General features: G+C 43.3%; 1 long non-coding RNA gene across 1 annotated transcript; it reads right to left on the bottom strand.

Annotated features, from left to right (window-relative positions):
* Nucleotides 1-35,865: 35,865 nt before the first annotated feature.
* On the bottom strand, nucleotides 35,866-64,300 carry LOC131277558 (uncharacterized). The gene is made up of 3 exons (XR_009184713.2): nucleotides 64,233-64,300; nucleotides 63,690-63,776; nucleotides 35,866-35,945 (listed from the first exon to the last, which is right to left on the bottom strand). It is a non-coding gene; the product is annotated as an uncharacterized lncRNA (long non-coding RNA).
* Nucleotides 64,301-72,089: the final 7,789 nt, after the last annotated feature.

The following is a 72,089-nucleotide window of genomic DNA, read 5'->3' as shown; positions in this document are numbered from 1 at the left end:
CAGTGCCCTGCCAGTGGGCTCTACTTGGGAATCCGTGCTCTGGCACGGGGTGGGGAGGGGGGAGTCGGTCGCAGGGGGGCCTGCCTACACATGCCTCTTCTTCTGTCACTTTGGCTGCGGCTGAGCCTGGCACTGGGTGCGTGCATGCTCAGGAGACAGGCTTCTGCATGTCTCTGGACAGGCCCCGTGCCAGCTGGGACCTGAGCCCCAGCGCAGGTGCACCACCTGCGCTCAGGTTCGTTGGACCGGCCCAGGTCAGCTGAGAGGGAGGAGAACATGGTCCTGAGCGCGGAGGGAAGCAAAAGTGCCGACACCTGCCAGCGGGAGAGCCGCATCCAACAGCCCTGTGGGATCTAAGCCCCCTCTCGCTCCATCCGCTGCCTCCCTCCTCACCCCCTCCGTTCGGGGCGCCCAGACGGCGCCCGGGCTGGGGGTGGCGGAGGGGGAGGGGCAAGCGCTAGGCCACCTGCGCCGCCGTAGACCCCTCTCTGACGCCCCGCAAAGCCGGGACCAAAGCGCAGGCGCCCCGGCCCGCTGGGACGGCCACGCCCAGCGTCGCCCTGGCGCGCAGGCGCCACTCACCCCGCACCCGGCAGACTCGCCCCGACCCCGCCCCTCCTGCTTGCTCTGGAGACGGTGGCCACTGACGGGAGGTGTCCAAGCCCGGGAGTGGGAAGACAGCTGTGAAGGATTGGGCCGGGGCGGGGGGGGGGGGGGAGGCGTATTCTGCACTCAGGAGTTGTCCCCAGTGGCAGTGCCGGGACAGATGCGGCCAATAGGCATCCTGCCGAAACCCACCCAATGCACTTCGGGGAGCGCGTCCACTGCCAGGAAAACCTCCAGCGCTGGGGGAAGCGGGGTTCCAAAATGTATACACCGAATGCCAGCAGGAGGCCACGGGGACGCGACGGAAGGGGTCGCCGACGTGGGTGCAGCCTGCTGGGTGGGGACCGGGCTAGGAGAGAAGCTCTGCTATGCTGTCCTGGACAGTTGTTCCCTCCTGTGTGTCTGGTGAAAAGCCAAGAGACAGAAGAAGCTCCAGGAACCAGAGAGCGGCTCCGTTGCCCAAAGTCGGAGCCAAAACTTCCACCGCTAGGGGCCACTGTTGGATAGGAATAGTTCCTTCCTCACACTTGCTGGGGGTCAGAGGGCTGAGTTCTAAGGCAGGGGGAGGGGCAGGGCCCCTTAGCAGAAGGGGCTGTGGGGGAAGGGACCCCTGGGCCAGCTCTGGGGCTGCTGGGAGAGCCCCCTCTCCATGCCATAGCTCACCTGGCCCAGGCCAAGGGTCTGGGTTGGGCCAGGCTGCCAGACCCGTCTAAAGAGGGTGTTTCCTCGCCAACCAAAGTCCCCGAGGCCTCCTCAAGCGGGGGCCTACCTAGGGCCGGCCGGCCTTGCCCTGCAGGTCTCTCCCACGGCAATGGTCACAGACATGCTGTCTCCCATCGCCGTCACCTTCACCTTACGTCAGGGGAACCCCGGCCTTTCCCACTGGTGGCCTGCGGGCTTCGGCCTGGGCTCCCGGCCAGGCCTGAAGAGGCCTGGCTCCCGGAGAGGACAGGCCCAGAGTCTTCCCTCTCCCTTGTCAATGACCTCTCTTTCTCTGCCTTTCTTTTCTGGGACGAGAGGGGCCCCAGAGCACCCCGACGACTCTGAGCAATGAGCCTGCCCTTTCTCCTCTCGCCCTCCTTTTTGGGACCGTACCAAGCGACGAGCGTTTCTCTCGGCTCTTGGGCCGCGGGACGCAAAACGAAACTGCTTACCTATTGGGTGGTGAGACACTTGCGTGGAAATCATTTCTGCTCACTTGAGGCAGGCACTGCGGTCAAGTGGGCTTACAGGTCCAGGGGTTCCATGGACCGGGTATATTCTAAGCGGCCACCGTGACCGTCGGAAGCGGACATATGGGTTGTTTGGGCATTGACTCGAGTCGTAACCCTCCGTTTTTGGGGGAAAACAAGGGAGAACCCATCATCTTCAGCACATTTCCCTCTTCCACAGCACGCCACGCAACCAGGTGATTTTCCTATTGATTGCCGTTCCAAGCTACCATAGCGGGCAATGCCGCCGGGATAGTGTCCAGATTTCCAAACCAAAGCAGGTAGGCCTTCTCGCCGAGGCGCAGCTGTGCGGTCGATCAAGCCCCATGCCCTGGTGCTCCTGAGGGCTGCGGGGACACCCAGGACTACGCTGCTGATGGCAGGTGGCTCCGGGCCTCAGTGCCCTGCCAGTGGGCTCTACTTGGGAATCCGTGCTCTGGCACGGGGTGGGGAGGGGGAAGTCGGTCGCAGGGGGGCCTGCCTACACATGCCTCTTCTTCTGTCACTTTGGCTGCGGCTGAGCCTGGCACTGGGTGCGTGCATGCTCAGGAGACAGGCTTCTGCATGTCTCTGGACAGGCCCCGTGCCAGCTGGGACCTGAGCCCCAGCGCAGGTGCACCACCTGCGCTCAGGTTCGTTGGACCGGCCCAGGTCAGCTGAGAGGGAGGAGAACATGGTCCTGAGCGCGGAGGGAAGCAAAAGTGCCGACACCTGCCAGCGGGAGAGCCGCATCCAACAGCCCTGTGGGATCTAAGCCCCCTCTCGCTCCATCCGCTGCCTCCCTCCTCACCCCCTCCGTTCGGGGCGCCCAGACGGCGCCCGGGCTGGGGGTGGCGGAGGGGGAGGGGCAAGCGCTAGGCCACCCGCGCCGCCGTAGACCCCTCTCTGACGCCCCGCAAAGCCGGGACCAAAGCGCAGGCGCCCCGGCCCGCTGGGACGGCCACGCCCAGCGTCGCCCTGGCGCGCAGGCGCCACTCACCCCGCACCCGGCAGACTCGCCCCGACCCCGCCCCTCCTGCTTGCTCTGGAGACGGTGGCCACTGACGGGAGGTGTCCAAGCCCGGGAGTGGGAAGACAGCTGTGAAGGATTGGGCCGGGGCGGGGCGGGGGGGGGGGAGACGTATTCTGCACTCGGGAATTGTCCCCAGTGACAGTGCCGGGACAGATGCGGCCAATAGGCATCCTGCCGAAACCCACCCAATGCACTTCGGGGAGCGCGTCCACTGCCAGGAAAACCTCCAGCGCTGGGGGAAGCGGGGTTCCAAAATGTATACACCGAATGCCAGCAGGAGGCCACGGGGACGCGACGGAAGGGGTCGCCGACGTGGGTGCAGCCTGCTGGGTGGGGACCGGGCTAGGAGAGAAGCTCTGCTATGCTGTCCTGGACAGTTGTTCCCTCCTGTGTGTCTGGTGAAAAGCCAAGAGACAGAAGAAGCTCCAGGAACCAGAGAGCGGCTCCGTTGCCCAAAGTCGGAGCCAAAACTTCCACCGCTAGGGGCCACTGTTGGATAGGAATAGTTCCTTCCTCACACTTGCTGGGGGCCAGAGGGCTGAGTTCTAAGGCAGGGGGAGGGGCAGGGCCCCTTAGCAGAAGGGGCTGTGGGGGAAGGGACCCCTGGGCCAGCTCTGGGGCTGCTGGGAGAGCCCCCTCTCCATGCCATAGCTCACCTGGCCCAGGCCAAGGGTCTGGGTTGGGCCAGGCTGCCAGACCCGTCTGAAGAGGGGGTTTCCTCGCCAACCAAAGTCCCCGAGGCCTCCTCAAGCGGGGGCCTACCTAGGGCCGGCCGGCCTTGCCCTGCAGGTCTCTCCCACGGCAATGGTCACAGACATGCTGTCTCCCATCGCCGTCACCTCCACCTTACGTCAGGGGAACCCCGGCCTTTCCCACCGGTGGCCTGCGGGCTTCGGCCTGGGCTCCCGGCCAGGCCTGCAGAGGCCTGGCTCCCGGAGAGGACAGGCCCAGAGTCTTCCCTCTCCCTTGTCAATGACCTCTCTTTCTCTGCCTTTCTTTTCTGGGACGAGAGGGGCCCCAGAGCACCCCGACGACTCTGAGCAATGAGCCTGCCCTTTCTCCTCTCGCCCTCCTTTTTGGGACCGTACCAAGCGACGAGCGTTTCTCTCGGCTCTGGGGCCGCGGGACGCAAAACGAAACTGCTTACCTATTGGGTGGTGAGACACTTGCGTGGAAATCATTTCTGCTCACTTGAGGCAGGCACTGCGGTCAAGTGGGCTTACAGGTCCAGGGGTTCCATGGACCGGGTATATTCTAAGCGGCCACCGTGACCGTCGGAAGCGGACATATGGGTTGTTTGGGCATTGACTCGAGTCATAACCCTCCGTTTTTGGGGGAAAACAAGGGAGAACCCATCATCTTCAGCACATTTCCCTCTGCCACAGCACGCCACGCAACCAGGTGATTTTCCTATTGATTGCCGTTCCAAGCTACCATAGCGGGCAATGCCGCAGGGATACTGTCCAGATTTCCAAACCAAAGCAGGTAGGCCTTCTCGCCGAGGCGCAGCTGCGCGGTCGATCAAGCCCCAGGCCCTGGTGCTCCTGAGGGCTACGGGGACACCCAGGACTACGCTGCTGATGGCAGGTGGCTCCGGGCCTCAGTGCCCTGCCAGTGGGCTCTACTTGGGAATCCGTGCTCTGGCACGGGGTGGGGAGGGGGGAGTCGGTCGCAGGGGGGCCTGCCTACACATGCCTCTTCTTCTGTCACTTTGGCTGCGGCTGAGCCTGGCACTGGGTGCGTGCATGCTCAGGAGACAGGCTTCTGCATGTCTCTGGACAGGCCCCGTGCCAGCTGGGACCTGAGCCCCAGCGCAGGTGCACCACCTGCGCTCAGGTTCGTTGGACCGGCCCAGGTCAGCTGTGAGGGAGGAGAACATGGTCCTGAGCGCGGAGGGAAGCAAAAGTGCCGACACCTGCCAGCGGGAGAGCCGCATCCAACAGCCCTGTGGGATCTAAGCCCCCTCTCGCTCCATCCGCTGCCTCCCTCCTCACCCCCTCCGTTCGGGGCGCCCAGACGGCGCCCGGGCTGGGGGTGGCGGAGGGGGAGGGGCAAGCGCTAGGCCACCCGCGCCGCCGTAGACCCCTCTCTGACGCCCCGCAAAGCCGGGACCAAAGCGCAGGCGCCCCGGCCCGCTGGGACGGCCACGCCCAGCGTCGCCCTGGCGCGCAGGCGCCACTCACCCCGCACCCGGCAGACTCGCCCCGACCCCGCCCCTCCTGCTTGCTCTGGAGACGGTGGCCACTGACGGGAGGTGTCCAAGCCCGGGAGTGGGAAGACAGCTGTGAAGGATTGGGCCGGGGCGGGGGGGGGGGGGGGGGGAGACGTATTCTGCACTCGGGAGTTGTCCCCAGTGGCAGTGCCGGGACAGATGCGGCCAATAGGCATCCTGCCGAAACCCACCCAATGCACTTCGGGGAGCGCGTCCACTGCCAGGAAAACCTCCAGCGCTGGGGGAAGCGGGGTTCCAAAATGTATACACCGAATGCCAGCAGGAGGCCACGGGGACGCGACGGAAGGGGTCGCCGACGTGGGTGCAGCCTGCTGGGTGGGGACCGGGCTAGGAGAGAAGCTCTGCTATGCTGTCCTGGACAGTTGTTCCCTCCTGTGTGTCTGGTGAAAAGCCAAGAGACAGAAGAAGCTCCAGGAACCAGAGAGCGGCTCCGTTGCCCAAAGTCGGAGCCAAAACTTCCACCGCTAGGGGCCACTGTTGGATAGGAATAGTTCCTTCCTCACACTTGCTGGGGGCCAGAGGGCTGAGTTCTAAGGCAGGGGGAGGGGCAGGGCCCCTTAGCAGAAGGGGCTGTGGGGGAAGGGACCCCTGGGCCAGCTCTGGGGCTGCTGGGAGAGCCCCCTCTCCATGCCATAGCTCACCTGGCCCAGGCCAAGGGTCTGGGTTGGGCCAGGCTGCCAGACCCGTCTGAAGAGGGGGTTTCCTCGCCAACCAAAGTCCCCGAGGCCTCCTCAAGCGGGGGCCTACCTAGGGCCGGCCGGCCTTGCCCTGCAGGTCTCTCCCACGGCAATGGTCACAGACATGCTGTCTCCCATCGCCGTCACCTCCACCTTACGTCAGGGGAACCCCGGCCTTTCCCACCGGTGGCCTGCGGGCTTCGGCCTGGGCTCCCGGCCAGGCCTGCAGAGGCCTGGCTCCCGGATAGGACAGGCCCAGAGTCTTCCCTCTCCCTTGCCAATGACCTCTCTTTCTCTGCCTTTCTTTTCTGGGACGAGAGGGGCCCCAGAGCACCCCGACGACTCTGAGCAATGAGCCCGCACTTTCACCTCTCGCCCTCCTTTTTGGGACCGTACCAAGCGACGAGCGTTTCTCTCGGCTCTGGGGCCGCGGGACGCAAAACGAAACTGCTTACCTATTGGGTGGTGAGACACTTGCGTGGAAATCATTTCTGCTCACTTGAGGCAGGCACTGCGGTCAAGTGGGCTTACAGGTCCAGGGGTTCCATGGACCGGGTATATTCTAAGCGGCCATCGTGACCGTCCGAAGCGGACGTATAGGTTGTTTGGGCATTGACTCGAGTCGTAACCCTCCGTTTTTGGGGGAAAACAAGGGAGAACCCATCATCTTCAGCACATTTCCCTCTGCCACAGCACGCCACGCAACCAGGTGATTTTCCTATTGATTGCCGTTCCAAGCTACCATAGCGGGCAATGCCGCAGGGATACTGTCCAGATTTCCAAACCAAAGCAGGTAGGCCTTCTCGCCGAGGCGCAGCTGCGCGGTCGATCAAGCCCCAGGCCCTGGTGCTCCTGAGGGCCGCGGGGACACCCAGGACTACGCTGCTGATGGCAGGTGGCTCTGGGCCTCAGTGCCCTGCCAGTGGGCCCTACTTGGGAATCCGTGCTCTGGCACGGGGTGGGGAGGGGGGAGTCGGTTGCAGGGGGGCCTGCCTACACATGCCTCTTCTTCTGTCACTTTGGCTGCGGCTGAGCCTGGCACTGGGTGCGTGCATGCTCAGGAGACAGGCTTCTGCATGTCTCTGGACAGGCCCCGTGCCAGCTGGGACCTGAGCCCCAGCGCAGGTGCACCACCTGCGCTCAGGTTCCTTGGACCGGCCCAGGTCAGCTGAGAGGGAGGAGAACATGGTCCTGACCGCGGAGGGAAGCAAAAGTGCCGACACCTGCCAGCGGGAGAGCCGCATCCAACAGCCCTATGGGATCTAAGCCCCCTCTCGCTCCATCCGTTGCCTCCCTCCTCACCCCCTCCATTCGGGGCGCCCAGACGGCGCCCGGGCTGGGGGTGGCGGAGGGGGAGGGGCAAGCGCTAGGCCACCCGCGCCGCCGTAGACCCCTCTCTGACGCCCCGCAAAGCCGGGACCAAAGCGCAGGCGCCCCGGCCCGCTGGGACGGCCACGCCCAGCGTCGCCCTGGCGCGCAGGCGCCACTCACCCCGCACCCGGCAGACTCGCCCCGACCCCGCCCCTCCTGCTTGCTCTGGAGACGGTGGCCACTGACGGGAGGTGTCCAAGCCCGGGAGTGGGAAGACAGCTGTGAAGGATTGGGCCGGGGCGGGGGGGGGGGAGGCGTATTCTGCACTCGGGAGTTGTCCCCAGTGGCAGTGCCGGGACAGATGCGGCCAATAGGCATCCTGCCGAAACCCACCCAATGCACTTCGGGGAGCGCGTCCACTGCCAGGAAAACCTCCAGCGCTGGGGGAAGCGGGGTTCCAAAATGTATACACCGAATGCCAGCAGGAGGCCACGGGGACGCGACGGAAGGGGTCGCCGACGTGGGTGCAGCCTGCTGGGTGGGGACCGGGCTAGGAGAGAAGCTCTGCTATGCTGTCCTGGACAGTTTTTCCCTCCTGTGTGTCTGGTGAAAAGCCAAGAGACAGAAGAAGCTCCAGGAACCAGAGAGCGGCTCCGTTGCCCAAAGTCGGAGCCAAAACTTCCACCGCTAGGGGCCACTGTTGGATAGGAATAGTTCCTTCCTCACACTTGCTGGGGGTCAGAGGGCTGAGTTCTAAGGCAGGGGGAGGGGCAGGGCCCCTTGCAGAAGGGGCTGTGGGGGAAGGGACCCCTGGGCCAGCTCTGGGGCTGCTGGGAGAGCCCCCTCTCCATGCCATAGCTCACCTGGCCCAGGCCAAGGGTCTGGGTTGGGCCAGGCTGCCAGACCCGTCTGAAGAGGGGGTTTCCTCGCCAACCAAAGTCCCCGAGGCCTCCTCAAGCGGGGGCCTACCTAGGGCCGGCCGGCCTTGCCCTGCAGGTCTCTCCCACGGCAATGGTCACAGACATGCTGTCTCCCATCGCCGTCACCTCCACCTTACGTCAGGGGAACCCCGGCCTTTCCCACCGGTGGCCTGCGGGCTTCGGCCTGGGCTCCCGGCCAGGCCTGCAGAGGCCTGGCTCCCGGATAGGACAGGCCCAGAGTCTTCCCTCTCCCTTGCCAATGACCTCTCTTTCTCTGCCTTTCTTTTCTGGGACGAGAGGGGCCCCAGAGCACCCCGACGACTCTGAGCAATGAGCCCGCCCTTTCTCCTCTCGCCCTCCTTTTTGGGACCGTACCAAGCGACGAGCGTTTCTCTCGGCTCTGGGGCCGCGGGACGCAAAACGAAACTGCTTACCTATTGGGTGGTGAGACACTTGCGTGGAAATCATTTCTGCTCACTTGAGGCAGGCACTGCGGTCAAGTGGGCTTACAGGTCCAGGGGTTCCATGGACCGGGTATATTCTAAGCAGCCATCGTGACTGTCCGAAGCGGACGTATGGGTTGTTTGGGCATTGCCTCGAGTCATAACCCTCCGTTTTTGGGGGAAAACAAGGGAGAACCCATCATCTTCAGCACATTTCCCTCTGCCACAGCACGCCACGCAACCAGGTGATTTTCCTATTGATTGTCGTTCCATGCTACCATAGCGGGCAATTCCGCAGGTATACTGTCCAGATTTCCAAACCAAAGCAGATAGGCCTTCTCGCCGAGGCGCAGCTGCGCGGTCGATCAATCCCCAGGCCCTGGTGCTCCTGAGGGCTGTGGACAAAGCCACAAGAGACTTGTGGACAAAGATCACATCTATGTCCAGCCCCGTCATACAGAAACACAAACTCCAAAGTAGGGCCAACTGAGATGGCACTGAACTTCATCTACCATGACCATAGAAAGTGTGGGTCTCTGTAGCCCTCAAAAGAACTAATACCTGGGGTTGTATCTACTTTATCTGTCTCTGGGATAACAGGATTATTAACCACCTTTACTTTAAGGCTATTAAAATTTTAAATTGGGGAACCACAGGACAAACTGATTTTTAGTTCTACAGCCTAGATGATTCTTTTAATATGCCACACCTAGCCCCTCACTCAGATCTCTGGCAAAGGGAAGGCCCAGGGGCTGGGAAGGTTCAAATGCTCAGGAAAACCTTTCCCTTTCCCAATTCCCAAATGATCCCCTCCCTTTCCTTCCCACACTTTCCCACATTAACCACATCCCTCATTAGTGTGGTACATCTGTTACAATTGGTGACCACATATTGGAGCACTGCCACTAAGTGGGGATTATACTTTACATTATAGTTTAAATTCTCTCCCATACAGTTTTATAAGTATGACAAGATATATAAAGGCCTGCACCTGACACTGCAACATCATTGAGCACAATTCCAATGTCCTGAAAATGCCCCCTTATTATACCTATACCCTCTTCCTCCCCTCAGAACCTCTGGGGGCCACTGCTTCCTCATCAATGATAAAAGTTCTCCCATTACTAGAATCACAATAAGTCTGTAACAGAATAACAGTCTACTGTAGTCCATCATTCATTCCCCAATTGCAAGGATTCTGGAAAGGTGATGCCCAGTCTGTCTCTGAAAGAAGGCTTAGATCCCAAGGGGCAGGCAGATGAGACTATCTTCTTGAAGTTGCAGACTCTGTTCTTTGGAATGGCTGTTGTCCATTCTCATCTCCTTGTCAGATGTCCTTGGTAAGTTCAATGAACTGGAGAGTAGGTGTTGCAAATCTCTTGAGCTTCAGAGCCCACTGGCACATAGAAAGCCCAAAACTATAAGTCTTGTGGACATAAACCTATCAGTTCTATTACTAACTATAGGCTCAAATACAATGGGCAGAAGATCCATGTGTTTGGAAACCACAACTGAGTCCAACTCTGTCACACTGGGGAGCATAAATTCCAAAGTAGGACCCAATGGCGGGGTGCCAAACTCCTCAAAGTTCGACCCAGCCTATAGTGTCTGGCTGTCTGCAGAGCCCTCGGGAACCTAGCTATTTGAGGCAATTATTTACTATGGCAGTCAATCAGATCCTGCTAGGATGTGCATATATGTAACCTCTAGCATGACCTCCCCGTTCACTTTGAAGTCTCTTAACCATATAAACTCATTTGTCTTTACTCTTTCCTCCTTTTGATCAATGTCCAGTTGCACTGCTACTTGGTGCTTGGTGGTAATCCCTCGGTGCATGGGAGCCTCATCCCTGGGCATTATGTCCCATGCCAGGGGGAAGATAGTGTATTTATATGCTGAATTTGGCTAAGTGGCCACACTTAAGCAACAAGGACACTCTCAGGAGGTAACTCTTAGGCAGCCTATAACACTAAGCTAGGTTTCAATTTCAAAAGTAAAGGTTCAAAAGCACAGTCATCAATATCAAGGGTCCATCAATGGCCCATCCTCTTTTACTAGTCACTGCCTGTATACTCAGGGGGTTCTTGCTGTCCCATTAAGGAATATGGCAGAACTGGAAATTTAATGTTCTGGTTATTGTGTGAATCTTCACCCACTGTGACAATGCCCCATGAACATTTGACCACATGCCTTACATATATGCCCCAGGTGAACCTCTTCCCATGAATCCCACATCATTGACACCCCACACCATTGATCCTCCCCTGCCACAGTTGGAACCCTTCTTAGATCCAACATTTATTCAAAAAATGAAGCCAATGAAATAACCAAACAGAATAAGAAAATGAAATGATAGGTTAAAAAATAAAAATTGAAAAAAATTGAAAAAAATTTAAAAATAAAAAATTTTCATTGTGCCTTTCATCACTATAAGATCTGTTGTCTTGTATGTGCAGTGACATTTTCTTCCATTTATTCCCCCAGAGTCTTATTTTCTTCACTGTACCTTCAGAGAAGCTTTAGGATGGTGCTTCAGAGGTAATCACCGGACATTGTAAATCCTCACAGGGCCTACATGATGGAATAGAGGAGAGTATGGGCCATGATGTGAACCAGTGTATATGGGGTGCAGAGGTGCCCAAAGATGTACTTGCCAAGTCCAATGGATGTGTCGTGATGATGGGAGAGAGTGTTGTTGGGGGGGGGGGGAGGGGGGGGGTGGGGGGGGTGGGGTTGAGTGGGACCTCACATATATATTTTTGATGTGGTATTATTACAAAGTCAATAAAAAATTAAAAAATTAAAAAATTAAAAAAAAAAAAGATTAAAAAAAAAAAAAAAAAAGCCATGTTCAGAATATAGGGTATTCCCATATACCCAATATCTTCCCCCTTTTCCTGTTTCCCCCATCAATAACATTTTACATGTGGATGGTACATTTGTTACAATTGATGTACAAATATTGAAGCATTGCTACTAACCATGGTCAATGATTTACATTATGGTTTATAATTTGGACCCTACACTTTTATAAATTTTGATGACATTTAACAAGGCCTGCATCCATCACTGTAAGACCATGTGGAACAATTCCATCACCTCAAAAATGCCCCAAGTTCCACCTATTTTATTTCTCTCTTGCCTCCACTTGGGATCTGGGCAAGCATCATGCTTCATTCCATAAGAACGAGATTCATAGTTACTTACAACAACACTGAGGGCTTCATACACTGGCCTGTCCTCCCATTTAAGGCACTGCCTATAATCTTAAGAGACTCCTGCCACTCTGAGAACACAGCAGGACTGACTCCCTAGGAGACCACAACTTCCCTCTCATTATGTGGGTCTCCACCCTCTGATAACACATACTATGATGGGATGAACACTCACACACTCCCTAGAGGCCTGCCTCAGGTGTACCATGTCCTGCATGCTCCCCACATCCAAAACCCTAAACCAATAACTCTCCCTTCCATATTTGCCAAAATAACATTCTCAATGTTGTCGTTTCAACCACATACCCACAAATCCCCAGTGTTCACCTGCTCCCTCCCCCAACCCTCCTCCCAGTTCCCTGTACAGTCCAACCCACCTTCCCCTCCCCAACCCCTCACAAACCAGCACCACTGAACCCAAGAGCCTCACTGCACCACTGTCACGCCCATTCACTACAACACTAATCCCCAGAGCTCATCTGTTCCCTTCCCCAACCCTTGCCCCAGTTCCATGGACAGTGCAACCCACCCCCACCCTACCCCCTCGCAGACCTGCACTACCCATCCCAATAGCCTCACTGCACCACCATCATGCCCAGCCACTGCACAGATAGATACACCCTTCCACCTTATCATCAATTTTGCCCATAAGGGCACTGGCCCACAACCCACTACACCATTTCTGACAGACACTTAAATTTAAGAAAGGATTAAAATAAAGTTGTCATTTATTGGCAAAGCAGCTGTATTTCATAGATAGGGCACTGACCTTGGAGTTTCCACTCCCAGGTGTGAATCCAGCTCTGAGTCACATTAAGTTGTGAGATCTCAGGCAAGACCTTTAATTAACCTTCCCAAGCATCTACAGTACATACTTGATATATATTAAGTCATTCATAGACAAATGTAATGGTTATATTCTCCTCCTCCTCAGGTGGAAAAACTGAGGTACAGAATTATACATGCAACAATGACAAAAAAACAGAAGTGAACTTCATCAGAAGTCAAAAGTTTTGTCAAAGGACATTATCAAGAAAGTGTAAAGAACCTACAGAAAAGTTGCAAATCTTATTTCTAGTATGGGCTTAAATAGCCAGTATGTATAAAAGAACACCTATAACTCAACAACAAAAAGAAAAAAAAAACAATTAAAAATGGGCAAAGGACTTGAATAGATAATTCTCCAGAGGATATATCGAGTACCAATAAGCACATGAAAAGATATTCAAAGTCATTATTCATTAGGGAAATTCCTATAGAACATACAATATCTGCAGGGTCAGCATTTGTGGATACATGGAGATTGAAATGATCTGGAAGATGTCAAGAAGACACTGCCAATTTTGGAAATTTAGGTGAATACAGGACAAATGGGAGGCACCATGGAAACCTGTCACTGAATTTTAGAACCATTTGTAGGCTGATTATTACAAGTTACTTTAGATTGCCATTAACTACAATTCTTTTCTTCTATTGTCTTTGCTATTCTTCTTACAGTAAGAAGGATGGCCCAGCAGCAGCTCATACTGTACTTGTTAATCCACAAACTCCACTCTACCCTCCTGCCCAAGGCTAGAATACTACTTGAGTAATTCATGGTTAAACAATTAGTGTGCTCACAGATACTCTGTGTCATCCAAGCTCCCAAGGAATAAATGATAGTGGAGCTTCCCAAAAACCAAGAAGATGAGGTAGCCCAACTAATGCTGAGGTGAGGTCACTATTCTTTGTCTAAGATATAAATGTTACCCTTTTTGTTTCTTTCTCTTTCCATTGACTTCAGATAAGGTTATGTAATTACATATAATATATTTCATACATACAATTTCCTAGGAGAGGCAAGTGTCAAGTGCGGTCCTCTTCAAACTGACCCCTTCTTTAAAAGAGCATCCACAAGCTGCCCTGGATGGCGCCTCGGGGGTGATCACCGGACATCGTGGATCCTCACAGGGCCCACTGGATGGAATAGAGAAGAGTATGGGCCATGATGTGGACCATTGTCTATGAGGTGCAGAGGTGCCCAAAGATGTACTTACCAAATCCAATGGATGTGTCATGATGATGGGAACGAGTGTTGTTGGGGGGGGAGAGGGGGGGTGGGGGGGGTGGGGTTGAATGGGACCTCACATATATATTTTTAATGTAATATTATTACAAAGTCAATAAAAAAAAAAAAGAACAGACAACCAGGGGAGGGGGGGGATATTAAATAAATAAATAAATCTTTTTTTAAAAATGAAAAAAAATAAAAAATAAAAAAAAATAAAAAAATAAAAGAGCATCCACAAAAGGCAGCAGATTATAAACTATGTGGTTGGGGTCTTTACCTCAGCAAAATTTTTCCCTCCACTGATTAAGAATTTTGTAATCACAAAGCAAAACAGACTTGAGAGATTTATGTTCAAGCAAAGCATGTGCCCTACCACAGATGTCCCTCCACTTGCTTATGGGGCCTTCGACTTGACCACAAGTTTCCCATCTGTTCTTCTAAAGCACCAAGGGAACAAAGTACCTGAGCAAACACTACACAGCATGATCCACTATGGAGTTTTCATTTCTGTAATTGGGAATGACACTAAGCAGAAGCAAAAACAGCACATATTTTGGAAGCACTCATGTTTGAGGAAATATCTGCATAAGAAAATCAGAGCATTCTTACTGGCTTTGTCTGGAGAGTCATTCTGTTTCCATATCCCAGAAGAAATGAAGATTGGGGTATGGCTAAAGAAAAGAGAGTTTCCAGGTAAAGAACTAGGTCTTACAAGCATCAATGTTCCCTTAGATGGCATGGACTCTGTGTACAGGGACTGGGGACTGTCTATGTGCAAGTCTGAGTGGTGTGCTTGTGAATGTGGGGGGCAGGGGAGGAGGTGTGAGTGTGTGTCCTGGAGAGGGACAGTGGGATGCATATCCTTGAACACACTTCTAGCCTCCACTCTACACCCAGATCCAAAATCCAAGGATTAGGAATAAAACCTGAACTTGCTCTCAGTTGAGAGGGATTGCTGTCCAGCTGCCCCTCAATACTTCCCAAGGCCTGGCAGGCTTTCTGGAGGACTTGTGTGAAGGGGCTATTGCCTGGCTTGTTCCACACACTGGCTCTCACACTCCTGCTGACATGGTTTCCTGGAATGAACCAGGCCCACCACAGAATCTCTGGACCACAGGGCCCAGGGCTCCCTGCTCTTCTCAGAACCCACAACTCCAGTGAGACAGGTCAGCCTTGTCCCCCAGACTCTACCAATGCCCCTCCCTGTGAAGTTTCCTCAGGCCATAGTTTTCCTGCACTGGGTCACTCCAACAGGCATAAATGTTTTCTTCCTTCCCCCAGCTGTCAACACTGTTCCAGAGCAAGTCTGGTTCCAAAAATTATTCTGCACTGGTTCAAGAGAAGAGACTTGGGAAGAATGAAGAGTTGAAGAGAAAGAAGAGGAAATGTGGAGCAGGTCAGAAGAAGGGAAGGGAAATAAGTGTATATGGAATCCACTGCTTTTCTAGCTTTCTTTTTGGCATTTCAGGAAATTCAGCAAAACTGAGGGGAACACTAGGTAACTGCAATTAACATTTTATGTGAACATGCAAGTGGAGCTGGGAACTAGCTGGTAAAAATAGTCACAGAGGTAAAGAGGCCCTGACAACTTCTACCCAGGGGACAGAAACACTTTCCATAAAAGCCCTTTAGTTGCTTGGCCATCCATCCAATGGCCCCTTAATTTGGGCAAGAGAGCTGTAGGTGCATGTAGGGTCACTGTATACAGCTTCCTCTTCCATTAATCTGTGCCTTTCCAGATTCTAGAACTTGTGTTTGTGTTCCAGATCCTAGTATCAACAGCTACAAAAGACCATGCATGAACTGAAGGTCTTTGCCAGAGCCTCAGAGGAGCTGGTGTTTGCAGACTGAAAGGCATAATTCCATGAAATGGAGAAACCTCAGTACTCAACCCCCTTATACCCACTCTCTAATCAGCTGATTTAGTGAAAGTCTGGTTTTTAGTTTGACAGATTTAAAGTGAGGTTTATAGACTTTACTTTTAATGTTAGGTATTATTATATTAAACAATATTTATCTCCTACAAGTTTTCTTAATATTTATCAAGCACCCTAAAGAGAGTTAGAACTTCCTGAATTATCCTATGTCTGTTTCCCTAGTAGCTTTCACCAAAGACACTCTCTCTCATACAACCCTCATTTAGTCATAGTGGAACAAGTGTAAATGTAATACTTAGTTAAGCATCTGTCCTCAGGTCAATGTTTTTCTAAACATACCTTTACTGAACTTTGTTCACTCAGCTGGAAGGGAATGTGGGAACAATATTACCCAGGGTCTAACAGTATAACTTGGACTTCCTGTCTTTTATACTTGCAAATTAATTTTGTTGGGCATAAAATTAATGGCTCCATTTTCTTCTGACACAATGCACTGTCTTCAAAAACCTTGATGGGGATCTAATTTTCTTTCTATCTATTGTGCTAAATGCACAAATGATTTTTCTTTTTCTGCAAAGCCCATCAATTCTACTACACTATATATTGTCATTATATTCATTCTTATTCAGTGCTCAGTATGTACTTTCAATAAGAAACTTCAAAGCATTCCTTCTATTTACAGACAAAAATGACATCTTAAAATTTGTTTCAGGTCTCTGCTTTGGTTTTGTCTTTTCATGCACTCCAGTTATTAACATACTGGCTCTTCTGTACCTATCATTAGCTTTTGACACTTTTTCTCAAATCTTTAAACAAATTTTTATTTCTCTTGAATATTTTTTCTCTTCATCAATTTCTATTTCTTATAAGGCATTATCATTCACTGTGTTTCTTCTAGCTTGCATTACATTTTGAAGTGATTTTTCCTTCTTCTTTTCCATCTTCTTTCCACATTTCTGTCCCTTCATTTTTTATTTCTTATCTGATGTCTTTTCATACCTTCCTTCATTTTCTTAATGCCTTATGCCATGTTTTTTTGAAAAACTACAACATAAAGGACACCGAAATGAAGATTTTTCATTTCATTCTATGCTGTTACTCTGCATTTATTCCTTTTTTTGCCCTCTATTACCTTTGTATGTCGATTGACATGAGTATTTTTTCTATTGGTTAATTTATATGATTTTCCCCCTTGAATTTGTAGGCAGTATTATGATTCAGAATAGCTTTCCCAACCTCACAGAGCTGTCTCTCCTGTAGTTTCTGTAAAATGCTAAAAAATATGGCAGTTTAATTCTGGGTATTTCCTGGTTCCATATTTTTCCCACTCTTAAATATAGGTCTTTGTTCTCTCTGCCTCTATTGTACCCTGTTGTTTCCATTCTGCATATGATTATTGGTTTTTTTTTTAGATTTTTAAAAATTTATTTCTCTTCCTCCCCCCTGTTGTCTGTTCTCTGTGTCTGTTTGCTGTGTGTTTTTCTTTGTCTGCTTCTGTTGTTATCAGCAGCACAGGAATCTGTGTGTTTTTTCTTTTTTCTTTTCTATTTTTCTTTTATTTTTTTATTAATTATTTATTTATTTTTAATTTACATTAAAAAAAATATGAGGGCCCATTCAATCCCACTGCCCCCGCCCCCCACTCCCCCCACAGCAACACTCTCTCCCATCATCATGACACATCCATTGCACCTGGTAAAGTTCATCTCTGAGCATCACTGCACCCCATAGTCAATGGTCCACATCATAGCCCAGACTCTCTCACGTTCCATCCAGTGGGCCCTGGGGGGATCTACAGTGTCCCGTAATTGTCCGTGAAGCACTATCCAGGACAACTCCACGTCCCGAAATTGCCTCCACATCTCATCTCTTCCTCCCGTTCCGCACACCCAGCAGCCCCCATGGCTACCGTTCCCACACCCATTCCACATTTTCTCTGTGGACATTGGATTGGTTGTGTCCATTGCACACCTATGTCAAGTGAGGGCTTAGATTCCACATGGGTACTGGATGCACTCCTCCTGCTTCTAGTTGTAGACACTCTGGGCTCCATGTTGTGGTGGTTGACCTTCTTCAACTCCATGTTAGCTGAGTGGAGTAAGTCCAATAAATCAAAGTGTAGGAGCTGAAGTCTGTTGAGGCTCTTGGCCTGGGTGTCATATTATCAGTCCAGAGATTCAAATCCCCTACATATATCTCAAACCCAGCACCAACTACAATTCCAATAAAGTAGCATGCAAGTCTTGTGAAAAGAGATCCCCTCTGAGTCCAATTCCATCACGCAGACTCAAAAGAACCAATACCTGGGGTTGTATCTACCTTATCTGTCTCTTAGACTCTGTTCAGTTGTACATAGGGGTATTCCTTGTGACAACCTCCAGACTCTTTTTTAGAGACTCACAGCCTTATAATCTCATTTCTCCTTTCCATTTCCCCCTTACATTAGGGCAAACCGCTTCCCGAAGTCATGTTATTATATGTAGACAGGTATATTCTGCTGTTCCGCATTGAATCTTTAATTCAAGGTCATTTTCTAGTTGCTTCTTCAGCTGGCATGTGGTAGTGATCCCTCGGTGCCAGGGAGGCCCATCCCCGGGTGTCGTGTCCCACGCTGGGGGGAATGCATCACATCTACACGCTGAGTTTGGCTGTGAGAGTGGCCACATTTGAGTAACATGAAGGCTGTCAGGAGGAAACCCCCAGGCACAATGCTACTCTAGGCCTTGTTCTTATTGCAGGTGTATAGGCTCAAAAGTGTAGCCATTAGTATCAAGAGCCCACTGTTGGGCCCTCCTTCCTTCCTGGTTCTTGCCGTTGCACCTGGAGGATTGCCGCTGCTCTCCCAGGGCCCACAACAGTGACCCCCCAGCCAGGAGCCCAGTACCCCCCCAGCTGTTGTTTTTAATTGTTTCCACTATGAGTATATATAGACATTACCATATACCCTGGGCATATGCCCTGTATAACTCCCTGTCAACCATATATATCTTGTCAATAACATCCCATATCAGTATTCCTCCGCTGCCATTGTTGAACCACTCTGTGATCCAAAACTTCCCGTAAAGTGAATCCCAACATAATGTCAGCTTCAGAAGAGTCTTAGATCACCAAAATTCATATACACAATATACAGTATTTCCCCAGATCCACCATAAAACCTTTTCCCTTCCACAGCAATAATCTTTTAACTTATTCATATCATATTTCCTGAAACTGATGTACAGATTCCGAAACTATAGCTTTCAAACAAGGTAACATTTGTGCTTACTATGTGGTCCATACTTTAGGTTGTACAGTTTTCTAAATTTTTTAGTTATCCTATGTTTTGTCTTATGGATTTCATTATTAGTCTGTCTTCCCTATTATGTTTTTGGTGTAATATTAGCTGTTTTATATTCATCCTCGTGTACTCTCACATAACTCCTCTTTTGCCCCCTTATTTACCTTTGTTCCATCCATTGCACATCCATTTTCCCCTCCCCTTAGGGCCCACAACGCCTGCCAATCTAATGCCCTGGGAGCCATCCTTTCTCACGAGAGATACAGCTCTCTCTATTCGACGGCATTAGTCTTCCCCAGGATATGGATCCACCCCACCCAATGGTAGAACCCACCTTGGCAAAATGAGCCTTCAGCCATTCCCTCCGGAGTCCGTGCCACATCAGACCATACCCCCTGAGTGTCCTAACCAGGTAACCCTCCTACTTATACTTTGATACGTTTTACTCAACATTTAGTTCTCAATGAACTTCTGACACTCTCCCATGTTTGTATGTTGCCCCTCCCTCCCACCTATTTCTTGGACCATATTACCCCTCTTCCCATCCCCAGCCCCCCTCAAACCCAGAAAACCCCACCCAAAGGTAACCCCTTGCCCCCATTTTGTCCCTTCTTTGTGCTCATACTTACCACCAGCTCATCACAGATTCCACCCCTGCAGACATTAACTCACATCCTTCCTCCACCCCCCGATTTCCAGTAAGCCACTTTTCCAGACTCTAGCTCTCTGAGGCAGTTAACTTATTTCATATCATTGAGGTCATATAGTATTTGTCCTTCAATGCCTGGGTTGCTTCACTCAACATAAGATTCTCAAGGTTCATCCATGTTATCACGTGCGATTGTAGTGTATTGGTTCTTACAGCTGAGTAGTATTCCATTGTGTGTATATACCACATTTTATTGATCCACTCATCTGTTGATGGACATTTGGATTGATTCCAACTTTTGGCGATAGTGAACAATGCTGCTATGAACATTGGTGTACATATATCGGTTTGTGTCCTTGTTTTCAGATCTGATGGGTATATACCCAGCAGTGGTATTGCTGGGTCATATGGCAAATCTATGGATGATTTTTTGAGAAACTGCCAAACTGTCCTCCAGAATGGTTGGATCCTTCTGCATTCCCACCAGCAATGGATGAGTGTTCACCTTTCTTCACATCCTCTCCAGCATTTGTATTCTACTGTTTTTTTCATGGCTGCCAATCTTATGGGAGTAAGATGGTATCTCATTGTAGTTTTGATTTGCATTTCCCTGATAGCTAGAGATTTGGAGCATTTTTTCATGTGCTTTTTAGCCATTTGTATTTCTTCTTTGGAGAAGTGTCTGTTTAAATCTTTTTCCCATTTTTTAAATGGGTTGTGTATCTTTTTGTTTTCGAGATATATGAGTTCTTTATATATGCAAGTTATAAGTCTCTATCAGATATATGGTTGCCAAATATTTTCTCCCATTGTGTGGGTTCCCTTTTTACTTTCTTGACAAACTCCTTTGAGGTGCAGAAGGCTTTAATTTTGAGGTAGTCCCATTTATCTATTTGTTCTTTTGCTGCTCGTGCTTTTGGTGTGATATTCATGAAGCCATTTCCTATTACAAGGTCCTGTAGATGTTTCCCTACACTGCTTTCTAAGGTCTTTATGGTCTTGGCTCTCATATTTAGGTCTTTGATCCATCTTGAGTTGATCTTTGTATAAGGTGTGAGATGGTAATCCTCTTTCATTCTTCTACATATGGCTATCCAGTTCTCCAGGCACCATTTGTTGAATAGGCCATTCTCTCCCAGTTGAGAGGGTTTGGTGGCTTTATCGAATATTATACGGCTATATACATGAGGTTCTATATCTGAACTTTCAATTCAATTCCATTGGTCTGTGTGTCTCTCCTTATGCCAGTACCATGCTGTTTTCACTACTGTAGCTTTGTAGTATGTTTTGAAGTCAGGAAGTGTGATTCCTCCTATTTCGTTTTTCTTTTTCAATATGTCTTTGGCTATTCGGGGCCTCTTTTTATTCCAAATAAATTTCATAGTTAGTTTTTCTAGTTCCTTAAAGAAGGCTGTGTTGATTTTTATTGGGATTGCATTGAATGTGTAGATCAGTTTTGGTAGGATAGACATCTTAATAATATTCAGTCTTCCTATCCATGAACAGGGAATATTCTTCCATTTATTTAGGTCTTCTTTGATTTCCTTGAACAATCTTGTATAGTTCTCGGTGTATAAGTTCTTTACCTCTTTAGTCAAATTTATTCCTAAGTATTTGATTTTTTTATTTACTATTGTGAATGGTATTTGTTTCTTGATTTCCTCCTGATCTTGCTCATTATTGGTGTACAGAAATGCTACTGATGTTTGCGCATTGATCTTATAACCTGCGACTTTGCTAAACTCATTTATGAGTTCTAGGAGCGTTGTTGTAGATCTCTCAGGGTTTTCTACATATAGGATCATGTCATCTGCAAATAATGAAATTTTGACTTCTTCCCTTCCAGTGTGAATGCCTTTTATATCTGGTTCTTGTCTCAGTGCTCGAGCAAGTACTTCCAAGACAATGTTAAATAGGAGCGGAGACAATGGGCATCCTTGTCTTGTTCCTGAGTTTAGAGGGAAGGATTTCAGGATTTTGCCATTGTAAACAATGTTGGCTTTAGGTTTTTCATATATACTCTTTATCATGTTCAAAAAGTTTCCTTGTATTCCGATCTTTTGGAGTGTTTTTATCAGGAAGGGGTGCTGTATTTTGTCAAATGCCTTTTCTGCATCTATAGATATAATCATGTGGTTTTTTTCTCTCAATCTGTTTATATGGTGTATTACATTGATTGATTTTCTTATGTTGAACCATCCTTGCATACCTGGAATAAATCGCACTTGGTCATGGTGTATAATTCGTTTAATGTGTTGTTGAATACGATTAGCAAGTATTTTGTTAAGTATTTTTGAGTCTAGGTTCATTAGAGAAATTGGTCTGTAATTTTCCTTTCTTGTGGTGTCTTTGTTTGGCTTTGGTATTAGGGTAATGTTGGCATCATAGAAGGAATTAGGCAGTGTTCCTTCTTTTTCGAATTTTTGGAATAGTTAAAACAGGATTGGTGTTAGTTCTTTCCGGAATGTTTTGTAGAATTCAACTGTGAAGCCGTCTGGCCCTGGGCTCTTCTTAGTTGGGAGATTTTTAATGACTGATTCTATCTCTTTGCTTGTGATTGGTTTGTTAAGATCATCAATTTCTTCTTTCATCAGTATGGGCTACTTATGTGTTTCTAGGAATTTGTCCATTTCCTCTAAATTGTCATTTTTGTTGGAATATAGTTTTTCAAAGTATCCTCTTATGATAGTCTTTATTTCTGTGGGGTCAGTGGTGATATCACCTTTCTCATTTCTTATTTTGTGTATTTGCATCTTTTCTCTTTTTTTCTTTGTTAGTCTCGCTAAAGGTTTGTCAATTTTGTTGATCTTCTCAAAAAACCAGCTCTTGGTCTTGTTTATTTTTTCAAGTGCTTTCTTATTTTCTATTTCATTTAGTTCTGCTCTTATCTTTGTTATTTCCTTCCTTCTTCTTCCTGTTGGGTTACTTTGTTGTTGTTTTTCTAATTCCGTCAAAAGTGCAGTTAGTTCTCCAATTTTTGCTCTTTCTTCTTTTTTGATATATGAATTTATGGCTATAAATTTCCCTCTCAGTACCGCTTTGGCTGCATCCCATAAATTTTGGTATGTTGTGTTATCATTATCATTTGTTTCAAGGTAGTCATTGATTTCTTTTGAGATTTCCTCTTTGACCCACTGTTTTTCTAAGAGTGTGCTGTTTAATTTCCAAATTGTCGTGTGAAGTCTGGGTCTCTGTCCCTTGCAAATTTCCAGCTTGACTCCACTGTGGTCAGAGATACTGTTTTGTATGATTTTGATCTTTCTGAATTCATTAAGCCTTTCTTTGTGGCCTAGCATATGGTCAATCTTGGAGAATATTCCATGTGCGCTTGAAAAAAATGTATATCCTGCTGTGTTTGGGTGTAATGATCTATATATGTCTATTAGATCCAGCTCTTCTAATATACTGTTCAAATGTTTTGTTTCTTTAGTGATTCTTTTTTGAGATGTTCTGTCCAGAGTTGATAGTGGTGTATTAAAATCCCCCACTATAATTGTAGATGCATCTATTCTTTCACTTAGTTTTTCCAGCGTTTGCCTCACATATTTAGAGGCGCCCTTGTTAGGAGCATAAATATTTATGATTGTTCGAACTTCTTGACAGATTGTCCCTTTCACTAAAATATAGTATCCTTCTTTGTCTCTCACAATTGTTTCACATTTAAAGTCTATTTTGTCTGATATTAATATAGCTACTCCTGCCTTTTTTTGGTTTTTGTTTGCTTGTATGATTGTTTTCCAGCCATTCACTTTCAACCTCCATGAGTCTCTGGGTCTAAGATGTGTCTCTTGTAGGCAGCATATAGATGGGTCATATTTCCTTATCCAGTGTCCCAGTCTGAATCTTTTGAAAGGTGAGTTTAATCCGTTGACATTCAGTGTTACTACGTTTAGAGAGTTATTTATGGTAGCCATATTTTGGTTGGATTTGTGTTTGTTATATTTTGTTTGTATTATTTTATTTTTCCCTTCTATTTTTGTCTTTCTTGTTGCTTTTACACTCTCCTCCATCTCTGACTGTCCTGTTTTTTCCTTTCTTCCTGCAGAACTCCCTTAAGAATTTCTTGAAGGGGAGGTTTCTTGTTGATATACTCTTTCAGTTTCTATTTATCTGTGAATATTTTGAACTCCCCATCATTTTTGAATGCTAGTTTAGCTGGATAGAGTATTCTTGGTTGGAAATTTATTTCCTTTAGTACCTTGACTATATCATACCACTGTCTTCTTGCCTCCATCGTTTCAGATGAGAAATCAGCACTTAATCTTATGGAGTTTCCCTTGTATGTGATGGTTTTCTTTTCTCTTGCTGCTTTTAGAATTTTTTCTTTGTCTTGAGCATTGGATAATTTGACAAGTATATGTCTTGGGGTGGGCCTGTTGGGGTTTATGACCAGTGGAGTGCGCTGTGCTTCTTGGATATGTACTTCTGTCTCTTTCAGTAGATTTGGGAAGTTTTCATTCATTATTTCCTGCAACACTCCTTCTGACCCCTTTCCCTTCTCTTCTCCTTCTGGAATGCCTATAATACGTATGTTTGAGCGTTTTGCATTATCATTCAGGTCCCTAAGTCCTATCTGGATTTTTTCTACCTTTTCTTTGACCACTTCTACTATCTGTTTGATTTCCAATGCACTGTCTTCCACATCACTGATTCTCTGCTCTGCCTCTTCTAGTCTGCTGATATTTGCTGCAAGTGTATTTTTGATTTCTTGAATTGTGGTGTTCATTTCCATCATATCTGTTATTTTTTTGCGCATGTCTGCAATTTCCCCTCCAAGTGTTGTCTTCACGCTGTTAACCTTTTTCCTTACTTCATCAAATTTGTCGGTGATAAATGTTCTGAGATCTTTCATTGCTTGTGCGAAGTCCTGCCCCCCTTCCTGATTTTTAGTTTGTTCATTGGATTCAGCCATGTTTTCCTGATTACTGGTTTGGTTTGTAGATTTTTGTTGCTGTCTTGTCAACATTTTTTCTTGACGGGTTTAATCAGTTCCTTAGCTTCTTTGTCTAGTCTTGGAGATTAATTAGCTGTTCTTTTTGTGTAAGTGTTATATCTTGTCTTTGTCACTTTGTTCTTCTTATTCCAATTTCTTATTGCTAGTTATGCTCACTTTAAAGGAAAGTATTAGTGCTGGGGAAAGGCAATTGTGTAAGGAAGGAAAAAGTGTGAAGTAGTATTGGTGATATATGTTTACAAAGCAACAATATGAGTTCTGGGAGGATGGAGGTTAGATCATGTAAATTGTGTAGAGTTATAGTAGTAGGAAAGTACCTATAATGAGGTAGACGACTGAATATGGGAGGAATGTGGTACGTACTAAGAGGCTATTGTTTTCGTGAGAGAGGGAAAGAGAAAAGAATGGTAATAGTTTCAGGGACGAATACCAGATGGAAAACTAAACAAAGGTATTAGAAATTAAGAGTTAGACACTTTGTGGATCAAAGAAAGGGAGATGGAATATAGGAGAGATAGCAGATGGTGGAGGATATCAAGTTGTAGGGGAAAGGGGATAGTGTAGATAGGCTAAATCTATTCACAGAGAAATGAGGCAGTGGAGGGTGAGGAAACCCAGCAAATGTGAGGTATTTCCTGCAGGACCTATTGTATTGTTAAGGTAAAATAGTATAAGAAGAATATTGGGGACAAGAAAGAGAGGATTAAAAAAAAAAAGAAAAGAACAACAACAACAAAAAATAAAAAATAAAAAATAAAAAATAAAAAAAAAACAAAAAACAAAGAACAGAAACCCAGCTGCCAGGCTCGGCTGGGCTCGGCTGGGGTCCGGTCCCCCGCCCACCACCCGCCGCGGCTCGGCCGGGCTCGGCCGGGCTCGGCTGGGCTCGGCTGGGCTCGGCTGGGCTCCAGTCCCCCGCCCGCTGCTCACTGCAGCTCGGCTGGGCTCGGCTGGGCTCGGCTGGGCTGGGCTTCCCCGCCCGCCGCGGCTCGGCTGGGCTTGGCTGGGCTCGGCTTTCCCGTCCGCCGCCCGCCGCGGCGCAGCGCGGCTCGGCTCTCCCGCCTGGCGCGGCGCGGCGCGGCTGGGCTCGGCCGAGCTCGTCTGGGCTCGGCTCCCTCGCCCGCCGCGGCTCGGCTGGGCCCGGCTTCCCTGCCCACCACCCGCCGCGGCACAGCGCGACTCGGCTCTCTGGCTCGCCGCCCGCCGTGGCGCGGCTGGGCTCGACCGAGCTCAGCTGGGCCCGGCCCCCCCGCCCACCGCGGCTCAGCCGGGCTTGGCCGGACCCGGCTTCCCCGCCCACCGCCCGCCGCGGCGCAGCGCGGCTCAGCTCTCCCACCCGCCGCCCGCCGTGGCGTGGCTCGGATCCCCCGCCCACTGCCCACCGCGGCCCAGCTAGGCTATCCTGGCCGCTGCCCGCCGGGGCTCAGTGCGGTGCTAGCTGCCTCGGCTCCGCCTACCCAAGGAGGGAATCCTCCACACGTAGCTGGGATCTCCGTGTATATTTCACAGACGGATCCTCTCTGTTACCTTCCCTCAAAATCGATGTCCAGGCACCTCCGGACCAGGAAAAATCCCGAAACAGCCCAGTCCCAAAGAGTCTCTGACGCCTCCCATCCGATTCCCCCCAGGAGCTAGTAACCGGGAAGTTCACTCAGCCGCCATCTTGTCTCCACCGACCTGTGTGGTTTTTTTTTTGTTGTGTCATCTTGCTGAGTCAGCTCTCTATGTGTGTGGTACCATTCTTGGGTAGACTGCACTTTTTTCATGCTGGGTGGCTCTCCATATTGCATGCACTCCTTGCCTGTGGGGTTCCCCTATGCTGGGGACACCCCTGCGTGGCACGGCACTCCTTGCATGCATCAGCATTGCATGTAGGCCAGCTCACTACATGGGTCAGGAGGCCCTGGGTTTGAACCTTGGACCTCAGATGTGGTAGGCAGATGCCCTAACCATTGGGCAAAATCTGCTTCCCTTTAGTTTCTTATTACTGTTGAAACTGAAGGTAAGTTCAAGTCAATTCAAAGACGATTATCATCAATTTGTGATGTTAAATATAAACTCCAACATAACCCTACAAATAAAATATCTAAAAAATTTCAGAAAAAGAAATAAGAATGGGAAAAAACTGTTTCACTACAAAAGATCAACTATACACAAAAGAAGGCAGGAATGGAGAAAAGGAGGGGGAAAAGTATAAGATGTATAAAAAATGAATTTAAAATGCCTAAATGAATCCTGCTTTTCAAAGTACTTGCTTCAAAATAAATAGATTATAAGGTGTACACCCAAGAGACTTCAGTCTTTGGACTGTCCATGTCACAGCTGGGCTTTGAATCTCAACAGTTCATTGGACTCACCCAGTACAACTAACTAGAAAATGATGGCACAATAATGATGGGTTGATGACACAACAATGGTCCCAAGAAACATAAAGAGTCTACAGCTGTAAGCAAGATATTCTCATGCATCTTGCTCTATGGGAGGAAAGCCCCCTCTCAATTAGAGGTGGAATGGGCATCCATCCCAGAATCCTCAGCACTGGGGGAATGAACTATGGACTAAAGTAGACTTACTGGTATCCTACTACAGACTTATTGTGATTCTAGCAATGGAAGATTTATATCATTGATGTGAAGGCAGTGGCCATTAGAGGTTCTGAGGGAAAGGAGAGGGAAAAACAGATGTAAAATGGGTGCATTCTTGGGACTTGGGAATTGCCCTGAATGACATTGCAATGACAGATACAGACCATTATATATCTTCCCATAACCTATAAAATTGTGTGGGAGAGAATATAAATTACAATGTTAACTATAATCCATGATTAGAGGCAATGCTCCAAAATGTGTTCATCAACTGTAATGAATGTACCACACTGATGGAGGACGTTAATGTTGGAAAATGGGGGAGGTATATGGAGGGGGGCATACAGAAATCCCCTATGTTTTTATACATAATTTATGTAATCTAAGTATCTTTTAAAAAATAAAGAAGTAGATTAAACTCACCAATCGAAATACACATATTGGCAGAATGTATTGTAAAAAATACTTCAAACACCTATGTTATTTTCAAGACACTCACTTTAGATCCAAAGAAACAAATAGTTTGGAAATTTTTAAAAGAAAAAAATGTTACATACTAAGAATAACTAGAAGAGAGCAGGGGTGGCTAAACTACTAGCAGAATAAAATAGCCTTGTAGTCCAAAACTACAACAAAAGAAAATGGAGGACACTATATATTAAGAAAAGGGTCAATCCACCAGAAGGTATAGCAATAGACAACATATATACACAGAGCCACAAAATACATGAAACAACATTGGCAAAACTGAAAGACAAAATAGTTATACAGTAATAGTTGGAGACTTCAAAGCACCACTTTCAAGAATGAATCAACAGGAAGCAGACTTGGCCCAGTGGTTAGAGTGTCTGTCTACCACATGGGAGGTCCACGGTTCAAACCCCGGACCTCCTTGACCTGTGTGGAGCTGGCCCATGCACAGTGCTGATGTGCACAAGGAGTGCCGTGCCACGCAGGGGAGCCCCATACGGAAAGAGTGTGCCCCATAAGGAGAGCTGCCTAGTGCAAAACAAAGTGCAGCCTGCCTAAGAATGGCACCGTCAACATGGAGAGCTGGCACAAGATAACTCAACAAAAGAGACACAGATTCCCATGCCGCTGAGAACAACAGAAACGGACAAAGAAGACGCAGCAAATAGACACAGAACAGACAACCCGGGGGGGGCAAGGGGAGAGAAATAAATAAATAAATAAATAAATCTTAAAAAAAAAAGAGAGAGAGAATGAATCAGGGAAGTGGATGTGCCTTAACTGATAGAATGTCTGCCTACCATATAGGAAGTCCAGAGTTCCATAACCAGGGCCTTGAGGCCCATGTGGTGAGCTGGCCCATGCACAGTACTGCCATGTGCAAGGAGTGCTATGCCATGCATGGGTGCCCCCAGTGTAGGGGTGCCCCATGCACAAGGAGTGCACCCCTCAAGGAGAGTCACCCCACATGAAAAACACAGCCCACCCAGGAGTGCCACCACACACAAGGGAGACCTGACACAGCAATATGATGCAACCAAGAGACACAAATTCCCAGTGCCACCTGACAAGAATGCAAGCAGACACAAAAGAACACACAGCTAATGGACACAGAGAGCAGACAACTGAGGGGAAGGGGAAAGAAATTAAATAAATCTTAAAAAAAAAGAATGAGTTAATCATTAAGACAGAGTTTCAGAACAGAAAATGAGGATGTGAACAATATTAAAAACAAACTGCACCTAATATATATAGAACACCACTCAACAACAGTAGAATACTCATTCTTCTAAAGTGTCCATGGATCATTTTCCAGGCTAGGCACAAGACAACAAAAATTAAAAGATAGAAATCACAAAAAATCCTCTCCTACCCCAATGGATTCATATAAAAATCAATAGAAAGAAAACTGGAATTATACGATTAAGTGGAAAATATATGACCCATTTTTAAATAACTAATGGGCTAATTTTCTGAAATCCACCTACAAAGAAAACCAGAAAATTCTTAGAGAAATTTTTTTTTAAATGCAAAAAACTATGGAAAGGAGCAAGACAGTACTCACTAGGAAAAATAACTATAAATTCTTATATTAAGGAAGAATGATATTAAAATCAATAACCTAATTTCATATGTTGAGGAAAGAAGAGAAAACCAAACCTAACATTAGTAGGAGGAAGGAAATAATAAAGATTATAGAGTGGAGACCGAGACAAGTGAGATAAAAAATAGAAAAACAAATGAGAGGATCAATGAAACCAAACTTTGATTCTTTGAAACGATTAATAAAATTGACAAACCTTTATCCAGGCAAACAAAGAGAAATGAGAGAAGATGCAAATAACTATTTAAGGAATGAAAGTGGGAACATTAACAGTCACCAGGCAGAATTTAAAGGGTTATAAGAGAATACTATGAACATTCATATGTCAACAAACTAGATGATATAAAAGATCTTAACAGACATATGAAAGCAAAGAGATTGAATAAATAATCAAAAACCTCCCATCAAGGAAAGGTCAAAGTCCAGATGGCTTCAGGGAGAATTGTAACAAACATTCAAACAAGAATTAACACCAATCCTTCCCAAACTCTTCCAAAAAACTAAGGCTACTATTGTTCTAATACCCAAACCAGATAGACACATCAAAAGACAAAGAATAACTTCCATATGAATATAGAAGCAAAAACTCCCAACAAAACACTGGCAAATCAAATCAAACTACATATATTATAAGGATTATACCCCATGGCCAAGGGTGACATATCCCCAGAATGCAGTGGTGGGTCAACCTAAGAAAATCACTCACTGTAGTAACACCACATTAAAACAAAGGAGGGAAAAACCTATGATCACTTCAATAGCACTGAGAAGGCTTCTGATGAAAGCTACCATGATTTCATAATAAAATCGCTCAGAAAAACAGAAATGAAAGGTAACAACCATAACAAGTAAATACAAAAAACTCACAGCTAACATCATAGTCAATATGAGAATGAAAGCTTGCAATGAAAGAATGAAGCCTGAGGTCAAGAACAAGACAAGGATGCCCACTGTTACCACTTCTATTCAAAATTAAACTGGAAGTTCTAGCCAGGGTTATTAGGCAAAAAAAGAGAAAGGCATTCAATTCAGAAATCAAAAACTACCACTATTCTCAGATGGTATGATCCTTCATATTGAAGATCCCAAAGAATCCACAAGAAATCTACTACAGGAAATAAATTCAGAAAAGTTACAGGGTATAAGATAAACACTAAAAAAAAAATCAGTGTTGTTTTTCCATACCAGGAAAGAACAATCTGAAATGGGCATTAAACATCAATTCCAGTAGCTGCAACACCTACTCTGCAGTTCATTGGCATCACCCAGGGTAACTAACAAGGAGGCGAGGATGGACAACCACCATACCAAGGAAACAAGAGTCTACAACTGCAAGCAAGAGAGTCCCATCCATCAGCCATAAGGGATTGAAGCCTCCTCTCAATTAGAGGTGGAGTAGGTATCCCCATCCCAGAATCCTTAGGATTGGGGAATAAAATATGGATGAGAGTGGACTTACTGCTATTCTACCATAGACTTATTGGTATTCCAGCAATGGAAGAAATTATATCATTGATGTGGAGACAGTGGCTGCTGGAGGTGCTGAAGGCAGAGAAAGGGAAAAAGAGGTATAATATGGGGGCATTTTTGGAACATGGAACTGTCTTTAATGACACTGCAAAAACAGATACAGGCCACTATATATCCTAAAGAATTGAGTGAAAGTGAGTATAAAGAATATAAACTATAATCCATGCTTCATGGCAATGCTCCAAATGTTCAATTGCAATGAATGTACCACATTAATGAAAGAAGTTGTTAATGTGGGGAAGGGTGGGAGGTGTTTGGAATGGGGCATTTAGAAATCCTTTCTATTTTTTGTGTAACATTTTCTGTAATCTAAGTACATTTGAAAAAATAAAAACTGTCTTACATAAAATTTCATTCACTATAGACTCTAAAAAGAATAAAATAATAAAATACCTGATAATGAATTTAAATAAAGAGATGAATGGCTCATACACTGAAAACTCCAAAGCACTTAATTAAATCTGACCTAATTAATTTTAATTAATGATGACCTAAATAAATGACAAGATATATGTCCTTTTTTTCAGATTTAATATTGTTACAATATTAGTACTATCTGAAGTAATCTACAGATTAAATACAATACCTATCAAAATCTCCACAACCTTTTTTTAGGAATGGAAAAAGATCCTCAAATTCATATGGAATAGCAAGGCACCAACTAGTCAAAACAACCTTTCAGAAGTCTCTAAATATATAATAAGCACACACAACCAAGATATCATCCCAAATTATACAACATAATGTAGACCAACTAGTCAAAACAATCTTTCAGAAGTCTCTAACTATATAATAAGCACACACAACCAAGATATCATCCCAAATTATACAACATAATGTAGAAAGAACAAGAAAAATCTCATCTATTCTCCAGGGGAAAAAACAATCAGCCAATACAGTCCCAAATGAACCAGAGAAGGAATTATCTGACAAAGCAGTCTGCTCAATGAGAAAGGTAAATCCTCCAGGAATGAAAGAAAAGATAGTTCTCAACAAAGAAACATAAATAACAAAAATGTAAAAGGAAACTTTAGACCTATATATAAAATATCCAAAATTCAAGGAAAACTAACAAGATGGTGGCAGAGTAAGGAGTTCCTAGAGTCACTTCCTGCTACGGGGCAGTTAGTAATCACACAACACTATCTAAAGCACCTGTTTGGGGACTCCAGGAAGCCAGAAGAGTATCCTGCAGCATCCTTGAAAGAATGGAAGGAAGGAGACTGCCCATCTGCAGAAAAGATTCAAAAGTAGAGCACACCATGCCCTGGAGGCCAGTGCCCATCCTCCACTGGAGGCACAAGCCACCTCAGGAGGTATTCCGCAGGTGGAATTGGAAGCTCCATTTCCCAAAAATGGGCAGGAAGATAAGACTGGACACCAGCTTCAGCTATTGATTAGTAATTTCAGCAGGTGAAAGTATAATCCTTAGAATGGCTAAAATTTGAACCTATCCAAGTCAGAAGATTTTGGTATCCACCATGTTAACTCCACCCCAGGCACAAGGGAGGCAGATGGACTGAACATCCCAGTGCTGGTAGGGACCAACTTCTTTCCATCCAGATCAGATTGCATCTCTAGCCCAAGCTCCAGCCCTGCCTCCAGCATGGAGAAAGTTGGAGGGAACTTTGCCAGCCTCTCTGGAAAAATACAGGCCACACAATTGATGCCAGTCATGTTGGACATGCATGGCATAGATTATTGCCTACACCTGCAGTTACATCTCCCCTAGGCAGGGGAGAAAAGGACTTGAAGCTTAATCAGTCACTCTGGGTGACCACAATTGAGGCCTGCAAAACTTGGATTATTACACACAGCTGTGGATCTGTCCCAACACCTGGCAAAGGAGAAAGTTGGGAGAAGCTTCATCAGTCCCTGGGGAAATGAGGGCAGCCTGAGCCTCCACAGCTCACAGCACCAACTATATCCTTGGCTCCTACTGCACAATCAACAAGGGAGAAATGGCAGGAAGCCCTAATCTAAAGAGAAAGAATGCATCCAGAATAAATACTTCTAACAAGTCAGATGTGGAAACACCAACAAAAAAACTACAATCCACACCAAGGAACAGAAAGACACAGCCCAGCTGAAGGAACAAAATAGGCCTCCAGATGACATAAAGGAGTTGAGACAACTAATCATAGATGTTCAAACAAATCTTAACAAATTCAATGAGATGGCTAAAAAGATTAAGGATATTAAGAAGACATTGGATGAGCACAAAGAAGAATTTGAAAGAACACATAGAAAAAGAGAAGATCTTATCAGAATGAAAGGAACAATAAATGAATTTAAAAACACACATGAATCATATAATAACAGGTTTCAGGAGACAGAAGGATTGGTGAGCTTGAAGAAATGGCCTTTGAAATAAAACAGACAAAAGAACAGATGAAGAAAAGAATGGAAAAAATTGAACAAGGTCTCAAGGAACTAAATGATAGCAAGAGATATGCAAACAGTGACATGGGTGTCCCAGAAGAAGAAGAGAAGAGAAGAGAAAAAAGGCAGAAGGAATATTTGAAGAAATAATGGTAGAAAATTAACCAACCCTATTGAAGGACATGGATATCCACATTCAAGAAGCACAACATACTCCCATATGAATAAATCCAAATAGACCAACTCAGATACATATTAATCAGAATGTCAAATGCCAAAGATGAAGAAAGAATTCTGAGAGCAGCAAGAGAAGAGCAACACAAAATATATAAGGGATACCCAATAAGATTAAATGTGGGGGTGGACCCACATCCTGGGGAGGACTAATGCCATCAAATAGAGGGCACTGTATCCCTCGAGAGAAAGGGTGGCTCCCAGACCCTCCCCTCCGAGCATTCTAAACAGGTAAGCCACTTTATTATATTTTGATGTGATTTTCTTGGCATTTTACTCTCTATCAACACCTGACACTCTCCTGTGTTCATATGCTACCCCTCCCTCCCCCCACTTTTGGGCAATATTACCCATCTGCCCATCCCGTCACCCTCAAACCCGCAAAGCCCCAACCAAAGGCAACCCCTTGCCCCCATTTTATCTCTTCTTTGTGTTCATACTTACCACCATCTCGTCTTAAATTCCACCCCTGCAGACATCGGCTCACATCCTTCCTCCACCCTCCGATTCTTAAAGGAGCTAAGAGCAGGGCTGAGATGGACTACTGATGTTTAATGTATGTAAAAGTTTTAATTAACCCTACTGTAAAAGGGTGGAAATATAGAGAGTTGATGGTAATATATTATAGTGAGTTACAGTTGGTGTATAAATGGGAATGTGGCTGAAAAGTGTAGTCTAGGGATGTATATGTCAATTCACAGGAAGCTAGAGAATATTCTAGGGAATGAATAACACAGTAAACCCGGAGGTGGATGAAAATTGTGGTTGATGGTACAGATGCAAGAGTGTCCTTTGTGAACTAGAGAAGATACACATCTGCAGATATACATAATGCAGGGTGGTGGGAATGTAGAGAAGCATAAAAAATATACAACTGGAATGACCTACGGACTGTGGTTAACAGTAATAATGTACCATTTATGCATCTATGCCTAGGATGTACTGTTTAGATAATGGGGAAGCATGGAAAAAGTGTGCCAAATGTAAGCTATGGACCTGGTAATAATCTGATGATATCATCACATAATTTGTAACAAATGTGCCACCATAGTGTGGTGTATTGTTATAAGGGAATTCTGCACATGTGTATGATTGTTTTGTAAGCTTACAACTTTGTCATAAAAAAAATGTAAAAAGTAATAATAGGGTATGTTGGAGGAATAACATACCAAATGAAAGATAAGGACTGTAGTTAGTGAGATTTTGACAATATTCTTTCATAATTTGAACAAATGTCTCATAACAATGCAAGGTGTTAGTGTTGGGTTATGTATGGGACCCCTGTATGATGTTATGCATGTTTGTTCTGTAAGTTCACACTTTTACTATATACATTGTTTATGCCTGTAAATGTATAAATCATATAAAAAATAAAAGAGTGGGTTAGGGGGAAAATATACCAAATGTAAGATACTTTGGTTAGTAGTAATATTTTGATGATGCTCTTTATTCATTAGTTATACATGATTCACAACAATGCTAGGCACTGGTGACAGAGTGAAGTATGAGAGCCCCATATGATGTTATATATGTTTGTTTTGCAAGTTCACAACTATTACTATACACTTATTGTTTATATATTTTGTGTATAAGTGATATACTTCAATAAATTTTTTTAAAAAAAGAATTCCACAAGTCAACCAGCATATCTGTAGGCTTGGTTTCCTACCATCTTCCAACCTTGGGGTCACCATGATGAATACACATCCCTTCCCCCACTACTCCTCTGTGGGCCAACCGCTGGCTCCAGTGCCTTCTTCCCATCTGATCAAGCCCTTCAGAAAACACAAGTGGCAGCACTGCCTCAGCCCCAGGCACCCCCAGCCGACCCACATTTGGGTCCTGCAACCCCACCCCAAAGTGTAAAGACCCCTTTCACCCTAAGTTCCTGGTGGGCAGCCTCATGGAGTCATCAGCACTAACCATTCTTTCCAGTTTGTGAACCTGGCAGCTCCCACCTCAACCTCTCCTCAAGGCCAGACACCCGTGAGTAGCACCAGTTAGCTTTGGGGGGTTGATACCCACAAGTTCCACCTTGGGCACCCATGCCAGGCTCCAGTGGGCCTGTGGGTCCATCCCCCCATATTGTCCTGTGGCACAGCCAATGCCTCTGGCTTTGCAGCTGCCACCAACAGGCCCTGTGCTGTGACAAATTTCAATCCCAACATGAGACAGTGATGCTCAACATTTGGCAGCACCCCCCAGCCAGCTCCAGGTTGGGGGTTTCAGTAGGATGTAAGAGCTCTGGGAGCCAAGTGAAGGTCACAAATATGTGCTAAAGCATTCAAGCACTAAGTGTAAGAGCAGAAACGAGTGGGGCCCCACACCACAAACTGCTATGGGGTAAGCTTGGGCCTGAAGCCCTGGGGCCCTGGAGCCAGAGCACCCCTATAGCCATTGTGGCAGCTGGTGCCCCTGAGAGGAACCCTGTGTTTGGAGGCATTAATGCCCCTACTAGCTGCCAGACACCCAGGGGCCTGCCCCAGCATGGTCCCCTTATTTCTTCTGGTGGAGGCCCAGCACCTCTTGGAGCCATACTGGATTTACATGCACATCCATCCCAACCTTTATTCCTACCAACCCACCAGGAGCAGCCTTGTCTTCAGGGTTCTGTCATCATGAGGCAGGGCTTTGCATGAGACAGAAATGTAGGCCCTCAGCCCATTCACTTCTCTCCAGGTGGGGCTCCACCATCTCAGGGTCTAAAAGGAGAATACTGGTGTGAGGAGTGGAACCTCAAGCAGCCTTAGGAAGCAGATGGGGCTCAAGCAACTGGGCTCCCATCTACCACACAGGAGGTCCAGGGTTTGATGCCCAGGGCCCCCTGGTGAAGGCAAATTGGCTCATGTGGCAAGCTGGCACATGTGGAGTGCTGCCCCACACAGGGGAGCTGCACCATGCAGGAGTGCTGGCCCACATGGAGAGCTGGTGCAGCAAGATGATGCAACAAAAAGAGATATAGAGGAGATACAATAAGAGATAAAGCAAATCCGGGAGCTGAGGTGGCACAAGAAAATGATCAACCTCTCACACTCTGGAAGGTCCCAGAATTGGTTCCCAGAGCTGCCTAATGAGAATACAAGCAGACACAGAAGGACACACAACAAATGGACACAGAGAGCAAAAATGGAGGGGGGGGCAGAAATAAATAAAATTAAAAATAAAAAAAAAGCCTTGTCCACAGGCTGGATCTGAGGTTGCCAAGTTTAAATGTGTCATACAAATCAACCCCTGCTCTCTTCACTTCTAGAGCCAGCTGGAGCCCCAAAGATAAAGGTTTCCATTTCCTCTGCATTCCCTGCAGGTTTGTTCCTGAAGTTGGGGGTTTGGGTTGTCATCTAGTAGGATCCCAGCAGCCAGATTACTCAGGCAGGAGAGGATGCCTTGGCCTGTCTGCTCCAGACATGGAGCTGGCTGAGCTCACTGCTGCCACAGGTGCCTCCTGCCCTGCCCATCTTCCTTGTCAGGCTTCCAGATGTTTTATAAATAAAACCTAATTCTTTTTCTTTTCCATAATATATCTCTGATCTGTAAATCAACTACAGAGAAGCCATTGACTTGCACAATTGGAGAGGGATGAAGCCAGGCTTAACTCTTTAAAGTTTCTGATGTCCCAGGTAACGGGGTGGGGAAAGCAGCAAAATAAATGAAACCTGAGTATGAAGCCTGACACATAAATATTAAAAATGTGTTTGGACTTTAAGGTCTGGGAGTCCAATATATAGTGGATCCAAGGAAAGGATAGATGGGGTGCCCAGGGTAAAAATGACCTGGGGAAGGGAATGGTAGATGGGGAGCAGAAGGTGAAGAGGCCCCTTCTCCTCCCCTGAAGAGGGGGAGACACAGGTGGAGGCCCAAGACAGTGGGCCCAGGGAAGGGGACTCTGACTATGGAACGGGCTGCATCATCACTTGTACATACAATAAAACACAAGTGATACACCCAGTGTTTTGAAGCTGGTGATTTTTTTGCTTTTAATTAAGGTTTAGACAAATCACAGCTCACCTAGAGAGTGTGGGCCTGGCATCAAGGCACTAGGACCAGAGTGAACAAGAGATGAAAATTCACCTCTGCTCTGTAAACAGTGAAATGCATATGCCTAAGATATGAAATATTCTTGGACAATTTGCCTTAAAAAAAAAAAAAAGCATAGGACCGGACAACCAGCAAGATGGTGGCAGAGTGAGGAGCTCCTAGAGTCAGCTCCTGCTACAGGACAGTTAGTAAACACCCTGAGCTATCTGGAGGGAGCTAGCTAAGTACCTGTTTAGGGGCCCCAGGGGACCAGAAAAGCATCCTGCAACATCCTGAAGGAATGGAAGGAGGAGTCTGCCCATGTACAGAGAAGACTTTTAAGTAGAGCACATCATGCCCTGGAGGCCGGTGCCCATCCTCCACTGGTGGCACAATGTACCTCAGGAGCTATTCCATGATTGGAATTGAAAGCTACACTTCCCAAAAATGGGGAGGGAAAAGGTAGTTGGGCATCAACTTCAGCTACTGATGAGTAAATTCAGAGGGCTACAGTATATATTCCTAAGAACAGCTAAAGTTTGAACCTGACTAAGTCAGAAAGAGGCTGGGAGCTGCCATCAAGGGGAAGCAGGACAGAATAAAAATCCCAGGGCTAGTAGGGACCAGCACCTTTCCATCCAGATCAGACTGCAGCTCTAGCATAGGACCCAGCCTCATCTCCAGCAGGGAGGAAGTTGGGAGACCTGCATTAGCCTCTTCGGAAATTACCAGCCACGTTGCAGACACCACTGAATATCCTACTATAGCAGCACAAGCCACCCCAAGAGCTATCCTGTGGCTGGAAATGGAAGCTCCATTTTCCCAAAAACAGGGGAGGAAGAGATGGTTGGCCACTGATTTCAGCTACTCATTAGTAAATTCAGCTTGTTAGAGTCTAACCCTAAGAACAGCTTAAGTATGAACCTGTCCAAGTCAGAAAGAGACTGGTGGCCACCATTTTAACTCTGCCCCCAGCAGGGGAAGCCAGCTGACCAAAAATCATGGTGACCATAGGGACCAGTTTCTTTCATCCAGATCAGGCAGCAGTCCTATCCTAGGCTTTAGCCCCACCTCTCGCAGGGAGGAACCTAGTGGGTCCTGCACCAGCCTATACAGGTAACTGGAGGAACCTTTAGCTGACACGGACTGAATAATCAGAAGTCTACCAGGACAACTGTGGTCATCTTGGACCTGCAATGCATAGATTGCTGCCCATGCCTGCAGCTCCATCCCTGACCCAGGCAGGATTGAAAGGGGTGTGAAGCTTCATCAATCTCTCTGGGCAACTATGGTCTAGGTCTGCATGTCTTGAATTATTCCACACAGCTGTGATTCTGTCCCTACCCCTGGCAAAGGAGAAAGTTGAAAGAAGCTTCATCAGTCCCTGAGTAATGAGAGCAGCTTAAGCCTCCACAGCTTAGAGAACCAATGACATCCTTGGCTCCTACTGCACAACCAGCAAAGGAGAAAGGGCAGAAAGCCATAAACTAAAGAGAAAAACTACACCCAGAATAAATACTTTACTACTCCGGATGCCAAGACACCAACAAAAATTATAATCCACACCAAGAAATAGGAAGATATGACCCAGTTAAAGGAACAAGATAACCCACCAGATCACAGAAAGGAGTTGAGACAACTAATTATAGAAGTTCAAACAAATCTCATTAATAAATCCACTGAGATGGCTAAAGAGATTAAGGATATTAAGAAGACATTGAGGGAAACGGACTTTGGCCCAGTGGTTAGGGCGTCCGTCTACCATATGGGAGGTCCGCGGTTCAAACCCCGGGCCTCCTTGACCCGTGTGGAGCTGGCCCATGCGCAGCGCTGATGCGCGCAAGGAGTGCCATGCCACGCAGGGGTGTCCCCCGCGTGGGGGAGCCCCACGCGCAAGGAGTGCGCCCGTGAGGAAAGCCGCCCAGCGTGAAAAGAAAGAGCAGCCTGCCCAGGAATGGCGCCGCCCACACTTCCCGTGCCGCTGACGACAACAGAAGCGGACAAAGAAACAAGACGCAGCAAATGGACACCAAGAACAGACAACCAGGGGAGGGGGGGAAATTAAATAAATAAATAAATCTTTAAAAAAAAAAAAAAAAAAAAAGAAGACATTGAAGGAGAACAAAGAAGAATTTGAAAGCATACATAGCAACTTAGCAGATCTCAGAATGAAAGGTGCAATAAATGAAATTTTAAAACACTGGAATCATATAATAGCAGATTTGAGAAGGCAGAAGAAAGGAAGGATTGGTGAGCTGGAAGAAATGGCCTCTGAAAGTGAACATACAAAAGAACAGATAAAGAATGGGAAAAAATGAACAAGGAATCAGGAAACTAAATGACAGGAAAAGATGTGCAAACATACATGTCATGGGTGACCCAGAAGAGAAGAGAAGGGAAAAGGAATATTTGAAGAAATAATGGTAGAAAATTTCCCAACCCTATTGAAGGACATAGATATCCATGTCCAAGAAGCACAATGTACTCCCATCCAAAAAAATTCTGAATAAATCAACTCTGAGACACATACTAACCAGAATATCAGATGCCAAAGACAAAGAGAATTCTGAAAACAACAAGAGAAAAGCAATGCATAATATCAGGGATACCCAATAAGATTAAGGGCTGATTTCTCTTCAGAAACCAGGAAGGCAATAAGACAGTGGCCTGATATATTTAAGATACTGCAAGAGAAAAACTTCCAGCCAAGGATCTTATATCCAGCAAGACTGTCTTTCAAAACTGAGGGTGAAATTAGAATATTCACAGGCAAAGAGAAACTGAGAGAATTTCTGACTAAGAGGCAAGATTTTCAGGAAATACTAAAGGGTGTGCTAGACCCTGACAAGAAAAGACAGGAGAGAGAGGCCTGGAAGAGAATCTAGAAATGAAGATTATATCAATAAAAGTAAAAGTGGAAAAGAATGGTGAAAATAAAATATGGCAGATAAAACTCAAACAGTCAAGAATAAACTTAACCAATGATGTAAGGTACTTGTATTCATAAAACTGCAACTCAATGTTAAAAAAATTTTTTTTTAAGTTCTAAATAACTGGAAGACTATTCCATGCTCATGCATTGGAAGACTAAATAACATTAAGATGTCAATTCTACTCAAATTGATATACAGATTCAATGCAAGTCTGATGAAAATTCTACCAGAATTTTTTTTAATTGAAAACACAATTATAAAATTTATTTGGAAGGGTAAGGGATCCTGAATAGCCAGAAACATCTTAAAAAGGAAAAGTGAACTCTCACCTCCAGACTTTAAATCATATTTTCTAGGTATAGTGGTTTAAAAAAAACATGGTACTGCCATAAAGACAGACACATAGATCAATGGAATCAATTTGATGGTCCCGAAACAGACCCTCACAGGTATGGTCAAGCCATTTTTGACTAGCCTGTCAAACCTACACAGCTCAGGCACAATAGTCCATTCAACAAATAGTGCTGAAAGAACTGGATATCCATAGCCAAAAGAAGGAAAGAGGACCCCTATCTCACACCTTATCCAAAAATTAACTCAAAATGGGCAAAAACTTAAAAATAAAAGCAAGAACCATAAAACTTCTAAAGAAATTGTAGGAAAGTATCTTCAAGACTTGGTGGTACGTGGTGGATTCTTAAAGAAGATAAGAGGAGGACTGAGATGAACTACTGATGGTTAATATATGTAGAAGTTTTAATTAGTTTTGCTGTAAAAGTGTGGAAATGTATAGAGTAGATGGTAACATATAGTGAGTAAAAGCTAGTTAACAATTGGGGATGTGGCTGAAAATGGTATTCTAGATATGAAATGCCAAGTGACAAAATGCTAAAGAATAATCTAGGAACTTGAATAGCACAGTAAACCAAGAGGTGGATGAGAATTGTGTTTGATGGTATGGATGCAAGAGTGTCTTTGTTAGCTAAAGCAAATGTACATCATTACAGTAAGGTGGTGGGAATGTGGAGAAGCATGGGAAAAATACAACTGGAAGGAGCTATGGACTCTTGTTAGCATTAATGATATAATATTCTTGCTTCTATGCCAAAGATGTACTGTGTTGATAATGGGGCAGTATGGAAAATGTGTGCCAAATGTACACTATGGTCATGGTAACAATCAGATGATATTATCTGGTCTGTAACAAATGTTCAGATAGAGGGGTGTTGTTTGGGAATTCTGTACATGTGCATGATTGTTTTGTAAGTTTACAACTTCTGCCATAAAAATATACTTAAAAAATAATAATAGGGTGGGTTGCAGGAAAAATACACCAAATGTAAGATAAGGACAATAAGATTTTGACAAAAATCTTTCATAATTTGTAAGTAACATCTCACAAAAATGCAAGGTGTTGGTGGTGGTATATGGGACCCCTGCATGATGGTATACATGTTTGCTTTCTAAGTTCAGAATTTTTACCATACTTATTATGAATGATCATATATAAATGATATAAAGATAATAATAGGGTGGGTTGGGGAAAATATTTTGGTTAGTAATAATATTGTGACAATGCTCTTTAATCATTAGTTAAAAATGTTTAACAACAATTCAAGGTATTGGTGGTAGGGTGAGGTATGAGAGTCCTGTATGATGCTATATATGTTTGTTTTATAAATTCACAACTATTATTATACACTTATTGTTTATGTATGTGTATGTATGAGTGGTATACTTTAATAAATTAAAAAAATTTTTTTTTAAATCATGGGACCCACTGAGTCCATCTGGGTAACAGCACTGGAAGGAGACTATCTGGGGAGTCAGGCAAGCTAAAATTAGATTTCAATTATAAAACAAAGTAAAAATTAGGTATTTTTTTAAATCACCATTTTACAGATGAGGGATAGGTACAAAGATCTCAAAGTACTTCTCCTGAAGTGACCCACCAAGTACATGTCAGGATGTAAGTACAGGGAAGTCTAACTTTAGGCTAAACCACTGTGGAAATGACTTCACAAGAGTCACAATTCCATCCAAATTGGGCTGCCTTCAAAGCCCATGGTTGAGCTTCAACTACATCCAAGGGCTGCAAATATTATGGTCTGAAACCACCTCCCCAGCCAGGAGAGACATCATAGAGATGGTGGAAAGAGCCACTGTCTCCACTTTTTATACTCTATTAAATAAACAGTGAGTGCATGGTGACAGTTTAGGTGACCCTGTGCTAGGCACAGGGCAAGGAGAGATTAATTAAACCTTATGGGAGTGACAGTCCAGGGAACAAGAGATAAAGAATCAGCAAATACAACTTGAAGAAGAGTGGTCAGTGGCAGGATAACAGAGCAGGTAAGAAAGATGCTGTGAGTTGATGAAGTTCAACCTGCTGCCCACATAGGATGTCTAAGGTTTGGTTCCTGGTGCCTCCTAAAAACAAACAAGGAAAGAAATGAATAAACCAACTCAAAGGAGCCTATGTGGCTCAGTGGTTCAGTGCCATCTTCCCATATACAAGGTCCCAGGTTCAATGCCCAGTCCTGGTACCTCAAAAAAAAATGTTACCAAAGTCAGAAAAGACAAGACTGGAGCTGGGGATCAAAAGAGGAGGAGAAAGCAGCCAAGTGGTGAGGGGTTATTTCCACATCAAGGAAATAGTTAGTGACAAGTGGAGAAGGAAGACAGAGCTTGATCACTGCATGACCTCCAAGGGAGGTGGGCATGGCAAATAAGCCCATTAAAATTGGGCAAAGTATTTAAATAGACATTTCTACAAAGAAGATATACAAATGGTAAATAAGCATATGAAAATGTGCTCAAGTCCACTAGCCATTAGGGAAAGGCACATCAAAAGCATGATGAGCTATCCTTCACACCCATTCAAAAGGCTATTATTTTTTTAATTGGAAATAGCAAGTACTGGTAAGGATGCATATAAATAGGAAACCTTGTACACTGTTGGTAGGAATATAAAATAATGCACTGGCTGTGGAAAACAGCTTGGCAGTAACTCAAAATTAACCTAAAATTACCATATGAACTGGCAATCCCACTTCTGCATATATATCCAAAAGGATTGAAAGCAAGGACTCAGACAGGTATTTGTATGCCAATGTTCAGAGCGCAATAAAGAAAATGTGGAAGTCAAATAACTACCAGAAGATGAATAAACAAAATGTGGTAAATACATATGATGGAATATTATTCAGCTGTAAGAAAGAATGAAGTCCTGATACATGCATCAACATGGATGAACCATCAGGACATTAAGTTTGGTAAAATAAACCAGACACAAAAGGACAAATATTGTATGACCTCACTGATATGAACTAAGGATAAGAACCAAACTCACAGAATTAGAATCTAGAATATGTTACCAAGGGATAGAATGGGGGTAGAGAATGGAGCGCTCATATTTAAATTGTGCAGAATTTCTGTTTAGGTTGATTGTAAATGTTTGGGAATGGATAGTGGTGATGGCAGGACATTACTGTGAATTATATGTTTGTGAATGTGGTTGAGAGAATTTGTTTAAGATCTTGTACATTAGTAGGAGGAAAGCTAGAAGCCTAAAGATGGGATTGTTTAACTAAGTGAAAACTGTTATGGATGATGGACTGAGGTTAATAGTACAAATATAAGATTGTTCTTTCATGAATTACAACAAATGTATGGCACTATTAAACATGGTTAATAATAGGAAGGTAGATGGAAAAAATACACCTAATGTAAATTAAGGATTACAGTTATCAGTAATACATTATATTCATTCATCAATCCTCACAAAGCTGACGCACTAATGCAGAGTCAACAATAGAGGTATACACAGGAACATTATTTTTTTACATGAATTTTCTGTAAACATACAACTTCCCTCATTTAAAAAAATTGCAGTAATTTTAAAAAGCATTAAGCTAAGTGAAAGAAACTAGACACAAAGTACCACATATTCTATGATTTCATTAATATATACGTAAAGATAAGTCTATAGAGATGGAATGAAATTAGTGGTTATGTAGGGCTGGGGAATGGCAGAGGGACTGGGAGGTGACTTCTAAGGAGTATAGGGCTTTCCTTCTAGGAGAGATGAAAATGTCCTAAACTTGATTGTGGTGAGGAATGCACACATCCGTAATTATACTAAAGTACACTTTGGATAGATTATATGGTATGTAACTGTATCTCAATAAAACTGCTTTTAAAATTTGGGGCACACATTGTGGAGGTTCTTGTAGGCCAGTGTAATAGTCTTGCATTTTACTGTAAGCTGGGAATGCATGGGGGTTTCAGTAAAGAAAAACAAGGGCCAAGACTTGCCTGAGGTTTTAACAGGATCATTCTGGCTGCTAGGTAAGAATGGACCACAGTGGCAAGCAGGTCAAAGGCAGACCAGTTAGGGAGCTACCACAGTAGTCCAGGCAAGTGATATGGTGGATTAGACAGAGCAGCAGCAGTTAGGGAAACCAGGTGGTTGGGTTTTACACATATTTGAAGTAGCTGTTGCTAGATTACTGTGGGGTAAGAAAGTGACACAATCCCAACTCCAAAAGACAGAGGAATGAACAAACAGGAGGAATGCAACTATGCATGAAAGTAGACTATTATTATTCTAATAATGTAAGAACTTGTAACATTGATATAAATAAAGGCAGTGGACACAGAGGTTCTGAGGAGAGGGAGAGGGAAGAATAGGTATAATGCGGGGCATTTTTCAAACACTGGAATAATTTTGCATACTGCAATAACAGAGACAAGTCATTATACATTTTCTCAAAACATATAAAAATGTGCTGTGCAAAGCGTGAAACATCATGCAAACTATAGACCATGCTTAACAGCAATGCTTCAATATGTGCTCATCCCATGAAACAAATGGACCACACTAATGAAGGATGATGTTCATGGGGAAAACTGTGTTAGGGGGAGGGAGTAGGGTATATGGGATTCCACTATATTTTTGATGGAATATCTATGGCATCTAAAGCACCTTTAAAAATAAAGAAATCAAAATGCTTTTAAAAATTGTGACATTTAAGCAGAGGTATCAATGGAGTTGTGATGTTAGGCAAGAGAAAGACTGGGGTATCATCAAAACTATTTGATATTTGAAAACATGGAAACAGATTCTGAAGAGAGGGTGCACTGAATGAAATCCATAAAAAATAAAAATGATACACGGCTCTTCACCAAAATTTTAAAACTACAGATCTGTAAAAAAGAAACTATAAAGGCAAACTACAGACAGGGACTAATATTTGCAAACTTAACTATGACAAGGAAAGAACACATACCTAGACTATCTGAAACTGATATCTGGATAGGTATCTACAATATTGGGAGCGGCTATGGCTCAAGCAGTTGAGCACTTGCTTCCCACAAGAGAGGTTCTGGGTTCAGATCTAAGTACTTGCTAAAATAAACAAAAACAAAAAACAAGCAAACAAAAAATTTTTAGGGGATCCCATGTGGCTTGGTAGTAGAGCACTGGCTTCCCACTTATAAGGTCATGGGTTCAACCTCTGGGCTTAATACCAAGAAAAAAAAACAAAAAAAACACACAGGTATTCTAGAATAAATTAAAAGAATTTCCAAAATTCTCAAAATTCAACCATGAAAAAACAATCCAGGGTGTCACAGGGTGACAACTGCTACCGGTTTTCACCAGACTGAGGTGTCCCTCAGGCCGGTGGGCTCAAACTAGTTGGCCCCGGGGGAGTGAGGACGGATACGGAGACTATGCACACTCCAGAGACAGGGTTCTGGACCAAGTCTAACTTTATAACATAGAAACAGCTATTTATAGTTCAGGGCAATAGGGAAGGGGGCTAGGTGGTATTAGATTGGTGGTATTAGATTGGTGAATATATGCCCAAACAAGGAGAGGGGTAAGCTATGGGGGACGGTTAGGTTGATCATGTAGTCTGAGCTTTTTCATGCCATACTGCCTGATTGGTGGGTATCAAACAAAGGGAAAAGGGCTCAGAGAGGAGGAAGAAGACATGGTGTAGCTGGACAGGGCCTGGTTGCCATTCTGTCTGACCTTGTGGTCAGTGGTTATTTTGTTTAGCTGTGTGGTTGCCCTTAGAGACAGCGTATTGGCAACTGATAAGCTATGCCTTGTCGGTTGTGCACAGGGTGCTCTTGGGCGCTTTTATTTCTCCTACACCAGGGAAGTGGCTGTGGCCCATCTCCAGGGCCTCCTTGTGAAGGCAGGCCCACCCACAGGCTGCTGATCGCTGCCTGGCCCACACATGCTGCAGAGAGCAGATTCAGCAAGGTGACACAACAAAGGAGGGAGACAAGCAAACAAACAAACAAACAAACAAACACCACCTTCCAAGGCCTGCAGCCTGGAGCTGAACATCATGGGAGGAGGGCCAGGGCAGCTTCCTGCACTGCCCATGTGCAGGCCCCACCCAAGGCCTCTGGACTGGGGATGGCCCCACGCACTTCCTGCTTCAGGCACCCAGTGCTCAGCTAGTGGATCATCTGAACCATTCAACTTCTGAGTGTTCTTTAATCTTGAACATTCTCCATTTAATATTTCAGCCCTTTCAGCTTTTCACTTTATCTACTTAAGCATTATCTTGTCACCCTATTTCTTAGAGATTATACTTCAATTTTGAGCTGTATTTCCATTTTTCTTATTTCTTCTCATTCACTTTTTGAGTTTTAAAAATTTATATCTTATCATGTATTTCATTTTCTTAATGCCTATTATCTACTTTCAGAAAGCATATTTCAGTACATAATATAGATCATGACAAAGAGCTTTCACTCATTTGTTGTGGATTACTCTGCACTTACTCCTTTTCTCCCTATATTACTTTGATACTTTAAAATAACTGTTTTTTCTCTTGGTTTTCATATGATTAAAAAAATTTTATAGAGAGAATTGAGACTGAAAATAGCTTTCCAACAATACAGATCTGTTTCTCTTTCTACATGTTTTATGAAATGTTTTAAAGTATGGATGCTTTCTTCCTGATATTTTCAAATTCTGTACTTCCACCACTCTTCCAAAAGGGTCTTCACTCAATTCATTACCTCTCCCACACCTTTTTTGGTCTATTTTCTTTCTCCATCTGACCATTGAATGTTCCTTTTACATGTACTCCTCTCTGGAGAAATATTTCCATGTTGCCAAAATCTAGTCATTCTCTATACAAGTCTACAGATTTTCAAAATCAATGATCTATGAAAGTCTATATATATTCAAAAGTAATATGTATATGTTATTTCAATACATTATACTATATTTCATTTCTGAATTATCTTGTTTTTGTATATTTAATGCATCATATTCCTACAATCCTTAGTTGTAGTTTCTTATACTTTATGACTACAGTTACTAATTTTCTATTTAGTTTTAAATCAACCTATTTTCATACATATTTGGTGTTAGCAATCATGATTCATATTCTGCAAATTTTGAAACATTTTTATTGCTTTAGATTCATAATCCAATAGGTTCAGGGTCATTTCTATCTGGACTACAATATTACAACCATATGGCTTTACACCTATCACCAGGCACACACATGGTCCTCAAGGATTCTGGTTAATACTTGTTCTTACTCTAGTTAAAGAACTGTTTTATAAATAACCTCTAGAAAGAAAAATTCATTTAATAGGGTTTATTGAATTTTTAAAATTTAAGAACACATCAACATATTTCAGGCATAGTCTATCATGATCTTATTATTAAACATTGAACATATGGACATTAGTGAGAATTAAGTTCTTCAAAATCATAAAAATGTAGGTATCCAACAATTAACTCACATTCCAGGATTTCAAAAATGCACTCACAGGATACCTATAATCTGGGGGCTTTCTGCTGCTCACTACGTGGATGGTCATTTGTGGAAGTTATTCTACTCTGTTCACAGCTGCATTTTAAAAATCCACAGCTAACATCACACTCAAGAGTGAAATACTGAAACTCTTTCCCAAGAGTTCATGAACAAGATAAGTTAACTCACTTTCATCACTGCTTTTCAGCATTGTACTATAAGTTCTAGCCAGAGCAATTGGGTAAGAAAAAGAAATAAAGTCATCCATACTGGAATGGAAGAAGGAAAGCTATCCCTATAAATGACATATCCCTTTTAATACATAATTCCAAAGAAGTCACAACAATACTAGTGAAACAATAAAGGCATAAAGCAAACTTGCATAGTATGAGATAAATGCACAAAAGTCAGTTTTGTTTATACAGCACAACAAAAAATAAGTCCACTCAATCAGCCGCTAACAAATAAAATAGCTAAGAATGAATTTAATGAAAGGATAAAACACATGAACACTGGCAAACAAACTGAATGAAACTAAAGAAGACCTAAACATATGGCAAGACATCCATTGTTCAATGATGATAAGATTATATTATTCTAATATCAATACTTAACATAGGGAGCTACAGATTCAATACAATAGTTACAAAAATCCCAGCACCATTTTTGTTTACAGAAATGGAAAAAACCGATTCTCTAATTTAAATGGCTTCAATAAGTGTCTTTAATAGAGAAAACAATCACCTTTCTTCCTTGTGAGACTGGGATAGACTAATTTATATAATATGAGGAGGGCTTTCATTGAGATCTGGTTGACTTGGGTAGGAATACGTGGGATTCTCTGAGGGATACTGGGGTTCACAGAAATTTGAGTCCTAATTCTCCCTGTTAATGGAGGGCAATATTTTTCTGTAAATTTCATAGGGACACAGAGGCCAGGATGTGGAATATCTCTGAGTACAGAGCTGTGTCTCCATTGCCATATTTTCATTCAGGCTGGGTGAAGTTTTTGGTTCTCAGAAGGAAGTAGAGGACTCTGAAAACACAATAATTGACCAAGTCCCCTCCTCTTTATACCCTAAATCTCAGGATCTGCAGTGAGTTAAGTATGAGCAAGGGTATGAAAATTCACTCAACATCAGTAGTGACCAGTAAAATTAATAAGAAAATTAGAAGGTCTCACTGCTCTTGGAGTGCACATGATCTGGGAGAGGAAGGACTGAAATAGGAAGGTGCACACTCCAGGATGCTGAGGGAGTTGTTTAGTTCTTTAGTCAGGGAAACACCTGTTGTTGACCACCTCTAGAGTTCTCATATCATTCTACTTTTCAACTCCAGAATTTCTATTTCCACTAAATTTATACTTTCTAGCCCTTTATTGATATTCTCTACTTGGAGAGATATCATTCTCATGTTTTCCTTTCACTCACTGAGCAGATTAAAAATTTGTAGATGCACTAATCCAGAAAATGGGTGTTGATGGAAGTGGGTACTGCTCATCTCTTTTGAAAAAGAATGGTTCAAACCCCGGGCTTCCTTGACCTCTGTGGAGCTGGCCTATGGGCAGTGCTGATGTGCCAAGGAGTGCTGTGCCACACATGGGTGTCCCCTGCTTAGGAGAGCCCCACATGCAAGGAGTGCACCCTGTAAGGAGAGCCACCCAGTATGAAAGGAAGTGCAGCCTGCCCAAGAATGCATTGCATGCATGGACAGCTGACACAAGATGAGGCAACAAAAAGAAACACAGATTCCCATGTCGCTGACAACAACACAAGTGGACAAAAAAGATGCAGCAAAATAGACACAGAGAACAGACAACCAGAGTGGGGGGGGGGGAAGGGGAGAGAAATAAAAATAAATAAATCTTTAAGAAAAAAAAAGAACAATCATGAACACTTATGCACTGAAGCAGGGCACCTCAAAATACATAGGCAAACAAGGAAAAAAACTAAGTGGGGAAATGCATGCCTCTACAATTACTCTGGGGGACTTTAATACACCAATATCACCATTAGGCAGAACATCTCAATGAGAATCAATAAAAAAGTAAAGACCCTGAATAATACATTAGAGGGTCTGGACCTAATAGACATATACATAACATTACACTCAAATACAGTGGGATATATATTATTCTTGAGTGCACATGGATCATTCTCAAGAACAGACCACATGCTAGGCAACAGAACACCTCTCAATGAATTCAGAAAGACTGAAATTACACGAAGTAATTTATGTGACTAAAATGCACAGAAGCTGGAAATCAGCAAGGGGCTGAGAAGCAGATTAGGCACAAAGATATGGGAGTTAAACAGTACACTCTTAGACAAACAGTGGGTCAAGGAGAAAATTGTAAAGAAATCGGTAACTACCTTAAAATGAATGAAAAATAATAACACAGCAACATAGCATAACCTCTGGGATGCAGCAAAAACTGTACTGAGAGGAAAACTCACAGCTATAAATGCTGATATTAAAAAAGAAGAAAGTGCTAAAATCAAAGACTTAACTGCACATCTGGAGGAACCAGAAGAACAACAACTAACCCCAAAGGAAGTAGAAAGAAGGAAATAACAAAGATTAGTGCAGAACTAAATGAAATTTAAAATAAGAAAGGACTAGAAAAAATAAAACCAAAAGCTGGTTCTTAGAGATCAATAAAATTGATAAACCCTTAGCTACACTAACAAGGAAAAAAAAAGAAGATGCAAATACAAAAAATAAGGAATGAGGAAAAGGATATCACCACTGACCCCACAGAAATCAAGTTTATCATAAGAGGATACTTAGATAAACTGTATGCCAACAAGAATAATTTAGAATGGGCAAACTCCTAGAAACACACAAGCAGCCTATGTTGATGAAAGAAGAAAGATGAACTCAACAGACCAATCAGAAGTAAGCAGATACAGTCAACAAAAATCTCCGAACCAAGAGCCCAGACCTGTTTCACATGTGAATTCTATGAAACATTCCAGAAAGAACTAACACCAATCCTGCTCAACAAACTCTTCCAAAAAACTGAAGTAGAAGGAACATTGCCTAACTCATTCTATGATGTGAACATTAACCTAAAACCAAACCCAAACAAAGATGCTACAAGAAAGGAAAATTACAGGCCAATCTAATGAACCTAGATGTGAAAATCCTCAACAAAATACTTGCTAATCATATTCAACAACACATCAAGCAAATTTCACACCATGACTAAGTGAGTTTCATCCTGGGTATGCAAAGAGTGTTAAACATAAGAAAATCAATCAATAAAATACACCTCATAAAGAGATCAAAGGAATAGAAACACATGATAATCTCTACAGATGCAGTAAAAGCATTTGACAAAACACACCCTTTCCTGATTAAAACCCTCCAAAAGACAGGAATAGAAGGAAACTTCCTCAACAGAACATAAGGTATATATGAAAAACCAACAGCTAAATCATATAAAATGGTGAAATCCTAAGAGCTTTTGCTCTAAGACTGGACACAAGACAAGGATGTCCACTGTTACGGCTCCTGTGTAACATTGTGTTCAAAGTGTTTGCATGAGCACTGCAGCCAGAAAAAGATGCAAAAAGCCTCAAAATTGGAAAGGAAGAAGTACAAGTTTATTTACAGACAACATGATCCTATACATAGAATGCCCTCAGAAACAAAGCTTCTAGAACTTATAGTTCAGTAAAGTCACAGGATATAAGAACAATGCAAAAAAAAAAATCAGTAGCATTCTTGTATACCAATAATGAGCAATCTGATGAGGAAATCAAGAAAAAAATACCATTTACAATAGAAACTAAAAAAAACCAAATACCTAGGAACAGTTTAACTGAAGAAGTAAATGACTTATATGCAGAAAACCACAAAGCACTGTTACAGGAAATCAAAGAAGACTTAAATAAATGGAAGAATATTCCCTGCTCATGCATAAGAAGACTAAATATCATTAGATGTCTATCCTACCCAAACTAATCTACAATTTAATGCAATCCCAATAAAAATCAACACAGCATTTTTTAATGACTTGGAAAAACTATGAAACTTATTTGGAAGGGCAAGAGTCCCCAAGTATTCAAAGACATATTGAAAAAGTAAAATGAAATTGAAGCAATCACACTACCTGACTTTAAAGCATACTACAGAGCTAGAGTGGTCAAAACTGCATGGTACTGTCACAAGAATACACATACTAGCCAATGGAACTGAACTGAGAGTTCTGATATAGATCATCACATATACAGTCATTTGATATTCAACAAGGCCACCAAATCCACTCGGCTGGGAAAGAATGGCCTCTTCAATAAATGGTGCTTGGAGACTGGACATAAATAACCAAAGAATTAGAGGAACACCATCTCACACCTTATAGGAAAACTAAAGATGGATCAAAGATCTAATTATAAGAGCCAAAACCATAAAGACCTTGGAAGATAAGTAGGGAAGCTTCTATAGGACCTTGTAATAGCAAATGTCTTCATGAACTTCAATCCCAAAGCATGAGAAGCAAAAGAAAAAAATAGATAAATGGGACCTCCTCAAAATTAAAACCTTTTGCACCTGAAAGGAGTTTGTGAAGAAAGTGAAAAGACAGCCTCAGCAATGGTAGAAAATATTTGGAAACATCAAATATCTGATAGGAGCCTAATGTCCACCATATGTGAAGAAATATCTCAAAATAAAAAGACAAACAATCCATTTAAAAAATGGACAAGTGATTTGAACAGACACTTCTCCAAAGAAGGAAGACAAAAGGCTAAAAAGCATATGAAAACATGCTCAACATCACTAGCTATTAGGGAAATGCACATCAAAACTACAACAAGATACCATCTTACTTCCATTAGACTGGTGGACATTAAAAAATCAGAGAACTAAGGTGTTGGAGAGGATGTGGAGTAATGGACACCTTCATCCACTGCTGGTGGGAATGTAGAACAGCCCAGCCATTGTGGATGACAGTTTGGGGTTTCCTCAAAAAACTAACTATAATTCTGCTATATGACCCATCAATTCCACTGCTGGGTATATACCCAGAACTGACAACAAGGACAAGAACCGATTATACACAACAATGTTCATAGCACCATTATTCACTATTTCCAAAACTGGAATCAACCCAAATGCCCATTAAGAGATGAATCGATAATCAAAATTCAGTAGATACATACAGTGGAACACTACCAACTGTAAGAAGGAATACAGTACAACACATGGGATAACATGAATGAATCTGAAGGTTCTTATGTTAAATGAAGCAAGCCAGGTATTGAAGGACAAATATTGAATGACTTCTTTGATAAGAATTAAGCTAATTGAGCCAACACAGGGAGCTAGAGTCTGGAAGATAGGTTTACAGGAAATAGAATGGGAGAAGGTTGTAAGCCAATGCCCACAGGGGTGCAATCTATGATAAAGTATGAGTAGTTGTGCAGTGAAGGGATATGACAGGGGTGTAAGGATACTATTGGGTTGGGTGGTGCAAGCTTGATGGGTCTAGGGTAGGGAGGATGGGTTGGATGGTCCATGGAAATGGGGAAAGAGTTGAGGGGGGAGGTAGCAGGTGAACATTGGCAGGTATGTGGTTGAAACTACAATGCTGAGAAAATTGTTTTGGCAATATGACAAGGAAGGGCTACTGGTTTAGGGTGTTGGATGGAAATACATTTGGGAGAGGGCACACCTGGGGCAGTCTTCTAAAGAAGGTGCAAGTGATGATTTTGTCATAGTGTGTTGGATCTGTGGAGGGGGAACCACATAATGAGTGAAAAGGAGTTAAGCTCCCATACAGGGGAGTCTTGATATGTTCTCAAACGCAGGGGAGGGTGTCTCTGGAGAGTATGGGTGGTTCCTAACAGGAGAGGACAGACTACTGTGTCAAGCCAGCAGCACTGTTGCAAATATCTACAAATTTTGTTCTTCAAGGAGTGAAGCCTGGTGGGTCCTGTGGGGGGAGAGAGAAAGAATGGGATCAACAGAAGAGTGAGTATTTAGGGGGCAAAGGAAGAATTCTGCATGATCTTGCAATGATGGATACAGGCCATGTTAAATTTCATCAAAAATTTATAAAAGTGAATGGTGTAAAATGTAAACCATAATAGAAACCACTGACCATAGTTTGAAGCTATGTTTTAATACTTGTACATCAGTTGTAACATATATGCCATCCACATGTAAAAAGATTATTAACAAAGAAAGGGAAAAAGGGGAGGATGTTGGGTATATGAGAGTCCCCTCCATTCTGTATGTGACTTCACTGTGACCTAAAACTTCTTTGTAGACAAAATGAAAAAATAAAGTACTGGTGAAGTAATGGAAGAAAATGCAACTGTACATATAGCACAACATATATTACAGTGATGAAAGGCAAAACTTAAAAAACAATTCTTTTACTATTTTTCATTTTTTAAATACCCCTTTTTAACCTTATTTTAGTTTTAGTTTTCTTAAATTATCATGTATTTTTTCTTATGTTTAAGCCTTTCGTTATTATTTCATTTTCCTATTAAGCAAATTTGAAAATATTCTTAGCTTCATTTTTGAAGAACTTCTAGATTACAGAAGGGTTACAACTATGAGAGAGGAGGATCATTGGTGTGGGGGGTACATGATGGGGGATAGATACATGGAAGGAAGTTCATGTGGGGATATATATAAGGTATATAAATATGTTCCAATGTTCATGGGGCATTGCCACAGTGGGTAGAGATTCACACAACAACTGAAAGAATACCGAATTCCTATCCTTGGGAGCTCTGCCACATTCTCTAATGCTATAGCAGCAATCCTCCAAGGAGCAATGACTAGTGAAAAAGGATGGTCCACTGATATACGCTTGAGATAGATGACTATGCTTATGCACTTTTTGCTCTTAAATTTGCAAGTTAGCATAGTGATGTAGGGTACTGAAGAGCTACTTCCTGAGAGCCTCCATGTTATTCAAATATGGCCTCTCCCTAAGTCAAACTCAGCATATAAATGCATTACCTTCCCCCCCAATGTGGGACATGGCTCCCAGGAATGAGCCTCCCTGACACTGAGGGATTACTACCAAGCACCAGAGGATGATGCAACTGGAAAAAGACACTGAACTAAAGGGGGAAAAGGTAAAGATACATGAGTTTATATGGTTAACAGACTTCAAAGTAAGCCAGGAGGCCATCAGAGAGTTATCCTTATAAATGTCTCCACAGGATCTCATAGGCTGCCAAAGCAGATACTACCACAAACAAATAGTGGGACATCTGAGGGATCCAGAGACACCCAGCTTATACGGTCAGGGCAGATAGCTCTGGAGATTGAAGTCTGGCCATTGGGCCCTACTTCAGAGTTTGTGCTCCTGAGTGTGACAGAGCTGGACTCAAATGTGACTTCTCTACACATGCCTCTTCTATCTCTTTTATTTGAAACTATAGTTGATGCTGGAATTGGTAGGTGTACATCCAAAAGACTTGAATCTCTGAAATGTTCCTGTGCCAGCTGGGCCCTGAACCTCAGTGGAGTTGTAACACCTACTCTCCAGTTCATTGGACTCACCTAGGTCAACTAACAAGGAGGTGAGGATGGACAACCATCACACCAAGGAACTGAGAAAGTCTACAACTGCAAGCAAGAAAGTCCCATTTATCAGCCAAAGGGGATCAAAGTCCCCTCTCTGGTAGAGTAGGCATCACTATTCCAGAATCCTCAGGAGTGTGGACTTACTGGTATTCCACTATAGACTTATTGTGGTTATATCAATGGAAAATCTATCACCAATGTGGAGACAATGGCCACTGGAGGTGCTGAAGTCATGGAGAGGGAAAAAGAGGTATAATATGGGGGCATTTTCAGGACTTGGAATAGACCTGACATTGCAATGACAGATACAGGCTGTAGCAGTCTGGTATTATTGATGAATTCCAAAAAGAAGTATTGGATTATGTTTGTAAAATGATCTTTTCCTCTGGGCATATGAGATTATATTGGATTTATAGGTTTACCTGATTAGGTAATTATGTTAATCACTTGTGCCAGAAGGGCATTGAGTCCCAACCCTTTGGTGGGCAGAAAAAAGGCATGGCAAAGGACAGAGTTAGAGGTTTTTGTTTGTTTGTTTGTTTGTTTTAAAGATTTATTTATTTATTTAATTTCCCCCCCTCCCCTGGTTGTCTGTTCTTGGTGTCTATTTGCTGCATCTTATTTCTTTGTCCGCTTCTGTTGTCGTCAGCGGCACGGGAAGTGTGGGCGGCGCCATTCCTGGGCAGGCTGCTTCTTTCTTTTCACGCTGGGCGGCTTTCCTCACGGGCACACTCCTTGCGCGTGGGGCTCCCCCACGCGGGGGACACCCTTGCGTGGCACGGCACTCCTTGCGCGCATCAGCACTGTGCATGGGCTAGCTCCACACCGGTCAAGGAGACCTGGGGTTTGAACCGCAGACCTCCCATATGGTAGACGGACGCCCTAACCACTGGGCCAAAGTCTGTTTCCCTAGAGGTTCTTAATGTAGGAGTTTTTATGTTGGAATTTGATGCTGAAGCGGGAGTCCTAGGAAGCAAGGATCACAGAGAAGCAAGACTGCAGAAGGGAGGAAACCCAGGAAACCTGAACCCTCGCAGATGTAGGCAGCCTCTTACTCCAACATGTGAAAACAGACTTTGGTGAGGGAAGTAACTTATGCTTTATGGTCTGGTATCTGTAAGCTCCTACCCCAAATAAATACCCTTTATAAAAAAAATCAACCAATTTCTGGCATTTTACATCAGTACACCTTTGACTGATTAATACTCAGGCCATTATATATTCTGCCATAACCTACAGAATTGAATGCAAGAGAATGTAAACTACAAGGTAAACTATAATCCATGCTTAGTTGCAATGCTTCAAAATCTGTTCATCAGTTGTAATGAATGTAGCACACTAATGCTAGAAGTTGTTAATGTTGGGAACAGTGGGAGGTATAGGGAGTGGGGCATATGGGAATGTCTTATATTTTTCAATGTAACAATTTATGTAATCTAAGGATCTTTTAAAATTAAATTTAAAAAAGGATACAAAGGCCTCTAAGCTGACTACAAAGGGGTATCCAGGGATCTACTATCCTGGGAAAGGTGAAAGAGAGGGACACAGCCTAAGGCTGACAGCTTCTGACCCACAATTCTGGTCTGCTGTGCCCTACCAGCTTTTCCAGGCTGACTGGGACCACACTGTTGTCTACCTTGGGCTACTAAACAGAGGTGGAGAAATCCAACATTCTCAATCTCCCTCTCTTATAGCCGGGGTTGATTGTTGAGGATGTACCTTCCCAGGAAACAGGAGAGAGAGGGACACAATCTAAGGCTGACTCATCTTTGGACCCACAAATTTGGTCTGTTGTGTCCCATGGGCCCTTCCAGGTCAGAGAGGCCTTGCCATTGTTTGCCTTAGAGGGCTGCAAGGGAGTAAAGAAATCTGACCCTCTCAATCTCCTCAATGAACAGGGACTGATTGTTGAAGATGCAGAAGGGAGTAGAATTATTTCTTACCCAGGAAATGGGAGGGTGATGCCAGAGAAGGCTAGAGACTTTTTTATAAGAAAGTCCAAATTACAAGGATCTTAGCCTCCAGGCAGGATCTTCTCACATTGATCCAGGCTGTGTTACAGTAAAAACACATTAAACAGGCATCGAACTGAGGGCTGCCAAAGAGTGTCATCTGCTGGCAGAACTTGGTAGTACATATGAGAAAACTAAAAATAAATGAGGCATTTTCTGACCTTTATAGCTTGCCTCCCAAGGCCCTAGGAAGTAGGTCTGCAAAACATTACTGGGTGCAGAGCACACTTTTGAGCAACTAACAAGGACAAGCCTAATGATCCAGGTTGAATCAAGAATCAAAGAGCAACAGTAACACACAGCCTCTTGCCACTAAATCCCAATAAAAGACAAAGAAATTGAGCATCTGAGTAAACTACATACTAATCAGGTGCCTAGACATCAGCAAAAATTTATGAGCCAGAATAAGAAAATGGAAGGCATAGCCCAGGAAAAGGAATATATCAAAGTCCCAGAAGAGATGCAGGATTTGAGAGAACTAATTAATGAGATGTGTACCAATTTCCAAAATTAAATTCATGAGTTAAAAGACAATATGGTTTAAGAGATGAATGTCATTCAAGAAGATGTTCAGCAAGCACAAAGAGAACTTGAAATGTGGAAGAGAAAAGCAACAGAGCTCATGGGAATGAAAGATGCAATAGGTGAAATCAAAAACAACATTAAAGGTTTACAACAATTTCAAGCAGACTTGAAAGGATAAAAGAAAGAATAAGTGATACCAAAGACAGAAAACAGCTGAAATTGAAGAGAGAAAAGAACAGAGGGAGGGAAAAAATGGAAAAAAAATTGAGCAGAGCCTCAGGGAGATGAATGACAAGAGAAAACACAACAACGTACATGTCATGGGAGTTCCAGAAGGAGAAGAGAAGGGAAAAGGATTAGAAAGAGTATTTAAGGAAATAGTTAAAATTTCCCAATGCTTACAAAAGAAATGACCCTGCATGTCCAAGAAGCCCACCTTATCTTAATCTGAATAAACCCCAATAGATATACTCCAAAGCATATATTATTCAGAATGTCAAATGTCAAAGATAAAGAGAAAATTCTGAGAGCAGTAAGGGAAGCAAATCATCACATACAAGGGATGCCCAGTAACAGTGTGGATTTCTCATCAGAAACCATGGTGGCGAGAAGACAGTGGTATGATGCAATTAGGAGACTGAAAGAGGAAAACTGCCAGCCAAGAATTCTGCACCCAGCAAAACTGTCCTCCAAATATGTAGGTGAGTATAAAATATCCACAAACAAACAGAAACTAGGAGAGTTTGTAAAAAAGAATCCAAATTGCAGGAAATAATAAGGAAGCCATAGAGCCTGAAAGGAAAAAACAGAAGAGAGAGGCCTGGAGCAGAGTAGAGAAAAAAGAATAGCAGAAAGGATAACCAAGAGTAAAAAGATAAGACCAAAATATGATATCAACATGAATACCAAAGAATAAAATGTTGGAAATAATGCATTTACAGTAGTATCATTGATTGTGAATGAAGTAAATGCACCAAACAAAAGATATAGATTGACAGAATGGATAATAAACACAAGAGCCATCCACACACTGCTTACAAGAGACCCACCTTAGACTCATGGATACAAACCAGCTGAAAGTAAAAGGTTGGAAAAAGATACTCCATGTAAATAGAAACCAAAAAAGAGCAGGGATCGCTATACTATTATTGGACAAAACAAACTTTAAGTGAAAAGAAGTTATGAGACAGAGAAGGCCATTATATATTAATAAAAAGGGCAACCCTCCAGGAAGATATATTTATGCATCTAACCAGGGTGCCCCAAAATATGTAAGACAAACTCTGACCAAACCAAAGGGAGAAACAGGCATCTCTACAATAATCACTGGAGACTCTAATACACCACTCACATCATGAGACAGAACTGGACAGAAGATCAACAAGGAAACAGAGACCTTAAAGAATAATAAATGAGTTAGACCTAAAAGACACACAGAATGCTGCATCCAAATGCAGCAGGTTATACATTCTTCACACATGCCGATGCATCCTTCACCAGGATACACCACATGCAGGGCACAATGCATGTCTCAATAAATGTGAAAAGACTGAAATTATACAAAGCACCTTCCTAGATCATAATGGAATAAAACTGGAAATCAATAATAGACAAGAAAAAGGCAACTTCACAACTGTGTGGACTCTAAACAACATACTATTAAATGATCAGTGGATCAAAAAAGAAATTCCAAGTGAAATCAGGAAATATATTGAGAAAAATGAAAATGAGAACACAAATTACCAAAGCTTATGGGATACAGCAAAGCCAGTCTTGAGAGGGAAATTTATGGTGCTAAACACCTATATTAAAAAAGAAGAGCTAAACTCACACTTAACTGAACACCTACAGAAATCAGAAAAAGAACAGCAAACCAATCCTCAAAGCAAGCAGAAGGAAAGAAATAATAAAGATTAGAGCAGAAATAAATGAAATTGAGAAAAACAACAACAAAGAGAAAATCAAAACCAAAAGCTGGTTCTTTGAGAAGATCAGTAAAATTGACAAATTGCTAGCAAGATTAACAAAGGAGAAAAAGGAGGCAAAAAAAAAAATCAGAAATGAAAGGAGGGAAGTAATGACTGACCCCACAAAAATAAAAAGAATCAAAAGAAGATATTCTGAGAAATTGTATGCCAACAATCTAGACAACCTAGAAATGGGCAAATCCCTAGAAATGCACCAACAATCTACACTGACACTATAAGAAATTCAAGAACTTAACAAACAAATCACATTTAAAGAGACTGAATCCATCATCAAACACTTCCCAACAAAGAAAAGCTCAGGACCAGATGACTTCAGAGATAAATTCTACCAAGTATTTTGAAAAGAATTAACACCAATCCAGTTTAAATTCTTCCAAAATGATGAAGAGGAGGGAAAATTACCCAACTCTTTTTATGAAGCCAACATCACCCTAATACCAAAGCCAGATAAAGACAGTATAAGGAAAGAAAAGTACAGACCAATCTTTCTAATGAAATAGAGATACAAAAATTCTCAACAAAATGTTGACAAATTGAATCCAGCAACATTATCAAAGACTTACACATCACGACCAAGTGGGATTTATTCCTGCTTGGCAAGGCTAGCTCAACATAAGAAAATCAGTCAACATAGTACACCACATTAACAAATTGAAGGGGAAAAAAACACATGATCATCACAGAAAAGGCATTTGACAAAATCCAGCATTCTTTCTTGATAAAAAAAACACTTCAAAAGATATGATTGGAAGGAAAATGCCACAATATGGTAAAAGGATATGTGAAAAACCCACAGCCAACATTGTACTTGGTGGGGAAATGCTGAAAGCTTTCCATCGAAGATCAGGAACAAGACAAGGATGTGCACTATCACCACTGTTATTCAACATTGTACTACAAGTTCTAGCTAGAGTAATTAGAGAAGAAAAAAAATTAAAGGCATACAAATAAGAAAAGAGGAAGTAAAACTTACACTATTAGCAGATGACATCATCCTATATTTAGAAAATTCTGAAATGTCTACAATGAAGCTATCTGAGCTAATAAATGAGTTCAGCAAAGTGGCAGAATACAAGAGCCACATGCAGAAATCAGTGTTTTTTGTACACTAGTACTGCACAATCTGAGGAGAAATCAGGGAAAAATTCCATTTACAATAAGCAAGAAAAAGACTCAAATATGTAGGGGTCAACTTAATCAAAGAAGTACAGGACCTATATGCAGAAAACTACAAAACAGTGGTAAAAGAAATTTAAAATGACCTAAACAAATGGAATGACATTCCGTGTTCACGTACTGAAAGATTAAATATCATGAAGATGTCAATCCAACCTAAACTGATTTATAGGCTCAATATAATACCAATCAAAATTCCAACAGCCTACTCTACAGAAATAGAAAAGGCAGGGAAAAGGACTTGGCCCAGTGGTTAGGGCATTCGTCTACCACATGGGAGGTCCATGGTTCAAATCCCGGGCCTCCTTGACCCATGTGGAGCTGGTCCATGCGCAGTGCTCATGCGCACAAGGAGTGCCCTGCCACACAGGGGTGTCCCCCACATAGGGGAGCCCCACGCACAAGGAGTGTGCCCCTAAGGAGAAGCTGCCCAGCATGAAAGAAAGTGCAGCCTGCCCAGGAATGGCGCTGCCCACACTTCTCCTGCGGCTGACGACAACAGAAGCAAAGAAACAAGATGCAGCAAATAGACACAGAGAACAGACAACCAGGGGAGGGGGAGAATTAAATAAATAAATAAATCTGTAAAAAAAAAAGAAAAGAAAGAAAAGGCAATTACCAAATTCATTTGGAAGGGAAAGTGCACCTAAATAACCAAAAGCATCCTAAGAAAGGGCAACATGGTGGGAATTTCACTGCCAGATCTTAAAACATATTACAAAGCTACAGAGATAAAAACAGCATGGTGCTGGCATATAGAAAAACTCATTGATCAGTGTAATAGAATTGAGAATCCAGAAATAAACCCTCACCTTGATGGTCAACTAGCGTTTGACACATCTACCAAGTCCATGTTAATGGGAAAAAAGTCTCTTCAAAAAATGGTGCTGGGAGGCCTAGATATCTATAACCAAAAGAATGGAATAGGACCCCTATCTTACATCCTATACAAGAATCAACTCAAAATGGATCAGAGACCTAAATATAAAAGGAAGGATCATAAAACTACCTGAAAAAAATATAGGGAAACATCTTAAGGACCTTGTGCTACATGGTGGTTTCTTGGACAAAGCACATGAAAACAAAAGAAAAAATAGATAAATGGGACCTCCTCAAAATTAAACACGTGTGCACCTCACAGGACTTTGTCAAAAGGGTAAAAAGGCAGCTGTCTCGGCATAAAGAAATGCTTGGAAATCATATGTCCAATAAGGGTTTAATAGCTATAATATATAAAGAAATGTTACCACTCAATAATAAAAAAACTCAATTAAAAAATGGGCAAAAGACATGAGTAGACATTTGTCCAAGGAAGAAATACAAATGGCAAGAAAACACATGAAAAAATGTCCAACATGAGTAAAAATTAGTGAAATGCGAATCACAACTAAGAAATATCATTTCACATCTATCAGAATGGCCACTATTAAAGTCAGAGAACTACAAATGTTGGAGAGGATGTGGAGAGATAGGAACACTTATTCCCTATTGGTGGGAATGCAGAATGGTACAGCCCCTGTGGAGGACTGCTGGGCAGTTCCTAAAGGTGAATACAGATTTGCCAGTGACCCAGCAATATCACTATTGGGTCTACACCCAGAACTGAAAGATACAAACAGACATCTGCACACCTATGTTCATGGCAGTGCTACTCACAACTGTCAAAAGCTGGAAAGAACCCAGTTGTTCATCAACTGAGGAATGGATAAACAAACAGTGGTATATTCCCATGATGGAATATAATGCAGCTATAAGAAGAAAGGGAGTCATAAAACATTTGACAATGTGGATGAACCTGGAGGACATTACGTTGAGTGAAGCCAGACACAAAGGACAAATACAGTAAATACAGCATTACTATGAATTAAATATACTGTATAATACACTGTATGATTTCATTTATATAAAATGTAAATATAAATCAATTTATAAAGGGGAAAAAAGTATTTGTGCAAGAATATTCAAAAATGGGAGTTGTGAAGAGTAGGGGAGGCACAGATGGAGAAGTGATGGATTTTCTTATTTATTATTATTGAAATTATGAAAATGCTCTAATAATGATAGAGGTGATGAATGCACAACTATGTGATGCTGCCGAATACCAATGATTGTGCACTTTGGATGAACTGTATGCTTCCTTGATACGTACCAATAAAATGATTTTTTTTAAAAAATTGACAAATAGCACTTAAAAATGGGAAAATATGTAAATAACACTTTCACCAGAGAAGAAACATTCAATTCTTTTCATCACTAGGGAAATACAAATCAAAACCTGCTATGACTTATCATATAGACATAGTAAAATGGCTAAAATCAAGAAAGATAATACCAACTGTTAAAGAAGATATGGAAAACCTAGAGTCCTTATATATTTCTAGTGAGAATGCCAAATGGTGCTGCCACTTTGGGAAACATTTTGTCAGTTTCTTAAAAATATAAACTTACATCATTGTTGCTAGTTCCACTCCGAGATATCTATCCAAGACAAATTGCTGTACCATGATTCCCACAGCAAGTTCATGGCCGCCAAAACTGGGGAAAAAAATACAAATGCCTATCAAACGGGGCTTGGATAAGAGAAGGTGGTACATCGTAAATAGCTCTTCAGCTCTAACGAGGTAATTTCATTCAAATAACTTTCACCGAATAAACAAGTTATCCGCGTCTGGAAAAATGCCAAAGACTGAAGCAGGCCCCAAGCCCCCTGCTGCCGAGGGCCCGGCGAAGGCAGCCCGCAACCTCCCGGTCCCAAACCGCACAGAGAGGGCAGGACCGGCGGGGGTGCCGCGCACAACCGTCAAGTGAGCAGGAGCTTCGGCAGCCGCAAGGCTGGGCGCTCCCACAGCGCAGCGCGGGGATAGCCGCTCGGCCGCTTTTCTGCGCTGCCGGGGGCCCCCGCAGCCCCGCGCCCCGCCGCGCCCACAGGCCCTCGGGCGCTCCCCACCCACCCGCCCCGCCGCCGCCGCCAGGTGGGGTCCACAAACGTACCGGGCTCCGAGCCGGGCGCAGGCGGGCGTCTGAGGAGGGGCCGCGCGCTCCGCCTGAGGGTTCCGGGCCAGCGCTCGCTGCTCGCCTGCTCGCGGGCCAGACACGCCCCGCACACGCGGAGCCCCGCACAGGGCCTCTGCCCTGCTGGAGCACCAGGTCAGCGCGTCCGACGACCCCGAACACCCAGAGCTTCAAAGGGCCGCCGCCGCGCCGCATGCCGGGTGGGGCCTGAGGGGGTGGGACCTGAGGGGGTGGGGCCCGAGGGGGCGGGGCTGAGTGCCCGGTCACGCCCCTGCCAGGCGGGCCCGCGCGCCCTCGCGCCCCTGGGCTCTCCTGTCCCACCCGCCTTCCGGGCCCCTACCTGTGTTCTCCTGGGCCGAGCGTCTCCCCACCCCCGAGACCTGGCTGAGGCCTGGCAGCCCCTTGGATCCCCCTGGCCAGGAATGGGGCCGCCTCCCAGGAAGAGCTGCCGGCCCCCCTGTTGCGAGATAAACATTCTTCTACATCACAAAAGACTGAAGCTCTGGGTGCAGCGCAATCAAGGGCAGCAGGAGGTGCGCTGGGTGGGGGGGACCGGGGAGTCTCATTGTAAACAGAAGGTGACTGGCTCCTTTTCAACTAACAGGTCATGATTCTAGGACCCAAGATGATAAAAATAGTTAAAATGGGCAGAATTGTAGTTTCTCAAGATACACAGGTTTTTAAAGTGGAAAATCTTCAAGGGAAATTAAGACCTATGAAATGCTATGGTTATAAGTGAATCAACACTTGGAATATTTTAGAGCAATACTCGGGGCAAACTGTCAGTAATTCATCTTTTAGGACTTGTGTAATAACTCCAAACAGATTATTCCTGTAATGTCAAAAAACTATCAAGTAAATGGAAACATTTTTTTAAAATTTTATTTAATTGCCCTTTTTTTAAAGCTACATTGATCACAAAAAAGTTACATTAAAAAGTATGAGGTTCCCATACTCCACCCCCACCATAATATGCAAATACAGAGAGACAGAAAGATGATTAATGGCTGGGAGGGGTTGAGGGGAGTGGGGAAGGTAGAGTAACTCCCTTTGGATCTATGAGGGTTCCTTTGGAGTGGATAAAAATGTTCTGAAACTAGATAAATTTGATGCACAACATAGTAAATATACTAAATGCCACAGAATGTACTGTTAAAATTGTTAATTTTATGTTATGTTAATTTCACCTAACAAAAAAAAATACAGATGTGAAGTGGAGGAAAAAGAAACGGTCATAATTATAATGTTCTTTGGTGCTTGAAAGGAACACTTTCTTTCTACTATATCTCTTACCTGCACAGTTCTGAGTTGTCACCTGCTGATGGTAGAGTTCCATGCCATCCAAAAGGACAAGGTGTGCCTACATTGCAAAAGAGCCACAAAAATCCTGACTGGTTCCTGTTAAAGGAATAGGTTCTCTAATTCTAAAAATGGCTAAAAGCTAGGGTATTAAGTTAAAAAAGTATCATCAACACAGACATATGTTGAAATGTAGTGGAGAAATTCGGGTATGCGTGGTTTTGAAGGCCAGGACATGAGAATACCGAGAAGGAAGTTGGTTTATTTCGACCAGCCGGGCTCGGCGGACTCTTGTCCTAATAAAAACCGAGCCCCGAACAGCCTTTTCCAGACCCTATTATACAGAGAATATAGGATTAGGAAGACTAACAGTGATGGTAAACAGACCTTTGGTTAGGTTCTTCAGTGTTTGATCTTAGTATCAGATAGGTTATTTCCTCTAGGTGAGTTACATATTCTCCACATCCAAGCCAGTTTGGATTAGCATAGCTCCACATTGTCTGGAGGCAGCCCTGAATACACACTCAGTCTCACATCCCTTCTGAACATTCAAAGACTGTAGGGCCTATATTACTTATCTGGCCATCTTGGAGACTAGGTACTCTTGGAAATAATTTTGATTTAATGCACAGGCTATATCAGTAGAATTTGAGAGAGGTTTGATTATTTGTGTATAGAGAGGCCAGCACTCAGGAAGGATTTTGAGAAGGAAAAATGGTTTATTGAAGGCCGGCTGGACTTGGGAACTTCCTGTTGCAAACCCAGGCCCAGAAAACTTTCAAGTTTCTTTTATACTGAGAGGAAAGGTTAAACGGTCCTTTTGTTTCAGTTCTCAATAGGCTTGAATTAGCATATATATCTTCCACAGGTTAGGTAAGCTTTTAGCATGGACTTCAGACATTCTAGATAAGCTTTTAGCATATTTTGTTTGCATTTCCCCTGAATACTTAAAGTTTACAGACCTTGCATTGTTAAACTGTTTCCTGGGACTGGAGTCATTGCCATGACCAAGGTGACCATGGTCACCAAGGGCAGGACTGCAGACAGGTTAGGTTATCTCTGAAGAGACAAAGAGCCTCCCATCCATAGCCCACATCACATACTCAAGAGTGAATTAGGAAGAAAAAGGAATTTTGCAATTGAGCAAGTCTCTTGCTAGTCTTCATTACTAGAACCAATTAAAGCATTTTTCTTTTCTACTCTAGTACAGAACCTGGTCAGAGGGTTTTTCTCCTAGCTCACTTAAGCTTCCCCTCTTCTATTAGTGCCTTTGCAGGGTCCTCTCTTGTTGTAGAATTTGAGAGAGGTTTGATCCGGAGCTTTCTGTTTCAATCCCAAGCCCAGAATGAGATTTTTGAGTACTTTTTATACAGAGAGGAAAGGCCAAATGGTCCTTTTGTTTCAGTTCTCAATAGGCTTGAATTAGCATATATATCTTCCACATCTTAGGTAAGATTTTAGCATGGACCTTAGGTATTCTAGGTAAGCTTTTAGCATATTTTGTTTGCATTTCCCCTGAATACTTAAAGTTTATAGACCTTGCATTGTTAAACTATTTCCTGGGACTAGAGTCCTTGCAATGGGACTGCAGCCTTTTATCATCCCACACCCACAAGTCACAGATAGTTTAGGTTATCTCTGAAGAGACAAAGAGCCTCCCACTCATAGCCCACATCACTCTGACCACAAGAACCTTCCCTGCCATTCTTTATGTCCCATTACCCCCCTCTTCCTTCCAGTTCCTCCCCCTCCCCCTCCTCCTCCTGCCTCTTCTCTCTCTTCTCTCAGGCTTTTCTAAACCACAAGAGGCAGTGGCTTCTTTTCTATTGTCATAGAACCTCAAATCCCAAAGACCTGCAGAATCACTCCTCAAAGTTTGCAAGTTTTTTCTATTACTTGTGTAGAGGACATGATCATTTTTGGTTACTGTTAGCATGGAGTATCTTTTTCAAAGATTTCACTTTCAGGCAGTTTTTATCCTGGATCTAAGGTGAGTCTCTTGTAGGCAGCACATGGATGGCTCATGTTTTTTCATCCATTCTGTCAGCCTGTATCCATTCACATTCAATGATATTACGGTAAATGCATTATTTACTTCTATCACTTTACTCTTTGGTTTTCATATGTCATGTATTATTTCTGTCTGTATTTTCTCTCTTTTGGTTATCTGTTCTGCTATTCTTTCTTCTATAATCTCTTTCAAGCCCCTGTCTCCTGTCTTTTTCTGTCAGTTGTAAGGCTTCCTTTAATATTTCCTATAAAATGGAATCACTTTTATGAATTCTCTTAATTTCTGTTTTGTTTGTATTTTAAACTCACCTTCATATTTGAAGACCAATTTGCTTGATAAAGAATTCTCAGCTAGCAGTTTTTCTCTTTTAATATCCTAATTGTATCATACCACTGTCTTCTCCAAGTTCTGAGGAGAAATCCATTCTAAATCTTTCTGGGCATCCATTGTATGTGATAGTTTGCTTCTCCATTGCTGCTCTCAGAATTTTCTTTGTCTTTGATGTTTGACATTTGGAGTAGTCCTATTAGACCTACTATGAATGTGAATAGACTTATGGGAGTAGGTCTATTCACATTTATTCTGATTGGGGTACACTGTGCTTCCTGGACATGCAAGGTCATTTCTTTCATGAGGGTTGGGAAATTTTCAGCTTTTATTTCCTCAGATACTCTTTCTGCCCCTTTTCCCTTCTCTTCTCCTTCTGGAACTCCCATGATATGCATGTTGTTGTGTTTTCTGTTACCACTTAACTCAATGAACCCTTGCTCCATTTTTTACATTCTTTCTCTTTCTGTTCTTTTCTCACTTCCATTTCTGCCATTCTATCTTCTGGATCACTTCTTGTTTCTTCTATCATTTCAAACTTGCTGCTGTATGCCTCTAATGTTTTTTGTTGTTTTTTTTGTTTTTTTTTTGTTTGTTTCCTCTTTAGGAGGTACTGGCAATTGAACCCAGGACCTTGTGCATTGTAAGCAGATGCCCAACCACTGAGCTACATCTGCTCTGCAGTGAGAGTTCATTTTTTCATTTGTTGTTTTTAGAAGGTGCCAGGGATCAAACCTGGGACCTTGTACATGGGAAGTATGTCTTCAAACACTTGAGCTACAACTGCTCCCCTCTAATTAGTTTTTTTTATCTCACTATTGTGTCTTTCATTCCAATGAGTTCTTTACTTTTCTATTCAGGCTTCCAAATTCTTTTTTGTGCTCACTTGGTGTCTTCTTAATATCTTTTATCTTTTTATCCATATCGTCTTTCAATTCATTAATTTGATTTTGGGAATTTGTGTGCATCTCCTTGGTTAGTTGTCTGAAATCCTGTGTCTCTTCTGGGGACTTTGGTATATTCCTTTTCTTGGGTCATTTCTTCTATTTTCTTAGAATGACTTGTAACTTTTGCTGATGTCTAGGCATCTGATTTGGATGGTGAGTTTACTCAGACGCTCACTTTCCTTTCATAGGGATTTAGTGGCAGAAGGCTCTTACTGGTGTTCTTGATTCTTGATTCAACTTGTTCTGGGTCTTTAGGATTGTCCCTGTTAGTTGTTCAGATCTGGGCCCTGAGCAGAGTAATGTGTTGCAGACCTGCTTCCCAGGGCCTTGGGGAGGGAGACTGTAAAGACCAGAAAATGCCTCTCTCTTTTTTTTTTCCTTCTTTTTATTTTATTTTATTTATTTATTTTTTTAATGTTATTCATTTTGTAAAAATATTACATTAAAAAAATATGAGGTCCCATTCAACCCCACCACCCCCACCCCATCACTCCCCCCCCCCAGCAACACTCATTCCCATCATCATGACACATCCATTGCATTTGGTAAGTACATCTCTGGGCATCTCTGCACCTCATGGTCAATGGTCCACAACATAGCCCATACTCTCCCACGTTCCATCCAGTGGGCCCTGGGAGGATTAACAATGTCTGGTAATTGTCCCTGAAGCACAACCCAGGACAACTCCAAGTCCCAAAAATGCCTCCACATCTCATCTCTTCCTCCCATTCCCCATACCCATCAGCCACCATGGCCACTTTCCCCACACCAATGCCGCCTTTTCTCTGTGGACCTTGGATTGGTTGTGTCCATTGCACCTCTATGTCAAGAGGAGGCTCAGATTCCACATGGATACTGGATGCAATCCTCCTGCTTTCAGTTGTAGGCACTCTAGGCTCCATGGTGTGGTGGTTGACATTCTTCAACTCCATGTTAGCTGAGTGGGGTAAGTCCAATAAATCAGAGTGTAGGAGTTGAAGTCTGTTGAGGCTCAGGGCCTGGCTATCATATTGTCAGTCCAGAGATTCAAATCCCCTAGATATATCTTAAACCCCAGCACCAACTACACTTAAAGTAGCTTACTTATTTATGTCTGTCTTCCCACATGCTTTTCTTTGGTCCACCAGCAGATGGCACTCATTGTCAGGCCTTCAGTTTGATGTCTGCTCAGAGTGTGTTTGCATCCATCAGACCAGATCACTGTGATAGAGAATCCTAAACTTTCTCAAAGGCGAAAAGTTCCTCAGGCTGTGCTGGTAGTCCTCTCCCTCATCCCAGGTAGGCAGTAATTCCATTCCCTTCTCTGTCCTCAACAACCAGTCCTGGTCAGTAGAGAAAGAGAGTGAGATTGTCAGATCTCCTCAGTCCTGGATCTCTTTAGTCTCCTGCTGGCTCCCTGGCAAACAATAGCAGGGCCCCAGGAGGTTAAGCTTTGGTCCAGGTATGTAATATTTTGGTGGTCAGTGGAAACTTGAAGAAGCCAATATATATGACTTATATCAGGGATTCTGAACCTTTCAATTATTGATTTCATTACAGTCTCCCGAGAGAAAGGGTTAATCTTTATTGTGCATGAAAATCTTGTAGGGAACATATTTAAAATACTATTTTCTGTAACTTATACCTGGATACTTTTATCCGTGGTTTGGGGTGGAGGACCAGAAATATGCATTTAATTAAAATACATTAGTTTTCTTGATTAGGTACATGAACATAATAAAAAGTATCTGTCTAGAATAATCTCATGATGACTTCTGTCCCTTCAGCCTAGTTTACTCTGCCACTCTTTCAAATTATTATTATTATGAATTTCTTAACTCTATCCAGAAAGTTTTTCCTAAGGAAACAACAATTCATTTTAAACAAGCCCTTTATCCTACTATTATATGTATTGGATGTTTTGAATTGTACCATATTGATTGCCTTCGTTTTCCTATATGGATATATTGTCATTTCTTTTTCCTCTGTTTTCCATGGGGTCAAAATTTAACATCCTAAATATATAAAATCCTATTTCATTTGATACGAACTTAACTTTCATGACATGTACATATACTTTACCTATGCCTCTACAGACAGGGAGATTTTGTAACAATGAAAGGATCAACCTAAGGGAAAGATATGACACCAGTAAATATATGCTCATTTAACACCTAAGATTCCATTTAATACCTAGAGCAAAAAAAAATTGACACCTATCTGAGGGATACCCCTGTCAAGGAGGAGGGGGAAAGCTTGATGTCTACTGATCTCCCAAATTCAGGTCCTTGCACTATGCTCCAAAATTCAGAGCACTCATCCTGATTGTTTTAATCATATATTTATAAAGTTTGGCTCACCAAGAACATGTTGTCCCCCTGAAAGTACAGCATATACTAGTTGATTTCCAATGATTGTCTTGGAATGTATGAGCAAATGAATGCCTGAATGGATGGCTCACCAGGCAGAGGTGAAGATGTAAGAGAGTAGAGCATATTGTTGAAACTTTAGGTTTTCCCAAATGCCTTCAGTAACATACCCCAAACTGAATGCCTTGAGATGTTAATAGCTATTCAATGAAAAACAGGAGTTCAGTACTCAAACTTTATCTTCTCTGTTCCTTATTTGAATATGCCCAATGCCCATTTTAGTGTCTATTTTTTAAAAATACTTTAAAATTTTTTAACAAAGATACTTAGACTACATAAATGTTACAAAAAATATAGAGGGGATTCCCATATGCCCCAATCTCAACTCTCCCATATTTTCCCACATTAGCAACATCCTCCATATATTTGTTACAATTGGTATATTTGTTACAATTCATAGATGTTTGTTACAATTGATGAACATATTTTGGAGCATTGCCACTAAGAGTGTATTATAGTTTACATTGTAGTTTAACTCCCTGCCCATCACGGTGTTTAAGTCCATTTCCCCATGTTCACAAACTTATTAGACCAGAATTTTATTAATATCTGAAAGAAGTGCTCCTTGGAACACTGTTTAGAATATGCTGACCTTTAGTGTAAGATAATTCTGTTGGGTGGTTTGCAGATGAGTCGTAGAGGTGGGTGGTGGCCAGTTTGGAGGTTTCCATTCTAAAATGCTGGATGAACTTGAATTTTATTATGCAAACTATATAAATAATTGAATGGTTTTAGATAAGAAATATTTTGCATTTTTACACATGTGCTAGCCACAATGTAGAAGATAAAGTTGAGGGAGGCTGGACCAGAAGTGGAGAAATTATTTGGAAGCTTGTGACAATAA

This window comes from Dasypus novemcinctus, unplaced genomic scaffold (assembly GCF_030445035.2).
Source record: "Dasypus novemcinctus isolate mDasNov1 unplaced genomic scaffold, mDasNov1.1.hap2 scaffold_143, whole genome shotgun sequence".
Lineage (NCBI taxonomy): Eukaryota > Metazoa > Chordata > Mammalia > Cingulata > Dasypodidae > Dasypus > Dasypus novemcinctus.
The sequence above is the reverse complement of the archived record's forward strand: the minus strand, read 5'-3'. Positions and strand labels throughout refer to the sequence as shown.